The sequence below is a fragment of the Miscanthus floridulus genome, chromosome 19, assembly GCF_019320115.1.
Source record: "Miscanthus floridulus cultivar M001 chromosome 19, ASM1932011v1, whole genome shotgun sequence".
In the NCBI taxonomy this organism is placed as follows: Eukaryota; Viridiplantae; Streptophyta; class Magnoliopsida; order Poales; family Poaceae; genus Miscanthus; species Miscanthus floridulus.
The window spans coordinates 63,883,997-63,956,085 of record NC_089598.1 but is presented as its reverse complement, the minus strand read 5'-3'; the positions used below and the strand labels follow the sequence as shown (position 1 = coordinate 63,956,085).

The window sequence follows — 72,089 nt, the reverse complement described above, 5'->3', positions numbered from 1 at the left end:
AGTGGCACCCGTGCCCGCGGCCTCGCGCCAGTAGCAGGCGTCCCCCGCGCCAGCGGCCGCCCGCCACGGCCAGGCGGCTCCTCGCGACGGGGGCTGCACCTCGCTGCGGCCTCGTGCCGGGGCCAGCTCGGCAGCTGGTTCCCATGGAGGCGGTCGAGAGCAACGGAAACCGTCCATGGCTCCATACGCTTGGCTCAAAAAATAAATCAAAACACTGTTCTAGCTAATTTGTTGCGAGAGAAAAATACTTGTTCTGACTAAAAAAACAAGTTGAAAAAGGACGAATTATAAGATAAGCGAACAGGGCCCTTCATGGAAAGGATAAGATTCTGTATTTTGCACAAAAATCCCTTATGTTATGTGAAATACATGATAGTCCAAATGGATTATTCATATATTCTAGATTTATGTTTTAACCATCAGGTTTTAACATAGCGGCACCTGTACTACATTTACTTCATGTAAATGTTCATTTTAGACCACATGTTTAAAATGAATTATGATGCATAATATTTACCACATGTAAATAAATATTTTTTGAGGCCCATGTGTCATAAAAAATGCATCATGATATTTACGGTTGTAGATGAGTTTACCGACAGTAAATTTTTACACATTCCACTATGTTTTCTGGAAGTTTCTAGTAGTGTTCAAAGAGTTTGCTCTATGACATTCCCAATAACATATACTACCATAGTTACATTGTTCACAGTGTTTGCCCATGATAATTCCCAATAACATGTAACCGACTGGATATATTGTTCAAAGTATTGTCATATGACATTCCCAATAACAATATATTCCACTTTATTTTATATGCAATTTATTTTTGCATTTTTAATTAAGCCCATTATCTTATATCTAAGCTTCAAGTTGAATTCATTTTATGCAAATATTTTATATGATTACCTCATCATTTGTGTATAATGTTCTAGAACCTTGCATATTGGCCATACATAAGATAGTACCATAGTACGACTGTACGATCTACACTGTGTTATAATAGTGATTATCCTCAACGTGTGTACCCAATATCAAGTTTTAGAACAAATGATCTTCACCTTTACGGGATCTATACACCTATAGGTGATTGCCATAATTCATTTTTAGATTGGTGAACACAAGCTAGTATCATTAATACTACTACAGGATCTACACTATGTCCATCACGTGGTGACTATCCACATGTGCTTATCCAATCTCAATATGAATTGCATAAGGTTTACACCATTTGGGTGTTTACTTTCAAAGCAATGGTCTCACAATTTGAGGTCTACATCAGTGTTTCTATAAACATAGTGACTACCTCTGAGTTGAATCACCCAATAAGGTCCATGTCATTTTCCTTACACATGACAACCTTTAAAGTGTGATCAACCTAATTATTATTAGCATCGCACAGGTAGTGGGATGACATCTACTGCATATATTTGTAGATTATGCTCCCCTACTACAAGGTCATCAATTTGGTTTGCACCTTCAATGTGTCAATTTGATAATATATAATTATTGAGACTATATCTTTGTAATGATTCTCGTTCACAGCGATGTTAGCAGTGATTTTATATCACCTATCCAATATAAGGTAAACACTACATGTGATTCAAGATTCATCTTGATTTCACAATATTTTGTATATGCCAATTCAAGACTCATCTTGAAGTTGAAGATATTTAAGTAATCATTTGCTTTAATAAATAGCAATCTATAGTGCATAATTTGGGGACACCTTTCTATCATATATACAGAGCCTATGTTTTGGCAATGATTTCACATCATCTCATCTATTCCCAGAGGAATGGATTCCAAAACATTAGTAATGACTTTTGTCGCCTGTTCTTTGAAGAATGGTCAGTCTATAATCAAGTATTACCTTGAACCCAAAATTTTTGCCTTTCTTGCTATATAATTTACTATCCAAGTAAACTAATAAATGATCAACTCATGTAGGACATGTCTAATATTTTCAATTTTGACTTTTCCATACTCGCATTGAGTCGGTGTTTTGGTCCGGCGGGTCCTCAACCGACTAGTGAAAGTGTACTTGCATGCCCCTAATCCCGGATGGTGATGCAAAGAGACATAAGGTTTATACTGGTTCAAGCAATAGGTGCCTCTACATCCAGTCTGAGAGAGCGATCTTGTATTCCTTGCACCGAGGTGCTTGTAGTAGGGGCTTACAAGCTGAGCGAGAGAGGGAGCTAGTCCTAGGTCTCTGCGTAGAAGTGGCGTGGGTTGCTTCAGATGTTGATCTCTTGCAGTGAGGGAGTGTGTGTGTTACAAAGCATTGTGCGTTGTTTGCACGTGTGAGTCTGATCTCCTCTTAGAAGCGGCCCTGGTCACTCCCTTTTATAGTCGAAGGAAGGCACAGGGGCGGTACATGTATTTGCTATGTGGTGTTTTGTGAGCAGAGGCAGTATGTCCGAGCCCTGCAGCTCGTCACTATGGCGGCATGGTCGGTGGAGCGGTCTTGTCCTCGGTGCACTGGAGCGATGCGCCGGTCACGCCTGATCCTAGTGCGATGTGGGAGCTCCTGTGGTGGCATGCGCGCCTTTTTCTGTTGGAGGCATGCTAGTCACTGTATGTTTGACCGGCGTGGAGAGCCGAGGCTAGGTAGATGCGACGGCACTGGTGCGCTGATTCCGAGGCTACAGGAGCTTGGCCTTGTGCACGATGTGGGAGCTCCTGTAGCTTGACGCAGGGCATGGCGCGTACTGCGGACGACGTGCCAGTCCCCAAGTGCTGACAACGTAGAGAGCCAAGGCCTAGTCGGTGCAGAGGCTAAACCATTGTGGGGGGGGGCTCGGCGGGCGCGAGTCCCGAGGCTACAGGAGCCTAGAAGTGGATAGCTGAGGCTCGGAGGGTGCAATTGGTCTTGTACATCGATTTCGAGGCTACCGGGACCCAAACTTGACTTTCCACGCCATGCTGTCCTTGGAGCAGGGGTTAGGCAGCACGGGTGTCAGCCGTGGGCACAGTGCCGAGCATAGCGGCCTGTAACCCCTGCCCCGTCCTATCCCGGACTACATGGCATCGATGTGACTCCCATCTCGTTGGCCACTCCACTGTATCGTGCCGTCATTCTGCTGATGTCGCGGGAGTGGTTGGACGCGTTAGTTGGATGTGACGTCCCGTCAGAGTAGTCGGTCAAGGCGGCGGTGACGGGGTTGATGCCGAGCCGGCCTCGAGCAAGTCGGTAACAGGGTGCTCGTCCGAGGCCTCGTGGCGTGGGGCCTCGGGCGAGTCAGAGAATTGGTACCTCGTCCGAGGCCTTGTGGCGCGGGGCCTCGAGCGAGTCAGAAAACTGGTACCTCGTCCGAGGCCTCATGGTTTTGTTCTAGGCCGAGCCCGCTTCGGGTGAGCCCAGATATTGCTCGAGGTGGGCCGGGTGGTCCAGCCGGGCCTCGGAAAAGGTGGGGGTTTGCCGGTGGTTGTCTCTTGGCTTCGATATTTACAAGGTCTAAGCAATTTTTTCGGTTCTTGCTTAGGGGACCCCTTTTATGGTACCCGACAGTAGCCCCCGAGCCTCAGGAAGAGTGTGAGTGCTCTCCCTAAGGTTTTGATGAGACTTGGCTCATGGCAGGTCCTAGCGGGATGGTGTTTCGTACTCGAGGCTTTGGTGGGTGCGCGCGAGCGCACCCGTTGGGTGTAGCCTCCGAGGCCCTAGAGGAGTGGATTTATTCCTCTAGGGGCTTTTTTCATGTTGAGTGAGGGGTATTATCGCGTTTGCCGAGCCCCCGAGTGCGAGTTCGGGTCGCTGGGCCTCGGCTTGGTTATAGGAAGAGCCTCCGAGCCTCTGCTCGGAGCAAGAGGGCAATCAGGAGTTTCCCTATCTTTTTTGTGCGGCCCTCATGCATCCTTTTGTTCAGAAGGAGGGGTGGAGTATGCCAGGCTACCCTTTAGTGGGCGAGCAGTGACACCTCCGATGAGCTGTTATCGGGTAAGTTCGAGTGGAGGCCCATGCCCCTATTCGATAGGGGTCGGCTAGCAGTCCAGAGACGCACTCCAAAAGTACCAGAGGGCTTCTCTAGTGGGTCCCAGGGCCGTTCAATTGGCCCCGAGGGCTCGGTGCCTCCCTACGGTGGGATCCCATTCAGAGACCTCCCTGCCGGTCTCGGACATGACTTAGGGCATCCCAAGCAATTGCTTGCTTTGGCCTCGGCCATGTATGGGCTCGCCCATAGTCATCGCTGACTCTGTTTGTCCTGGGGCGGCTGTCGAGACCCTCAGGGGCCCTAGCCTTTTAACCCCTGGACTGTAACAGGGCTCGGTGCCCAGTTCCTTAGTCTGAAAGGAATCAGGGTGAGGGATATTCCTCTTCCCATCGGCTAACGACGGCGGGTGCGCCGTCGCTGTGGCTAGATGCGACGCGATGTCTGCAGATGGGACGTTACTATGTGCGCACGGTTAATAAGAAAAAGGTGGACGCGTGGGCAGTTTGGTCGGATCCGGATTAACTGCGCTAGATCTGAGGGAAACTTTCCCGGTTTCGTCGCCCGCCCAAGTTTGCCCTCTTTCCTCCCTCATAAATACGTGACGAGCCGCGCCCTGCCCCTCCTTACCTTTTCCACCTGGGTTCGCCCTTTCTGCCCTCGAAGCGGTTGCTAAGAACAGAGGAAGAGAGCACCGGGGAGAAGAAGGGAGAAGGGGGAGGAAAGGAGAGAGAGAGAGAGAGAGATAGCGAGAGCACGCCTTACCGCCGTAGCCACATTCTCCACCGCACCCATGGCCGGCGGCGCTATTGTCCTCCAGGTGGATCCTTGTGGTCCATGCAACGTGTCCGCAGTGACGCTACAGTCGCTCATCGACGACGGTCTCCTCCGCCCGGTCACCGACCCCAACAGACCAGAGTGGATTGCTCTGGGGGACAAGCCGGAGCTGAGGCCACGTGATGGCTACATCATGATCTTCGTGGCCTTCCACGAGCGCAGCCTCGGCTTGTCGGCGGACTGGTTCATGCGGGCGCTCCTGCATTACTACGGTGTGGAGCTCCACAACTTCAACCCCCACACTGGGAGCTGTGGCTCCACTTCTTTTTGACGGGGCTCACCACCAAGCCGGTGGCACGGCGGGCATGCGGAAGGCATTGAGGGCCAGCGACTGCACTCTCCAAGTGCGCCAAGACTGGTAGCCCTTTTACATCCTGGCCCAGCTCGCGTCGTCCAACCGCCGCTAGTACAACAGCTGGTTCTACCTCCGCAATGATGACGGTGGGCTTCCCCCTATACCGGGCGAGTCATGGAGAGCTAGCCAAAGAGGTGGAGGTACGGCATCCCGTTGGCTGATCAGTCCAAGCTGCAGCCGCTCCTGAGGGCGCTGGAGAGGCTGCGCAGCCGCGACCTTATGGCGGCGGTGGTCATGGTGGCCTTCCACCGCCGGAGGGTGCTGCCGCTGATGTCTCGACGGCAACGCCTGTTCGAGATGACACCGAGTGAGCCGATCGACGGCATCCGGTTGTTCGCCGTTGCCCTTTCTAATGAGGAGATTCTGTGTTGGGTGAGAGAGACAGTGGAGGGGTGGCAGAGGAGATGTGATCTGACCCCGTTCTCGATGCGCCCATCGCGTGGGTACATCTCTCTGGTGAGTCACGCATCGCTGCGGCCCCCGAGGCCTCCTTGCTCCTTACGTTTTCAATTTGTTCCCTTATTTGCGTTTGCCGTTCCTGTAGGGGATGAGGGATGTGCGAGCCTCCCTGCCGCCTGTTCCCGAGGACACAGAGCGGCGAGCGGAGAACAGGGCACACGCCGAGGCATACAAGAAGCAGAAGGATGCCGAGGAGGCAAGGCGCAAGAGGAAGAGCCTCGAGCGCGATGAGCTAGAGAAACATCACCGGCAATAGAGGCGCGACGGTCTCCCAGAGGAGCCATCTCCGTCATCGTCGTCGATGGATTTTTTGAGCGATGACGATGAGAGCGAGGCGGGGCAGGGTCCCCTAGACCACCTCCCTGACGTCAGGGAGACGGCGCCTGAGGCATCGGCGAGCGGCCTGGTGTCTCTAGGAGGAGGAGGAGAGGACGCCTCGGGGCTGGCGATCGCCCACCCCGGGGCCGAGGCCGACATGCCCGAGACACGGGCGTTGGGGAAGCATGCCATCAGCCCAATGGGCTCGATGGCGGTGGTGGAGCAAGCGACAGCGGGGGCGACTCAACCGCCTCCACAGAGGGCCGAGGGGGCATTAGAGTCTGGCGAGGGCTGGCCGATACCGGCGGACACGGGGGCTATGCCACTGCCGCCACCACCACCATTGCCGAGGACGAGGGACGCGGTGCGGAAGCTATTGCTTCCCCGTTCGAGGTAAGTGTTTTGTTAGTGGAGTTTGCAGCATCTCCCACTCGTTTTTTGGTCGTATGCTGACCTCATGAGGGTTTTGTCTTTAGCCAGAAGCATCAGGCAGAAGCACCCGCCCTGCGCCACTTAAGACGCTCAAGGTGAGCACCAGCTCCACCACCCGATGGGTGGTGGACGCGTAGGCCGCCATGTAGCGTGGCGCAGCGTCGACCAGGGCCGACCCGAAGGAGCCGGTCGTCCAAGGAGAGGCTACCGAGGTGGCCACAAAGCAGGTGGGGGAGGAGGCGCCTATGCCCTGTGAGGCCGGGGCCCTCAAGTCAGGTGAAGCCGAGTTGCCTTCAATCGCTGAGGCCACCGAGGGCGAGGCCGAGGCCCCTAGGACCTCTGACGCTGAGGTGGTAGAGGCTGGGGCTTCCAAAGCCGAGGTGGCGGACGCCGAGGATCCTAGGACCACCGAGACCGAGGTGGCGGAGGCTGGAGCTCCCGAGACCACCAAGGCTGAGGTGGCAGAGGCCGGCTTGGGCGCGGCAGAGCTGGTGGCCCAGGATGCGGAGATGGAGGCGGGGCAAGCTTCGGTACCGCCCCTGGTCCAAGGCCTGCCGCCATCACAGGAGAGCGCCCGAGAGGTGGAGGTTCATTCAATCTCCTCCGATGATACTTCCCGAGGGAAGGAGGTGGTGGACACCGAGGTGGCCTGCACCATGGAGCAGCCAGCTCTGACTTCTGGCGAGGGGAGCTCGGCCCTCGTTCGGGTACGACCCGAGCCCTATGGGTGGGATAGCCCGCATGTCTTGTGGCGGAGCCGGGACGACCCTGAGGGGGAGCCTCTATTTGCCCTCGAGGATGCAGACGAGGGGGTGCACTAGGGCTCCCTCGACCAATTCTGCCGGTTGGCAGAGCGGTCACTGTGGACAACGCTGTCCATCGTGGCTGACAACCTACCCGGCGTTGCCCAGGTACACGCTTTCTTTTCTTGTGTTGTGTCGTCTTTTTCCTGAGTTTTCTTGCAGTGCTTGACGTTTGTTCCTCCTATCTAGGAGCTCGAGGCTCGGTCCCTTGAGAAGTCGATGTTCCTCTGGCGGGAGGGGGACGTCTGGGACCAGCTCTGGCAGCAAAAGGACCTGCACGCCAATGCTAATGAGCTTTTATCGGCATGGAGCATGGAGGTGGGGGAGCTCCACCTTCGTTGTGCTGACATGAAGGCCGAGGCGTCCATGGCTCGGGAGCAGGCCACCCCTTTGGTGGCATGGATCTAGGAGCTGGAGGAGGAGCTGACTCGGGTGGCCGGCGAGCGGGACACCTTCAGGTCCCGGGCCGAACAAGAGGCGGCCTCTGCCAAGGCCATCGCCAAGCATATGGAGGCGGAGCAGGGCGCGCACCTGCTGACGAAAGGTGCCCTAGCGGAGGCTGTCAAGGTGGCCGAGGCCTCCTGGGTCGAGGCCTTAGCCTGGAAGGAAAAGGCCGAGGGTGAGTCCTATTGAGCCGCGCCCCTTGTTTTATTTGTTTTTCTTGCGTTTGACCCCTAACTCCTCGATGTGACATAGAGCTAGAAAGGGAGGCTTCTAGGGCGGCGGAGGCCTCTTGGGTCGAGGTCCAAAACTGGAGGGAGAAAGCCGAGGGTGAGTCTCATAGGCTTGCGCCCCTGTTCGGCTTGTTTTCTTTCATGCTTAACCCCATCCTGCTTGTCTTGGCACAGGGTTGAAGAAGGAGGCCTCCTAGGCAGCTGAGGCCTCTATCGCAGTGTAGGCGGTGCTCGAGGCCAAGATCTAGGAGCACAACGCGCTGTGGAGCGCCGCCCGTATCGCCTATGAGGCCCTGGAGGTAGGGGGGTCAAGTCGGGCAGCTCCCTCAGGAGCCGCTTGATCATGTTGAGCGGCCGAGTCCATGAGCGGCTCTAGGGGGCGCTGCATACGGGGGTCAAGTGTGCCCTAGCCATCGTCTCCTCACACTACGCCGACATCAACCTCAAGGCCGTCAGCGACGGTTACGTCATGGCTGAGGATGACGAGAAGGCCGAGGAGGGGGTCATGAAGCGGGTGGAGGCGGCTGAGGCCCCTGGCACGGCACTGGCCAGGTTGTTCGAAGAGGAGGTGGTTCCTCCTACGCCGACCGCCGATGCTGGCAACCCTGAGTTTTGACCTAGGCCAAAGGGGCCATGTAAATAGATTATGACTTACATCATTGTACCATGACGCTTGTGGCCGTCGAGGCCTTTTAAAGTACTTGTGTGTATATGCTTTTTAATCATTTTTATTGTATTTCCGAGCCTCTACCCTCTGTCTCGTCTTTGAACATATCTCTTGCAAAAAACTTCCTTGGAGCCTAAGCTGCCCTTCGGGCAAAAGGTGGTGAGGGAGTTGCCGTAGCCTAGAGGCGTAGGCCGTCTCGTGGCTCGGACGGCCTTTTGGCCCTGAGACAGACTTTCGGTCCTTAGGTTTTTTACATTTGATTTGTCAGAGTATGCGAGAGAGTTTGGCGTAGAAATTTTTTCAAAAAATGACTAAACAAAGGTGTCTGGGACTTAGGGGGGGTCCCCCCTTCTAGCCCCCGAGGGAGGCTTGGTTCTATGGAGGCAGAGCCGAATCTTGTTCGAGCCCCATGGTGGGCACCTCTACAGAGGTAGAGCCGAGTCTCCCTTATAGCGTTATCGTAACGCTGATCCCTCATCGATGGGCTCGGGGGGTTTCTTGAAAAATTAGAACAACTAAAGAACGCTTCTTTATTGTATTTTGAGAAACAATGTATACAATGCTTGGGAATTTAAGGGTAGAAGTGACGTAGCTATTCTATGTTCCAAGCGTTGGTGAGGATTTCTCCCTTCTCGTTGGCTAGCTTGTAGGTCCCGGGCTTTAGCACTTGGGCGACGATGTATGGCCCTTCCTATGGCGGGGTCAGCTTGTGGCGGCCCTTATTGCTCTACCTCAGTCTCAGCACCGGTCGCCCACTTTTAGGTGTTTGCTTTGAATGCGTCAGGCTTGATAGCATCGTAGGGCTTGCTGGTACTTGGCCGAGTGTAGCAGCGCAACGTCTCAGGCTTCCTCCAGTTGGTCGAGGGTGTCCTCATGGGCAGTGCGGTTGCTTTGCTCGTTGTAGGCCTATAGCCTTAGGGAACTGTACTCCAAGTCAGTGGGGAGGATGGCCTCGGCTCCATAGACCAGGAAGAACGATGTGAACCCTGTGGCTCGGCTCGGAGTGTTCCTCAGGCTCTAGATGACTGACGGGAGTTTGGCAAGCCATTTCTTGCCAAATTTCTTCAACTGGTTGTATATTATTGGCTTGAGACCCTGTAGGATCATGTCATTGGCACGTTGGTGGCATCCTAGGGGCTTTGCATGAGCAGAAGCGTTGGCGGCGGCGGCATTGTCCAACCCGAAGGTGTACGGGGATGGTGTCATCGTCGAGCTCCACTCCACCAGAGTTGACTCCTCAGGAGGTGGCGGGGTAGAGCTTGATGATGGGGCATTGCTACGTGCCACCGGCATCTTTCCCTTACCCAGGCTTAAGCTAGAAAGGTCCCCAGCCAGGGACTCTATACCAATAGCCGGGTATGGGATACTAGTGGAGCGTGGTGCGTCGCCTGAGCTCGCACGGTGTCAGGGTGGTCTCACCCATGTTGTGCCTAGCGAGCGCGATGAGAGCGGCGGCCCAGGCGCCGCCTGTGCCTAGGCTGCTGGTGCATGATGTCATCGTTGGTCGATGGGGCTCTGGGTGGTAGGAGTACCATATCGTACTCATATCCTAGAGACATGAACTCTAGGTTCTTGAACCAGATCACCGTGCCGAGGCACAGTGGTTGCATAGGGTCTGCCATCCGAAACTTGTTGGGATGACTAAGCTGACACGCAGTATGGCCCCTACTTGGCGCGCCAACTATCGGTGTTTTGGTCTGGCGGGTCCTCAACTGACTAGTGAAAGTGTACTGTGTGCCCCTAATCCGGGATGGTGATGCAAAGAGACACAAGGCTTATACTGGTTCAGGCAATAGGTGCCCTACGTCTAGTCTGAGAGAGTGATCTTGTATTTCTTGCACCGAGGTGCTTGTAGTAGGGGCTCACAAGCTGAGCGAGAGAGGGAGCTAGTCCCAGGTCTCTGCGTAGAGTGGCGTGGGTTGCTTGAGATGTTGATCTCTTGCAGTGAGGGAGCGTGTGTGTTACAGAGCGTTGTGCGTTGCATGCACGTGTGAGTCTAATCTCCTCTTAGAAGCGGCCCTGGTCACTCCCTTTTATAGTCGAAGGGAGGCACAGGGGCGATGCATGTATTTGCTATGTGGCGTTTTGTGAGCAGGGGCGGTATGTCTGAGCCCTGCAGCTCGTCACTGTGGTGGCATGGTCGGTGGAGCGGTCTTGTCCTCGGTGCACTGGAGCGACGTGCCGGTCATGCCTGATCCTGGGTGACGTGGGAGCTCCTGTGGTGGCATGCGTGCCTTCTTCTGTTGGAGGCGTGCTGGTCACTGTATGTTTGACCGGCGTGGAGAGCCGAGGCTAGGTAGATGCGACGGCGCGGGTGCGCTGATTTCGAGGCTATAGGAGCTTGGCCCTGTGCACGACATGGGAGCTCCTGTAGCTTGACGCAGGGCATGGCGCGTACTGCGGATGACGTGCCGGTCCCAGAGTGCTGACAACATAGAGAGCCGAGGCCTAGTCGGTGCAGAGGCTGAACCATTGTGGGGGGCTCGGCGGGCGCGAGTCCCGAGGCTACAGGAGCCTGGAAGCGGATAGCCGAGGCTCGGAGGGTGCAGTTGGTCTTGTACATCGATTCCGAGGCTACAGGGACCTAGACTTGACTTTCCATGCCATGCTGTCCTTGGATCAGGGGTTAGGCAGCACGGGTGTCAGCCATGGGCATAGTGCTGAGCATAGCGGCCTGTAACCCCTGCCCTGTCCTATCCCGGACAGCATGGCGTCGATGTGATTCCTGTCTCATCGGCCACTCTGCTGTATCGTGCCGTCGTTCAGCTGACGTTGCGGGAGTGGTTGGACGCATTAGTTGGATGTGACGTCCCATCAGAGAAGTTGGTCAAGGCGGCGATGACAGGGTTGATGCCAAGTCGGCCTTGAGCGAGTCGGTAACTAGGTGCTCGTCCGAGGCCTCGTGGCGCGGGGCCTCGGGCGAGTCGGAGAATTGGTACCTCGTCCGAGGCCTTGTGGCGTGGGGCCTCGTGTGAGTCAGAAAACCGGTACCTCATCTGAGGCCTCGTGGTTTCATTCTGGGTCGAGCTTGCTTTGGGTGAGCCCGGATATTGCTCGAGGTGGGCTGGGTGGTCCAGCCGGGCCTTGGATAAGGTGGGGGTTTACCGGTGGTTGTCTCTTGGCTTCGATATTTACAAGGTCTAAGTGATTTTTTCGGTTCTTGCTTAAGGGACCCCTTTTTATGGTACCCGACACATTGGATGAAATTTATTTTCCTATTATGAGTGTTAAGATATCAATAATATCATTGGGGGCACATGGCATCACTGCTATTGTTGCTCAACCCCAATAAAAAGCCCAGTCCATTTTGGCCCTATTCGCTTGGAGAAATTCTGGAGGAATCTGGATGAATCTGTGAGAGGAAAACACTGTTCCAGATGAAAAAAGAAGCAGATCAAGCCGGGTTTAAGGGCACACGAATGGGGCCTCTGGATATTGCCACACTTGTGTTTTTGCATTTTTTATGCAACTTCAACACTTGGATTTCTACAAATCCATGTATTCAAAGGAGTGAGATCCATCTACCTTTTGCAAGTCCCTCAATAGGATTTCAACAAAGGATGTAATATTGCCCAAAAATATAAATGATTGTTTACTCATTCATTTATCAAGGATGTTTGGTCCATGGCAATTATAACATAATAGATTGTCGTAAATGCAAATGTTATTTTCCTTGAGAAAAGCAATAAAGTGTGACAAATCTCACATTTTTAATGAAAATGTGATTGTACAGTCCATGTACACAGAAATGCCAAATCAAATATTTGGCTCAACTATACCTCCAACTCATTGGAGGCAAGCGAGTTTTTTGGAATAGTTTGAAGTTCACTTCAACAAGCAAACGCTTGCAAAAGTCTTCATATTTCCATTGGAAGTATTAATAGCCTAATGGCGTACTACCACTATAGTATGTCGTCCATTACTAAAAATAGCATGTACCTCATACATGGTATACATATTCTATATTAGTGCAAAGTCTTTTGAATTTTGACTCGCTCTATATAGAATGATTTGGGATTCTACCAGATGGAAAGGAATCTTGTATAGTAGACCACTGTACCGCTAACACAATTATGAGAGATTACACTCTCTTCATGGGTATTCAATTAATGGTGGATATGTCTATGTATCCTGATTCTACAAATACCCCATGATGTTTTCATGTATTCAGTTGCATGGTTTCCAAACGGGGACTCAATACTAAGGAGCGATGATGAAAATCTTCACTCAACTTAGTGCAACATATATGAAAACTATATAATTGTGCAAATTCCTTCCATATCATCTAGGGTGTATTATACATACATCAATCACATAATATATGTTGCGTACAAAATAATTCTCTCTTGATCCCATCAAGATTTGGCATATTTGCCTTGATCATTCTACCTTTAGAATGATGAGAAAATTATTGTCAATTCTATTGGTCACAACATCAATATGAACCACTAAATTTCTTGAAGAAATTCAAGAACATACATGTGACTCTATATGCCAATTTATAGACCATAAAGATATTATGTAATGCGCATTTATGCATCTATAATGTTGTCCTAAGTGAGTGCCTTACTCATAAGGTACCACAAATTTGCCAAACTCATTGCTCAAATTCTTCAATTTAGAGCAAATGATCCTGGACATGGGATCTAATCCATTTATATGGAAATGTTTGGTTTTAGGTACTACATCATTAAGTATCTTATGTTCATACACATAATGGCCAAACTAAATCTCTCATTGAGAGAATTAAGTTTATTGTTTGATGACCTAAAATAGAATTGCAATTTACTAACATCTAGTTGGTAGCATGCAGATCTACACTGTATCATAAAGCTAAATTTATCAACTGCAATCATATGGCTCTCTCCGTTGCAGTTAGTACGTGAAAATTTAGCCCTATAGCCAAAACATTTCCCATCTGTGAATCGATAACGTTATGCACGTACTGACATCACCACTGCAGCATACATCAATGGGCATTGGAGATCTACACAAGGTATCATTATCCATCATTCAATAATACCTCAGATATCTACTTGGGGATTCATTCATTGTTCGTATGCTGAATACACCTTTGAGGAAGATTCTAGGCATTAGGAGGAGATACTTACCACACATAGAATGCCAGGAATGAGAAAGGGAATGTCATTATTGATATTCGATCCTCATATCCACGTACCAAAGAATATGAACCAATAGTTCAGAATATCTTATATTTGCAACACATTGCAAATAGGCTGCCAAATGCATTTACTTGTCATAAAGTTGTCACCAAATCTAATTCCCTGTTGAATGTGCTAGAAAGAGTGGAGGTACCTAACAAAACTGCTCAACTCCTGAATCTAAATAAGAGGGGGAGAAGTATGGCCACAATGGGATATAGCTTCTTGCAAGCATTCTTGGATTAGGGAGAGAGAATTCTTCAAGACAGTACATGTATATCAACATCAAGTTGATAGACACTTTATGGATATTTACTATCCAAAGCTTATGGATGTTTAATATCCAAAATCCTAGCACAATTTGTGCACAAATTTAGTCGTTGGGTCATTGGAATGCCCTAACTATGTTATTATGGGAAATGACATGGAGTTCAAAGGGTAAACATTTCCACATGCTTAATTGGTTTCATTGAATCAATCATACAAAAGTCTACAAATTATCGACATATACTCCTAAAATTGTCATACACCTTATCTGGATCTAGACCACAAGGCCTAGGTAGAGTGTTCATACACTCATATTGGGTCAACCAAAGGTGGCAATTAAGGAGAATTGCTTTCACTCAATAGTGAGAAGTCATTACCTCTGAAATGACTTCTCCTCACAATGCGTTCCCTATGGAAGCATTATAGATTTTTCAAATCCATAAGGTGGTGAAATAGTGAGAGCTTGTACCACATGGTTTCACATAAAGACCTAGCATAACATACCCATTGGTATGTGTGAAAATTATGTTCCTATATCAATAATTGGCATATCAAAATTAGTTTGGATAGATTTGGATTTTAAGTCCCAAATGGACTTTGTATTCTGAATCAAAACACAAATCGCAACATACGTTTATGTATAAATTGAGTCACTCTATGGCTTGCAATAGTCTAGTTGATTGTGGTACAACTAACTAGGTGAGTTCCTTCCACAAAAGGATATCTCCCATCTTGATGATTTCACCTGTGTGATCATAATGAAATCCTAATTGAATTTTGTACATCTCATATGACACATATTGTCAAAGATATGGGCTCGGGGTACCCTCACCGACCATATATCTGACCCATCAATGAAGGATGACCAAGGAGGAAGCCTGTGAGCACTAGGTGCAACTACCAACTTGGAGATCATGACGTATCAAGGATATCTATCGCCATCGTATCTATGGTAGGATAGAAGTGATTTGTTGTAACAAACTCAGGAATCCAATCTGTAGCACCGATCGCCTTCGCTGTAACCCTACCCCTCTACCTATATAAGGAGGGGTAAGGACCCCACGATCATCATGTCCACCATGACACCATTGCCTCATTCCAATCTACCTCATAGCTAGGAGCAACAGTCCCTGTAACAGAGCAGACAAATACAAGAAGTAGCAACTGGACGTATAGCTTTTACTTGCTTTCTAGGGCCCGAACTAGTATAAATCTCTATGTCTCATATGCGACCATATGGATCAATCGACGTGATCATGTTGCTAGGCATTGCTAGGGCTAAACAATCCGACAGTTGACGTGCCAGGTAGGGGCCTTTCGTGTTCAGATTAATATCGTGTTTTAGATAGGAATCATCATCAACATTGATGACATCGTGGAGAGGATGCAGTCGAGCAAGAAGATCACCTTCAGCAGCTTCTACTTCATCGTCAACCGGTTTGGGGACTTGCATCTGTGAGAACCCGAACTACCCATGGAGGAGGAGGAGCAGCCTCCCCCGATCTGTGCATTCTTCGCCGGATTGGAGGAAGCTATGGATTTTGGGCCAGTGCGCTCTTGCCCAACATCTCAACCTCTATGGACACGACGTCTTCACCAAGCTTGGCTGAGAGAGCGATCTTGAGGCCACCCTCCGACTCTGGGTAGATCCAAACTAGACCCCCCGATCAGATCTACAAATGCCACCCGATCACTTCCTTCCTGGCTTTTTGGCTAGGTTAAGGAAAGCAGCGGCAACTTACTCTAACTGGCTTCAACAAGCCTTGGCGGAACCCGCCAAACCTTGCACCAAGGATCACCCCGTCTGTAGTTCTCATTCTCCCAAACATTTCAACAACCTAGTTACCAAGTTCGTAGGGATGGTCGCCAATGGCGATGAAGATATGGCTGACATACTAGAAGATTGGGAAGATGCTAGAGGATGACGAGCCTATCTTAGATCTCGATATCGATGAATATGATTAGTTCCTCCTTGATAACCTAGAGCCAGAGGAGGAACAACCCAAAGAGGAAGGCACCGAGTCCAAAGAGCAACCTGAGTGTTATATGAATCTATAAGACCCCAAGCCACCTTAGGAAGCACTCAAGACGCTCGTGCTCAAAAGCGCCACTCCACTGTTGGGAGACGTTACCGTCTCAAACACCCCATACGAGACTAGCGATGAAGCACGGCCTATGCCTCCTTCGTCAGAATGATGTTCTCAAAGAAGAGAACAATCATCTTTGCCAAAAGCTCAACTAGTCTCCTGACACTCAGCAGATTCGAGTCGAGCACACTCACGATGCGGGTGGCCAAAACTTGGCTAATCATCCCTATGGGAGTCATACTACTCAACCAGCTCCCGAGATCGAGCCAACGACGTACCCGATAACTCAGAAATCGTAGTTCATTTGGGATACTCCCAAAGCACATCACGGGCCTACTCCGCACGATCGTTGGCAACGCCTTCCAAGGACCAGGACCTAGAGCATATCGCCCTCCTAACCCGATCTATGGTCAACCAGGGGATGGGCAAGATGCTCACTTGTTGATCAACGCATGGAAGCAGGAACACGATACTCATGGCCCCACCAAGCATTCAATAGCTCCCGAGAAACAGGCTCAGTCGTCGATCAGACCTGAGTATGCCATCCCGAGAACATCCTCGATCCTTCATAAGAAACAAGCTTATCAAGATATGTTTGAAAGGATCATGAATAGCCCATGCCAGAATCATGGCTTCATTGTTACCCACCTTGCCAAAGATTGCCTCGCTTACCACAAGCATGTCGTTCTAGAGGCCAAAAGGCGAATAGATTAGGAAGGGTATTTGGGAGACCATGATGATGATAAAGGCCCTGATGTGACTACTAGAAGCACCATGCTCATCTTCGGTGGCCCTAAAGCCTACCAGGATCAAAGGTTGTAGAAGCTGACTCACAGATGGATCTATGCAACTGCACCGGCCGCCCTGCTATACCTACGCTAGTTAGAACGACCAATTACTTATGATCAAACTGATCATCCTAGACCGGGTGGTTGAGGCAGGCTGATTACCTCTAGGTGGTAACTACAAGTCATCGAGAACACAAGGGTGACGAAGATCCTCATGGACGGAGGTTGTGGCATCAACATCCTTTATAGGGATGCCTTTGACAAGCTCAAGTGGATATAAGGATGCTTGCAAGCATCGCAGTCTCCCTTCCACGGACATCGTCCTCGGGTGGCGTGTCATGCCCCTAGGTATGATAGATCTCTCTATGACATTCGGTGACATGGTACACTACCAAAAGGAGACACTCTCCTTCGAAGTTGTCGACTTTCTAGGACCCTACAGCACCATATTCGGGAGGCCATGTTATGCCAAGTTCATGGTAGTCCTGAACTAGGTCCTACCTCAAGCTAAAGATGCATGGGACCACTGCGGTGTAATCACAGTGTCGGGAAACTTCCAGAGCGCCTACCAATGTGAGAGGGACACCATCGAGTACGCGGAGGCCAACAACTTGGACTCAGGGGCTCCGAGCTTACCCTACTCGAGACCAAGGAAGAAGCTCTTGTCAACGACTCTGGGACAACAGCCCGCTGCCACCCTCGACCTATCATCATCGACTTCGCAGCTGGCTCTAGCCCCTATGGCCCTCATCGTCAGATCTTGAGAAGGCAGCCAATGACCCACTGGTTACATGTTTGCCCCTTTATGTTTCCTAAATTTCAGTTATCATTCACATCTTGCAAAGATCATTTATTTGATTACATCAATAAAGTGTGATCTCTCGAGTACCTTACGAAAAACCTCTTTGAGTTGCTCAGGGGCTAACTTTTGTAGCTGTTGTGTTCCTATCTAGCACTGTTCACATGTTACACTACCTTATCAACATGCTCAAGGGCTACAATGATAACTATACGTGTCGCCCACTCATACTTTTTCTCGATCGATCAATGTCTCATAGGCCTTGAAATGGTATAAGTGACTTAACAATACCTTGCGTGGACTCGATCAAAGTGTTTCATTTTGGCCAAATAATCCCTATGTAGTGGGTCCAAAGCTCAGACCAACATCAAGAACTAAAGACACTAAAAGATAGAGCATAAAAGTTGGGTATAGCACATTGCAAGACGACCTCAAGCGCCGCCCGAATCCTCTGATGAATTAGGCATACTTCCCTACACTATCACAGAGGGATCAACATCAGTGAATGAAGGCCTCAGAAGGTTCTATGGCCTATTATTGAATTTGTACTATACAGGAAGGGATCTGTGTCAACGGGTTTCCCTCTGATGGAGCTGATGTTTAGGTCAGTGTAGATTGTCCCTGATGGTCTCCAACGCCATGTGTGCTCCGGTGGACAAACCGTACTGGGCAATCTCCTCCAGGCACCTTGGGATCCCCCTTAGCTTGGAAGCCACCTCTGATGAAGAGGCGGGCCCTCTAGGCTGAGCATAGGCCGCCTAGGCAGGCAGCGTGACTAGCCATGACTACGCTCCTGAGCTTCGTCCTCAAGGGATGACACCCACGACATGTACTTTGACTCCATGGCCGAAAGGGTCCCTACGTGCAGCCGATTAGCCTTCAGCAGCCATGGCCTCTAGGTTCGTGTACTCAGACATACACTCAGCAAGTTCATCCTTAAGGCATCTCACCTTAGCCAACTCCGATGCGAACAAAGTGTATCACTCCAAAAATCCGCATACAATCGTAACATGATTCATTGTCAAAAACAAGATATGCTTTCAGAGCTTCCCTGTCTCTTCCTAATCAAGCGCCCGCTTCTACCTCTCCCTTTAGTACATGGAGCCCGAGGCATGGAAAGCGGCCTTCTCTTAGGGATAGCCCGACGGTAGCCTCGGTGGAAGCTAAAAAAGCAATAAAGCTTTTACAAGCGTCACCAAACATTAAGGAGAAAGGTCTTGGCAGAAACCCTACATTGGGTCTTGTCCTGATGGCGCTTTTGGGCCACCACCTCTCTCAAGCTCGGCTATCCATGCCTTCACTTCATCGCTCGGCTGAGAGAACCTCTCCCGGATGAACGCGGACTTGGCCAAAGAATTCTTCTGAAGATACTACAAGAACAAGATGACATAAATCTTAGGTTCATTCAGAATGAATCAACCAAAGACTCAGGGGCTAGACCCATCGGGTCCACTATGTGGCCCTGAGTATAAACCGAGGGTACCCTATGCTCGGGGGCTAGAGCACCCAACGTGAATCATACTTCCAAGGTAGCTCTAAGGGAATCCCCAGCCGAGATGCTCTTGGTCTTCACGGTGTCAGCCAGGGCTTGCAGCACAGTAGACAAACTATCCGTGTGTTTTGCCATCCCATCTAGCTCTCCAAAGTTGAAGATGAGGTGACGTCGCTCCTCAATGTCATCAAATAAGCTCTCGTCTCCAGCGTCAAAAGCTTGCAGCGATGGACCTCCCCCTGCTCGTTTGGTTTGAGACCCGACAGGGACCAAGCGGTCCACCTATGGAGGAGAGTCAACTTGTAGTAGCACCCTTTTGAGGCCATCCTTCAGAATAACTTCTAGGGACAACCCTGATAGGTTAAGCTCGTGAACTAGCTCAATGACAGGCTCTTTCCCTCGGGCACCCACACTAGGAACCCGAGCAGGTTCACCCTGCACAGGCCCCATCTGGATCAACAGAGAAGCATCTTCTCATGCATCCCTCGAAGGTGGCGCGCCTATGTCAAAACCAGTTGTGAAGTCATTAAGGGAATCAGCAACCCAAATCTTTTCTAAAATACTCAAATCCTCACTCTCGTTCAGGCGAACTCCTAGAGCTATGATCTCGCTAATACTGTCTAGCTTGAATGGAAAAAATTACCAATGAAGTATACAACAAACATACTTCTCTTTGAATGGAAAAAATTACCAATGAAAACTCACCCATATTACCTTAGTCCTTCATGGGGCGTATGGCTTTTTCCTTTGCCTTGGACGGTTGAGAGATAGTGTTGGCATTTCTTAGCAGCATTACTAGAATTAGTAATGTCACCATAAATGTCTTAATAATAGATCATAACAATTTTAGATATTTATTCACAAGCAAACGGATCTATCATTATAGCATTTCACCCGAAAGTATTCAGGGTATCGTTATTCATATTTTCCCAAAGGAAGACATAATTGATTAATATTCTAGTATGGACATGCACTCAATAACATACTTATAAAGCGTACCAATGTTCATAACAGGGGTAAGTATGAGATGATCAAGATAGTGGACACACACTTGGACATTCCTCAAAGATAGAATAGAAATAAAGAATAAAATAATAATCCTAAGTGGAGCGGGCATGTTCTAATATAGTCATTCAAAGAATAGTTGATGATCATACACGTTACATAATCAGAGTTAGATCTAAGTGCGAGGTATGTCAGGAGGCCATCGAGTACTGGTCTGCCAGGAACCTCATGTGACAATTTAGACTCTATACCCCAAATGAACGTGGGGAATTATAAGGGACGGATAGGGCTATCAACACCTGCCACCTACCCCTCAACCGTGGAGAAGGACAATGCATTCACCTATCTCTCCATACCTGAGCACCACACTCATGTACACAGAAACTACCCAAATCCCTCCGAGACTCTGACCCTACAGATCGACAAGCATAGGAAATAGGCACACCCAAAGGCACGATGAACTGCCACCTCAACTTAGCTCTAATTCTAATTATATGAGCTATATGAATAATTAAGCATAAAGTCATGTATGCTAATCTCATAACATAATAACTATATGCTAGTTCATAACTACTCTAGTTCATAAGTATGACTATAATTATAAGAAAGGAACAAGACTTTTGAAGAACTCATATTGCTATTCATACCAAGAATCTCTTCCAAGGAGTCAAGCCCTCCAATATAGTTTTGCCTTGCTCTAGATGACTACTAAAATGTTAAAGTACAAGGTAGAGATTGAGGAGTTGCTCCAAATGGTGTGTGTTGAGAGAGAGGGCTCTCCCTATCTATATATACTAGTGGAATAGTCGGCTGCGGAGCATATTCTATGGAGATCCTGCATGCAACCGACCCCAGAAGCATTGATTGAACCGCCATGCGAAGGTGGGCCCAAGAGGCAGGGATGGGGGTGCGGGCGCACCCAGGGTGCGGCCGCACCCTGGCTGGGCTAGCTGGCCACCGCCTTCGCGTGGTGGACCTCTGGCTTGGCATGGGCCACTCCTTGGGTGGTAATTCACCCAAATTATGTGGGTAGATGGGCATTTTTATTATTCCTTTGCGCATATCTGCATTATGCCTTGTTGGAATGTGCCTTTTGGTGTAGTTTCCATTGTATTCATGTGTTAAGTCTTGCAAAACAATATTCTCCAAATACATGTGGAACTTGATTAATAGTAAAGGTCACCTATCTCTCCATTAATTTTAACTCCCCATAAGTTTGCTAATTTCTCTTTTTTATGTCTTAATTGGCGGTTAAAATTAATAGTTAAGGACCGCCAACAGATAGAACAACTTTTGACTTGAGCACTATTTTTCTTATTCCGCACAAGTTTCTTATGAGAGGTTTTGCAACATTTTTTTCAAAAGAAAACTTAATGTTCCTCAAATGGTACTCTCATGTCGCTTAAATGGTGTGTGATTCCTCACCAAGGCACATTTTTGAAGTTGCCTTCTTTTTCATCCTATGTCCACAAGGCTTATATGGAGCTTGGGTGGGGATGAAAGATGCACCACACTTACCTTGCATATGTTGTAAAGCCAAATCTTGGGTCCAAGGAGAGAAGTGTTATACCCTGAGATCAAGATGTGCATGTGTGTGGAGCATGGTAGGTGGTAAATATAATGCTCCCCTATTTAATATGATCTCTCTCTAACTTATTATTTTGAGACATGACTATCATCACTTTTATTCATGAGCCTTCATGTGCTCACATTTTTTTCCTTTTCAATACTTTTGCATAGCCCATGTCTCTTCTACTAAGAATTCATAACTTAGAGAGAGAGAGAGAGAGATCACACTTTTAGAGCAAGGAGCATTTATTTTGATGGAAAATGGAAAGCATGTTTTTGCATAGTTCCAGTGTAGAAGCTGTTGTCGGTCCTTAGCTCATATTTTTAGCCACCAACTTTATATAAAAACTATTCAAATAAAACACCAAACCTAGTGATAGGGTTTATATCTCACATCATTCCATAGGTTTTGGTGAAATTGTTCAATTACAGGGGACAAATATGAAATACATAGAAAAAGAGTCAAAGTGTGCAACCACATAAGCGTAAACATAGACTCTACACAAAGAATCAAGAGAGTAGCCCACCTACTAGACAAATTTGGGCTCCAAACCGACAGTGAACATGCTCCAGGCCCATCCAGAGATTCACCACACGAAGGCGGTGGCGAAGCGGGCTAGGCAGGGTGCGCCAGTGGCGCCTCTCAAGCCCAAACTTTGCAGGCCACTTCGTACCATCCTCCCTTAGGGTTGGTTCAGGGGGTTTGGCAGGTATAATTAATGCTGGCCGGTGATGGAAAATCTAAAAAGAACGTGGCATGTTGCGTTGTCGAGACGTAGTATGCCGGCATGTGAGTTTTCCTTTCTAAAATTTCAGCTTCGCGAGAGCAGTCGGAGTGAAGTCGACTAAGCCATGGCGATGGCCGAGCCAGCACTAATAATTTTTTTGACCCTATCGCATCAGCTTCGCCCTGCATCAAACACAAATTTGATGCAATAGGTGGGTGCTATTGCATCAATTTAGTAAATCTGATGCAATAGGTGGTCTTTATTGCATCGAGAAGACATTCGATGCGATAGTAATTTATGTCGATGCCATAGTTATGATCTATCACATTGATTTTGAAGAAGAGATGCAATAGGTATAAATTATTGTATCGGATAAATTTGGTTGCGTTACTATTTATTTTTGATGCAATACGTAGATGGTATTGCACCGGTTTTCGAATATTGGTGCAATTAGGAAGTACTATTACAACGGATTGATATATAGTGCTAATGTCTGACGTAATATGTGATTTTTATTGTATCGATTTAGGATTGTTTAGATGCGGTATATTGTCACTGTTGGCCCACAAGTGTCAAGTATATTTTATAGTATTATTTAATCACATATTCACGTATATGTCGCTGAAGAGTACTAGTTAGATTGGCCTGGACGTGCTTTGTTTGGGTTAGAGTCAGACTTTGGGTTAGCCAAAGCCTGACGCGTCAGGTCAAACAAGTTGAGTCCGTCGTATCCAACCAGCTTAGTTGTAGGTTAAGGCCCATTCGCCATTGGTATCCAACGAGCTTAGTTGTCCGTAGAGCAAAGGAACACTACGTCCGCCGCCAGGGCTCTGTTCCTGCATCGCGCTCGCGCCGCCGCCCAGGATCCACTTCGACGATTTGGTGCGCTTTGGGACATGTCCACCGTGTTCCGGTAGGCTCGTTCCGGGGACGCGGAACGCCGCGGCGACCCTCGTTTCGTGTGACTCTGGTATGTGCGTGCATCTTCTTGTTCTGTTTAATTACTATTAGGTAATTGAATTTTGGTGATTGATTATACGTAACTCCTGTAGATATATTATTAGGTAAGAAATATTTGTCTAGCGCTTAGAAAAAAGAAAACTGAGAAAATTAGATCAATTTATCTAGTTATCCGCCACTGAATACCAGTATATTTTTTCTTTCTCAGTTTCTCTACTCAATTTATATTAAATATTGTATTTCAATTTGATTGAAAAATAAAAACTAAAATTAGAAATATGGATGCAAGATGCGAATACACTACTTCAATTTAGTTTTATGTGTACCGTAGCATGTTCTTAGCAATTTCAGTTCAATTACCAAATCAATTAGAAATTTTACGTTCGTCTTATTTGTTTTTGTGTGTGATTTTTATTTTCAGGCAGTTCGAAACAGTATGTCACATCAGGATAGTAGTTGGATGCGGTTGGATAAGGCAACTACGGAGTGGCAACAAAGATTAACTGATTAGTCTTGATAGCACCTTTGGAGGCAGCCGTAAAGGAGGAACGGCACCATGTCTATGTTCAGCATGTCGTGCCGTTTCATATAGAAAACGGTCGGAGGTTCTGAAGCATTTGCTTCGGAAAGGTTTTGATGAAAGCTTCATCCGAGAGCAAGAAAGTATATGTGAAGGTTCAGCTACTGATGTCGATGATGATGGTGATACAAGTGACAGGGCTGGTTCTGAACACTTGATAAAATCATTGATCAGAGGTGCTATACATGGAGAAATCAATGAGGAACAGCCAAATGAGAAGGCAAAGAATGAATAGACCAGTCCCTGCTGGTCGAGTAGCAAGTGTTTCTAAGAAGCTGCTTCTGCACAGATTTTTTTTTTTTTTGACGAAAACTGTGGAGCAAAGCTCCCCAGTGAAACTTTATTAAACCAACAAAAGAGTGGGAAACAGGGGACCAGTTAGCTGGAGGCTAACCAGAGCTTACCTAGGTACAAACTAGGGGGGCCTTGGGGCCAAAGAGAAAAATAAGCAAAATTACAAAGATGCAGTCCAATTCATGATTACAGGGTACCTTCAATGGAGGCACGCAGCCAAGTTATAGTCCTGTGCAGTAATGTCAGAGCCTCTCCGTATGCAATTTTTTCTAAACTTATCAATGGAGGCAATAACTGTTTTTGGTAGCTTCAGAGTACACATGAAGTAAGTAGGCAAACTGGAGATCGCTGAATTCATAAGTTGCAGCCGAGCAGAGTAGGACAATAAAACTGAACTAGCAGATAACTGTCATGCTGCTGCACAGAATTGCAAAGAGCACAGCCGAGCAGGCTTTTATGTATACCTGTTCGGCTGCAGTTGATGTATACCTGTTCGGCTGCCATTTTCAGCGGCTGCAGCTGGCTGCACCTAGTAGTATTATACAGTAACATGTGAAGGGAGTAACAGCCAGCACAACCACAGCAGCTAAGGCACTATGGAAGCAGCCTGCCGAACAGAGTGCACTCCCTGATCAAAGAAGAGCTTCTAGACAATAACTCACAGTAACTCGAAATTGACATTAATTCATAGTAACTAGCAGGCAATACCATATATACATAGTGCTTTCATTAGTTCTTACAAACCACCAGCATATAGAGTGCATCCATTAGTTTATACAACTAGCAGGTCTTCCAAACTACCAAACACTAGCACATAGAGTGCATCCATTAGTTCAAACAACCACAGCACATACATATATACATAGTGGTTTGTCAAGTGACAATCAGACACAACAAAAGATGACCACCAGGTCAGACTTGCATTTCAGACTTGCAATTCACTCGATGTGAGCAGCCCCCTTCTTGTTCTAACACTTCATCATGTTCCAGGTCTCCCATGATTTTGTTGTACGTCTGGTTGAACCTCTTGTGAACATATTTCTCGATCTTCTTCATAGTCATTGACGAAATCAAGCACATCATTTTTTGCAATGTCCAGGCTAAAGTGCACATTGTCCTCTTCATCAGAAAATGAGAAGTAACCATCAGAGGATGTGTCGTCTTCATCAGAGGATGTGTCATCTTCATCAGTGTACTCCTGAAAATTTATGTAACCGAAAAGTGCAATCATTCATCAAGTTATAATGTAAGCTAGTAGGGCACATGGATTGTTGTGGACTCCTTCATAGGATGCCAATATAGGCGCAGGATGAGGAGGGCCACGGCCAGCAGTGGCTAAGCCACCATATTTAGGAAATAAGGAGTATAGGGAATAATTAGGGAGGATTTTTAGGATCTCAACTAGAGTTTGTTAGACAATGCACCTGGACTATAAAGGTTGCACTTAGGAATGTAATCAAGGCATCGAAGAAGAATAGAACCTCCCAGGCGGGTGGGGTTCCTCTTCGACGGTGGCTGCACGCGGTTCTGCCGCTGCCGCCGGCGATACCTCCACCGCGCCATTGCCTCGCTACCCTCTCCGCTCCAATTCCCAGTCTCAGCTCCTTCTCCATTCTCCCCTGCGTACTCCACGGCGGCAACGCCGTATCAATTTGGTATCAGAGACCCTTACCGGTGCATTGACACCAATGTCCAGCACCGTGCCTGATCCTGCGGCCATGGACGCGAAGCTCGATCGGATTTTGGCTCAAATCACCACCATCAACAACCGCCTGAACTCCCACGCCTCCCGCCTCGCTCGTGTGGAGACTGGCAAACCCGACGCCGGAAAGGTCGCGGGCGGGGAAGACGACTACGGCGCTGACGACGCCACCTATCGCGACAACGCGGACGCCGACGCGCCCGACCCCGAGTGCGACCGCGCCTGGGCCGCCTTTCGTGAGCGCGCCCTTCGCGAGCGGGAGCGGATGGACCACGGCTTCGACTCGCGCGCCTCGCATCGGGACTTCTACGGCCACGGCTACGACGACCTACGGGCGCAGGCTATGACGACTACCGCGGCCGTGAATTCGATGAGCGCGGCTACGAAGACCGCACGGACCGCAGGGTTGACAGTGCTGTCCGCGAGTACGGGGGCAGCTTCCGCGATCACGGCCGCGACTTCGCCTACAGTGGTGGCCGGACCCTCAATCGCCCACGCGAGCCACACAGACCACCCAAGATTCCCTTCCCCAACTTCGACGGCGAGTCGGATCCATTAACTTGGCTCAACAAGTGCGACAATTTCTTCCGCGGCCATCGTGTCCTAGAAGATGAGAAGGTGTGGATGGCGTCCCTGTACCTCGACGGCACCGCGGCTGACTGGTACTACCAGATGCAACGTGACTTCGGTATGGTCTCATGGCCGCGCTTTGTCGACTTCGTCAACCTCCGCTTTGGGCCGCCAATCCGCACCAACTCCATTGCTGAGATCAAGGCCTTGGTCCGCACAAGCACCGTGGAGGACTACTCGTGGCGCTTCCTGTCCCTGCTCTCAGCGCTGTGACAACCTCGCCACGTGGACGGTGATCGACCTCTACACGGGCGGGTTGGGGCAGCCATTGGCCCACGACGTCGAGATGCAGTACCCGGCCAATCTTCAGAAGGCCATGAGCCTCGCGCAGGGCATTCGAGCAGTGCCAGGCGGAGACCTCTGTTGTCAACAGCTCTGCGGCGCTTAAAGGCTCGGGTCGCCACGCCATTGCATCGGCCACCCTGGCTACGTCTGGCGCCACAGTATCGGAAGGGCCGCGGCCGCGCTTTCGTCGGCTCACGCCGGCAGAGATGCAAGAAAAACGGCAGAATGGGCAATGCTATTTTTGCCCGGAACCATACAGCAAGAGCACAAGTGCGCCGCCAAGGGCGTCTTCCTCATGGACTTGGCGGACAGCGAGGACGACCCCCTCAGCGAGATCAATGACGTGGAGATCTCTCTCCATGCGCTCACCGGCCTCAACTCCGCTGACTCCATGTTGCTGCAGGTCACGGTCGGTGGTGTCCACCTACGAGCGCTGGTGGACACTGGTTCCACGCACACATTCATCCACTCTACGTTGGCACAACGCCTGGGGCTTACCGTCACCCCACACGCTGGCCTCAACGTCATGGTGGCCAATGGCGACCGGGTGCGCAGCCTAGGCGTCTGTCTCGCTACACCGGTTACCATTGGTGGCGAGGCCTTCTCCATCGACTGCTTCGCCTTCGACTTGGGCGGCTTCGACTTGGTCCTTGGCGTCCAATGGCTCCGAACGCTGAGGCCGATCGTCTGGGACTTCGGCGCCCTGGCGATGTCGTTCTGGTACAACGGCCGCTCTCACCACTGGACCGGTGTCAACAGCAGGGGATTGGCGGCTCGCACTATCACCGATTCCCGTGTTGTGTTGGAGGAGCTCCTACAGTCATACGGCGACATCTTTGAGGAGCCCCGGGGTTTACCACCACCACGCCGCCACGACCACAGGATCCACCTTGTGCCGAACTCTCCACCGGTGGCGGTGCGCCCGTATCGGTACCCACAGCTCCTCTAAGACGAGATCGAACGGCAGTGCGAGGACATGCTCGGCCAAGGGATCATCCGGGAGTCGACTTCACCATTTTCCTCCCCGGTGCTCCTGGTCCGCAAGCAGGACGACAGTTGGCGCTTTTGTGTCGACTACCGCGCTCTCAACGACGCCACCGTCAAGGACAAGTTTCCGATTCCAGTGGTGGACGAACTCCTGGACGAGCTGAGGGGTGCCCGCTTCTCACCAAGATTGATTTGCGCAGCGGTTACCATCAGGTGCACATGCACCCGGATGACGTCGCCAAGACCGCCTTCCGGACGCACCGGGGGCACTTCGAGTTCCTCGTCATGCCCTTCGGCCTCACCAACGCGCCGGCGACTTTTCAGGCGCTCATGAACGATGTGCTGAAGCCGTTCATCCGCTGCTTTGTTTTGGTCTTTTTTGATGATATCCTAGTCTACAGCCCCTCGTGGGCTGAACATTTACAGCATGTTAAAGCGGTGTTGCAGATCATGCGCGATCATCGTCTCTTCGCCAAACGCTCCAAGTGCTACTTCGGCGAACCGTTCGTGGCCTACCTCGGCCACATCATCTCCGCCGAGGGCGTCACCATGGACGCTGGGAAGGTCGCAGCAGTGGAAGCTTGGCCGTGCCCGCGGACCGCACGTGCCTTGCGAGGGTTTCTCGGCCTTACTGGGTATTACCGGAAATTCATCGTTCGGTACGGCGACGTGGCAGCACCTCTCACTGCCCTCCTCAAGCGGGAGGCCTTCACTTGGTCGGCCAACGCGGAAGCTGCCTTCGTCGCTCTCAAGGCGGCACTAGTCACCGCGTCGTTGCTTCAGCTGCTGGACTTCACCAAGCGTTTCGTCGTCGACTGCGATGCGTCCGGCGCTGGGTTTGGCGCAGTGCTGCACCAAGGCGGCGGCGCCATCGCCTTCTTCAGCCGACCGGTCGCTCCTCACCATGCCAAGCTCCCAGCATATGAACGTGAGCTGATTGGGCTGGTCAAGGCTGTCCGGCATTGGTGGCCTTACCTCTGGGGTCGTGCGTTCACCATTCGAACCGACCACTGGAGTCTCAAGTTCCTCCTCGACCAGCGCCTGACGACCATTCCGCAGCACACATGGGTCTCCAAGTTGTTCGGCTACGACCTCACAGTTGAGTACCGCGCCGGCAAGTTCAACACCGTCGCCGACGCGCTGTCTCGTCGTGATGCGGAGGCTGCAGTCTTGGCCCTGTCCGGGCCCCTCTTCACCGACTATGATACCCTGCGCGCTGAGCTACACGAGGATGCAACGGCTCAGGAGTTGTACAGTCAGCTTGCTGCGGGCACGGCTCCTCCAGGGTGGCAACTTGTTGACGACCTGCTGCTCTACAACAGCCGTGTCTTCGTCCCGGAGGGCTCCAGCTTGTGGCCACAGCTGCTCCGGGATGCTCATGAGGCCGGTCATGAGGGTGCCCAGAAGACTCTTCACCGGCTGCGAGCTTCGTTCTACAACAGCCACCTCCACCGCCTTGTCCGGGACATTGTACGTGGCTGCGCTGTCTGTCAGCGGAACAAGACGGAACATCTCCACCCGGCAGGCCTTCTTCAGCCCTTGCCTGTGCCGACCCATGTCTGGAGTGACATCGCCATGGATTTTGTGGAGGGATTTCCGCGAGTCGGCGGGAAGTCAGTCATCTTGACCGTCGTTGACCGCTTCTCCAAGATGGCTCATTTTGTGGCCTTGAGCCACCCCTACTCCGCACAGTCCATGGCCCGGGCATTCTTCGATAACATTGTCCGACTCCATGGCTTTCCGTGTTCGATTGTCAGTGATCGTGACACGGTCTTCACCAGCCACTTCTAGGAAGAATTGTTCAAGCTGGCTAGGGTGAAGCTTCTGCGCAGCTCGGCCTTCCATCCTCAGACGGACGGTCAATCTGAGGTGACTAACCGCATCATTGTCATGTATCTGCGGTGCCTCGCTGGTGATCGGCCCCATTCGTGGCTGCAGTGGCTTCCTTGGGCCGAATTTTGCTTCAACACTTCATACCAATCTGCCCTTCGGACTACACCGTTTGAGGTCGTCTATGGCAGACCGCCTCCGGCGCTGATGTCTTACACGCCAGGTGCGGTCCGTGTGGCCGCTGTTGATCGCCAGCTCCGCGACCGTGATATCTTCTTGGCTGAGATCCGCGAGCGTCTCATCTTGGCTCAGGACACCATGCGGGAGCACCAGAACCAGAAACGTCGCCATGTGGAGTTTGCTGTTGGTGACTGGGTGCTGCTACGCTTGCAGCAGCGCACAGCGGTGGGCATCACGGCTGCCTCCCCTTCCAAGCTTGGGCCACGCTACTTTGGCCCTTATCAAGTTATCGAGCGGCTTGGCACGGTCGCTTATCGTCTGCAGCTCCCTCCAAAGGCTCGCATACATGATGTCTTTCACGTTGCCTTGCTAAAGAAGTATGAAGGTGATCCGCCTGCTTCAATCATGCCGTTACCGGCCATTCTTCGTGGGCGTGTGGTGCCTACTCCTTCTCAGGTGGTTCGAGCTCATCTGAACCGAGGACATTGGGAGCTGTGGTGCAGTGGGCCGGTTGTTCCCCTGCTGATGCCACTTGGGAGCCGATTGCTGATTTCAAGGAGCGCTACCCGGCGTTTCAGCTCGCGGACGAGCTATTTGTTGGGGAGGAGGGAAATGTTGTGGACTCCTTCATAGGACGCCAATATAGGCGCAGGATGAGGAGGGCAATGGCCAGCAGTGGCTAAGCCACCATATTTAGGAAATAAGGAGTAATTAGGGAATAATTAGGGAGGATTTTTAGGATCTCAACTAGAATTTGTTAGACAATGCACCTGGACTATAAAGGTTGCACTTAGGAATGTAATCAAGGCATCGAAGAAGAATAGAACCTCCCAGGCGGGTGGGGTTCCTCTTCGACGGTGGCTGCGCGCGGTTCTGCCGCTGCCGCCGGCGATACCTCCACCGCGCCATTGCCTCGCTACCCTCTCCGCTCCAATTCCCAGTCTCAGCTCCTTCTCCATTCTCCCCTGCGTACTCCACGGCAGCAACGCCGTATCATGGATACACTAAAGACTAGTTACAATGGTCTAAATGTTTGCTTGTATACACAGAAATACACTGAATTGTACAGTCTCAGAAAAACATGCTAATTCAATCTATCATGCTACTCAGATCATTCAACAGTCTCAGAACAACACATTTATTTATTAGCCTGATCTTAAATCGCTACACCTTAGTTACTACCCAGATTTAAATCCAAAATCCCAAAAATGAAACTCTACATCACGAAATCTTAGCCATCTTCTTCGAGGTCGATGCCAGCCCTTTGGCACGCTTGACGTTGGTCACTGGGGCCTTCTTGTTGGCGGTGGAGGCTGCCCTTTTATCCCGCTTGGCCCCAGGCACCGGGACCTTCTTCTTGGCCGCCGCAGGCGCTGCTCCTGTGGCCACCTTCCCGCTGGTCTGGTCACCAGAATCAGTGTAGAAACAATAAAACAGAGCAGTGAAGTGACAGTTTAGAATTGTGTTGAAACCAGACAGTACTCCCTTTATTCTTTATGAGCAGAAACAGGCACTAATACATCAAGCACACTAATTGCTTAAAAAGGCTCAGATCGAATTATAACCCGGCCCTTAAGAAGGCTCACCTTAATTACTACCCAGCCCTTAAGAAGGTTCTAACATTTGATCTTCATCTTTTTCGAATTATAGTGCCCTTTTGTCAAATCTATGCTATAATGGCCCCGTTCGCTTGTCTTAAAAATGGCTTGTTTGGCTTCTTTTTTCAGCCGAAACAGTGTTTTTCTCTCACAACAATTCAGCCGGAACAGTGTTTTTCAGCCAAGTTTCAGGCCAGCGAACGGGGTCAATATCTTGACACCACATTTTTAATTTGAACAATGACATCTCATCCTTTATCATTTTTAATCATTTGCCTAAGTTACAAAAAATGTGTGCTAATATATGCACCATGAAAATTGTACAGTCATATATGTGCCATAAATACTGTGCAGTCATATATCTACAGCACAATAATCCAAAATATAGTCTGCTTTCCTGGAAAGTGAGCACTTCAAAAACCATGTTCTGAAAACTTTCTTGTAATAAGATAATAAAGTTGGTACCATAAACAGAGGCTATTACGCTTGTATAGCTGAGAAGCATTAAATCTAGTTTCCTGGAAATGTAATGCTCAGATCGTGATACTAATCCTACATCTTTCCAAATTGTTCCAGGAAGTGCTTGGCTTAAAGCATATGAAGCCATAAATAGAGGCCATTCGACCAAGCTGGTGCCTAAGATTAAAGACCGAACCTCCAATTCCATCCGCATTGCGGCCGGGTTGACGTCGTCGTCGGAGTCGGAGTCGACGAGGACCACCTCGCGCACGGGGCCAACTGGCCGCGCGAGTTGCGCCCTTGGGTCCGGGCGTTGTGGCCGCGCTTGCCGCTTCACAGGGTTGACGACTCAGATGGCGCCTCCGTCGCCGCCGTGAAGATTCAGTCCGCCCTCGCTGCCGTCGCTGTGGGAGTGAATGTGGGGAGAGTCGCACGGGTGGGAAATGGGAACGGTACGGCAGAAGGAAGCGACCGGTGCGGGCTTGTAGGGTTTTGAGAAAACGAAGTGGGTCGGCCCATTAACGGGTTTGTGTTGGCTGTTGCCCAACGCTTACACATAGTACCACCTTGCTAATTCATTGAAACAAAAGCACACATTTTAAAAGCTCAAGAGGGTGCACCTTGTCGAGCTCTTTGTTACGTATACATACTATGCTTTCTTTGGCCTACATGCGACCTGGGTTTTGTTAGGCTCCTATATGCGATTGAACATTGCCAACATTTTTAGTTCTATTTTTTTGGGAAATTATTTGTTTAACATTTTAGATTGAACATTCCAACTGCATTTTTTTAAAACCCATTTGTATCATGGTCATATGGATGAGGAATAATTGCCAACATTTTTAGTTCTATTTTTTTCAATTTTTTTTTATTTAACTTTTAGATATGTAGCTAGTCTGGTCCTATCGAATGTCATGTCATATAGCAGCGAGTGCCTCATCATATCCTAGAAGTACGAATTTGTTATATTTCATTGAGTGGCATGTCATTGCCTATGTCTGACTAGCTAATAGGTACATGTGGTGTCGTGTGGAGCGTGCCACATCTTGTCCAACAACTTGATATGTAGTCTCGTCCTATCGGGTGCCATGTCATATGCCACCAAGTGTCATGTCGTATGCCACCGAGGGCCTCGTGTCCAACTAGTAACTATTTGTCATATTCCATTGAGTGGCACGTTATTGCATATGTCTGACTAGCTAGTAGGTACATGTCGCGGCCTGGTGTCGTCTAAGCATGTCATGTCATGACCAACAACTTGATATGTAGTCTCACCCTATCAAGTGCCATGTCATGTGCCACCGAGTGCCTCATTGTGTCCAACTAGTAACTATTTGTCATATTCAAGTTGTTGGCGCCGATTGGAAGGCGGCATGCGATGCATAGAGCTGTGGCCATCGAGGAGCACGACGATCTGCCCCATAGACGGGTTGCAAAGGTAGTACATCCTCGCGGCCATCGCCCGCAGGAGGAGGAGGACGTGGCACATGTGGGTGACAGCGTGTAGTTTGTCGTTGCGATTGTTGTGCAGAGCCTAGGAACTTCGCGGTGGCGATTGTGGCAGGGTTGAAGTGTCTGTGAACGAAGGCGTCTGAAGACAGCGTGGTGGCCCAGGCACGGTAAAGTCAGCGGCACCGGAACACCAACTTGGCTGGCATGCACGCGAAGATGCCCTCAATGATCTCTTGGAGATGTTGGCGCGGTGCCGCCGCCTCCGTCTCCTCGATTGCTTCTAGTGTGCTGGCCATGTAAAGGTTGATGCGGGAAAAAATATTGATCGGTTACAATTGACACGTTAATGGTAATAATGAATAATCAATCAGATCCTGCCGTTCTATGGAAGAAGACATAATAAATTAAATAAAAGACAAAAAAGTCATGAAACTGAATGAGCGGAAAAGGCAAATGCTAAAAAAACAAAAAAAACCTGCAAAGGACATGGACGGAAAAGTTTTGCACAGAAAAATCAGGCGTTTCCAAACGGGAGAAAATCAACACGAGGGGAGAAAAACAACACGAGGGACTTTCCAAGCCGGTCGGTGTTTGGGCTAGCTGGGTATACACATAGATACATAGTATTTTCTTAATTTCTACTCGTACTCGGATTAAGATAAGTTGGACGAAAAATCTAAAGTGGTCAGAAATTTTACCTCTTTTGTATTAGGTTTATTTATTTAGGTATAGATGTGATTTATTATTATTTATTTTACAAGGTGAAGCTGTTTGATTATTTTAGAAATTATAATCCCGAGCTTCTGTTTTTCAATTTGTGACCCAGCCCGGACCAGGGACACCACTACTGTGCTCAAAATTTATTCCCCGGCCCCCACGCTCCCGCGTCCTCCCCCACCAAAACCCTCCACATTAAGTCAAAACGGGGAACAAAATTCGGTGCAGCCTGGATGCAAAGCGCATCCGGTGCCCACCCTTCCATCCCGTCGACACGTGGAGGCGCAGGGAAATCTGACGGTCGCGCATCTGGGAAGCTCCTCGCGGCTCGCTTGCCTCGCTCCTCGTGCATCTGCATGCATGGCTCAGCAGCGCGGCTACATGCATCGCGAGGCAGGGAATTGGAATAGGCCTCCACGGGCCGAGGACATGCATGCAGCATGCTGCCGTGCCTTGCCTACGTGGTGTGATTGGCCCAAGGATCACGTAGCGGGCAGTACAGTATGGTAGCTACAGTCAAGCGCGACCAATAATGGAGACCGAAATTTAAAAGATAAAAGAGGGTTCAACTGCAAACAAAAATCATATGACGCCCTCACAGTTAAAAGATTAAATTCATTATTACACCATAATAAAATCTAGGGCCAACAATAAAATCCCGCATGCAAAGTGTAAACTTTAACAGCTTAGCACAGTTACATGTTTTCATGATTGGATCCTTCAGCGAAATGTAATTTCCTAACTGCTGACTGCAAAGTGTAAACTTTCGGCGTGAATTAAAGTCTTCATCCAACTCGTTTTTACGAAGACTAAGTAAAACCTTCTCACATTCTACGAGGAGTTCCGAAAGACCGAGTTTCCTACGAAATCCTTTCTTAAAAACATTGTTCATGCCTTCACTCCTTTGAGTCAAGGTCATATCCGCTGTAAAAGCATCACGGTACAGAGCTGCCCACTTTGCCCTCAAATCATATAGGTTTCTCATCCAAGAGTTATCCTCTAGTTTATATTTAGATAACAACTCATTCTACTTCTCTATGAAGTAAGCCTCCGATCTATCTTCATACACACATATCTTAAAATCAGTAAGAAACTTGTTATCTGACTTGTGAATTACATGCCCGAGATGTTTAGCAGCATTTAAGTAAATGTGCCACAAACAAAGGCGATGGCTTGTATTTGGGAATACATAAGCAATTGCTCCAGCCATGGCCACGTCTTGATCAGTGAAAATTGTCCTTGGATGCTTGTCCTGACATTGCTGTTATGAATGTTTCAAAGAGCCAAACAAATGATTCAATAGTTTCATTAAATATCAATGCAGCCCCAAAGATTATCGTCTGCTTGTGATGGTTTGTTCCAAGGATTGGAGCAAAAGGCATCTCAAACTTATAAGTCTGAAACGTAGTGTCAAATGACACAGCATCACCAAAGCATTTGTAGTCCATAATAGATTGACCATCTGCCCAGAAAAAATTTGCTATCCGACCATCTGTCTTATCTACCTGAACGACATAAAAAAATGTAGGATCATGTAACTGCTTGTTTCTCAGGTATTCGGCCACTGTCTGTACATCATTGGCTTCTAAGTACTTTCTGCGCTCGCGTCCAATCTCGTTATTGCAATCCATTTTTGCGAATGACACTTTGTCGGCTCCTCCATAAAACTGCTTCATGAACTCATACACCTGGGCTGGCTTCATCCGGGCTTCTCGTATCTGGCCAATTAGCATCCTGTCTGCTTCTGTGACACACCATTGGGATCTCAGCTTGTGCAACTTATCTGAACTAGCAAAATAATGATTATGTTCGGTTACAATCTTTTGCACTGTCCAAATCCCCTCTCTGCTGACACTAAACTGAACACGAGCATCACAACCCGTCCTTGTAGTGTCTTTTGATGACTCGGTTTGCCGATGTCCTTGGCTACTGCAAACTGTATATTTCTGAGATATACTACCATCCACTTGACGCTTTGTATTGCTCTTTCTAACAATGAACCCAACTTTACCGGCATATGTGTTATACATCTCAAAGGCTTCTTCCTCTGATTCAAAATTCATTCCAACTTCAAGAGTGATCCCAACTTTATCTGCCACCTATTGTGTACCAAAATAGATGAGTAGCATGCGATGTTTCTGCATTATCATATAAATGAAGATGCGATGACCCTACCTATGATGGCTGCTCTCTGTCGACTCCATGTTGCATCATCCTCATGCGCATCTGAGGTTGCCTGCTGTGAGCCTGTATCATGAGCTTTGTTGATTTATTTCTTCTTTACATTGATAGTTTGGTAGGAGCTAGAGAAGGAGAACAGGGAGTTCTTCGAGACGTACAAGAAGGATCGACCGGGAGAAGAGTCGACGCAGAAGAATCCATCTGAGAAGAAGCCTTCCGCTCCCAAGAGCTCAGAGCCTCAGACGACGACGGGCAGATGGAGTTCCGCCGGTGGTGCTTCACGGAACTGTCTCCGGTGGTGCGATCAGTGCTTTAGGTACTCTGCAGGCGATTCAGTAGCTCGTGTAAAGATTGCAAAAGATGAATTGCACAACGCTGATGATTGCAAAGATGAATATTTTTTAACCGTAATGAGTCGGCGTGTTAAACCTCAACGGCGACGTCCGCCGGCCAGATGGAGGAGGTGGCGCGCCTGGCCAGATTGAGGAGGAGGCGGCGTGTTTGAGCCTCGACGGCGCTGGTCCGCCGGCCAGATGGAGGTGGTGGCGTGCCTGGCCAGATGGAGGAGGCGTCGATGGTGGCCCAGATTGGAATAGGCGGCGGCGGCGGCAGTGCGTTGCCAGAACCCAAACCCTCGGTCGTGCCTATTCCAATTCCCTGCCTCGCGATGCATGCAGCCGCTCTGCCGAGCCATGCATGCAGATGCACGAGGAGCCAGGCAAGCGGGCCGTTTGGAGCCGCTAGGAGCTTCCCAAACGCGCGACCATCAGATTTCCCTGCGCCTCCACACGTCAACCGGGCGGAAGGGTGGGCACCGGATGCGCTTTGCATCCGGGCTGCACCGAATTTTGTTCCCAAAACGGGCCGGCGCGCTAATTCCCTCCCTAAAACGTGGTTTATAGATTCTAAAATCACGGGCCTCTGGGAGAGACGAGCCGTCGCCCACGTTGTGGTTCGTCTCCTTCGGATCTACTCCACTCCAAGGCAATGAAGAAAACCGCACCACCGGCGTCCGTGTCGGCGTCGCCGTCTCCTACCTCTAGTAGGTCGCCGTCTCCTCCACTAATTATAAGGAGGTCGTCTACTAGGAGACTGGCGTCTCCTCCGTCCAGGAGGTCGCCCCATCCTCCGTCGTCCAGGAGGAGACTGTCCAGGCGGTCCCGTGCAGCCGACGTAGACGACGACCTAATGAAGGACACAGCTCCTCGTAGGCAAGATGAAAGCAAGAATGAAGACGATGACCAACCCAGGTACGCAGTCTATGGTCCTAGTTAATTGCTAACCCTGCCGAGTTTGCTAATAACCCTGCCAAGTTAGGGCATGCAGACGATGACCTACCATGCCGAGTTTGCTAGGTTTAGTAGCGCACTCTTCCAGCGCTAGGATTTAACTATACAAAAAAAATATGTATGTGTTTCCTGTGTTTTGTGATTTGTTCTTTTAATTGTCACTTCTCATAACCTGATTGTTTTGTGTTTTTCTTCGTGTCATTGCTGATACCTTTCCTGTTTATGTGAGACACCGACTGCGCTGTATATACTTATACTCGTTGTGTACATGTGTTCATTTTCTTATTTACTTCACAATTTTTTCTAGTGATCCATATGTTAGCTAAAAAGTATACGTAAATTACACAAAATACTATGTATCGTTACGAATATGTGATTGATCTTTTTGGTGGTGGTGGTGCTGCTGCGGCGGCGGCGGTTGGTGGTGCGTACCTTGCTGCTGGTGGACCTCTAGGTGATGGACGAACTGCTGCTGTTGTTACCGCCGCATCGTCGCCACCTCCATGGCGACCAGCAAGCGATACGTCTGGACCAGCTTATCCCCATCCGGTGATGCTGTCATGGCCAGCGATGGGGTGGTCATTGGATTTGGGCTGTACAGGCCGCTCGTGACGATGGCCGCGGCGGGGGATGAGCTGCCCGTGGAAGTTGCGGCGGCAGTGGCGGAGCGCAGCGATGGCCGTGGCAGGGGACGAGCCGCCCGTGGAGGTTGCTACGGTGGCGGCGACGGCGGCGCGGCGCCCTTTGCTGCATTGCCCTTGACGGAGCGGCACCGTTGGGCTTTGTGTGTCCGCCGTGTATACAAGCTTCGGATAGGTGTGCTCTCATGCGGGTTAGTGCGGGCTCACGGAGCGGTCTAGCCCGGTGGGCTAACGGCGTGACCCGCGCCGTTTGCAACTCTATATATACTTATTAATTTTAATTGAGCCTGAGATTTTTTTCCTGTTTACAGCATGTGTCAATTAATGAATTACTGTGTATCTACTGGTCCTTAATTACTGATTGTTTGGGCCTTGTATAAGTTGAGTCCTTCGCATGTATCAACTTTCAGAGCATCAAGCACTTGGTTAGGGCTTTAATCATCAATTAGATATATCAAAGTTCCTATAATAAATTTCCTTATGAGTCCTTTCTAAGATTCGGTACAGTCCTAAGTGTTGACAATTATGGAAGCTAATATATTTCAATTCACGTAACTTTGTAGGCCTACACAAAAGAAAACAGGAGAGCTGTGGACACTATTTTTTTATTTCATCGGGGGACCGAGGGACCAGGATCGTATCACATTCAATATTGAGAGGGAGAAAATTAAATTTGTCAACTTGTTATTTTTCAAAACAAAGATGGGTTATTCTTCGAGGGACTTCCACTGGTAGAGAACCGAGCTTTACTCCCGGTGGGGAACCCCCTCTAGTCCCGGTTCCCCACCCGGGAGCAAGCATCCGGGACTAAAGGGGGGTCCTTTAGTCCCGGGTCAGGAACCGGGACTAAAGGAGGACCTTTAGTCCCGGTGGGTAACACCAACCGGGACTAAAGGTGCCTCCTGACATGCCACGATGGCCGGCACCTTTAGTCCCGGTTGGTAATACGAACCGGGACTAAAGGTTTTTTTTCTTTTTTCTTTTCTTTTCATTTTTTTGTTTTCTTTTCAAAATAGGTTTTCGAAGTCGTATTGTACGCTGCTAATTATACATTTATATGCGCATATAGTATGTTTCGGTTCAAGCACAATGAACGTATTAAATCACACAATTCAAGCATAGAGAAATATATATATATATATATATATATATATATATATATATATATATATATATATATATATATATATATATATATATATATATTTACATGCATGCATGCATATGTGTATTTTACATTATATTATTTCATGTGCATATATTACAAAAGATTGCATTATAGTTGTTGTGACATAACAAGTTTCTTCTCATCCTCTAGCTTGGCTTCAATGGCAGTGTTGGGTCGAAGTAGAACTCGCCCTTGGAATCGATGACCTGCTCATTAAAAAATCCGGCTATAGACTCTTGAATTGCTTTGATTTGGTCTTGCCGTATGACCTTTTCCTCCAACCATCGAGTCTACAGGTTTGAATTAAAGGAAAATAAATTAATATATGTACATATATATATATATAAAGACATAGTAACACAATCAATAATAATAATTAAATGAATATATAGTGTATTTTTAACGTACTTTGAGTCTCTCTGTAGGAGTTCTTTGGGAGAGCACCTTGATAAACTTGCAAACATAGTAACCACAGTAGTTGTTCCCCTGTTCCTGCCTCAGACACCACTTTACGAGAAAAAGATTTGTCATCCAATCTGGTGATCCGGTGAAAGCTATATGTTTAATTAATAAAGATGATGCGATTCAGGGGACTTACTTTCAATGGGATTACATTCAGTGGCGCTTTGCATTTTTCCATGTGTTGCTTCTCAATAAAGGTTTTCCAAACACTGCCCAATAAAAAATTTGCCACGTCATCAGATATAGTTAATCATCATGTTTGTGTGTATATATAGTTGCTAGAGATCCCGAAATTACCTCTGGATAATATCTATCATATCTTGGTAGTCTTGTTGTGGTTTTCTCATCGAGTCATAGATTATCAAGTGACTTTTCACCAGATCGATGTCCATCAATATCCAGTGATTGCTGCATGTGTTTATAGGATATAACGCATAACACTCATTAATTAACTAGAATCAACATATGAGCCATTAAGGCTATGATCGACATGATTAACACTCACTTGAAGTTATAGGGAAAGAGTATATCCTTCTTGTGGCGTTGGTTCACTAAGAAGTTCATGATGTTACTCTCTGACTCAGACTTCCAATTAGTCATTGGAGTAATTGGGTCTTTGAATACTATATGGGGATCAACAAAACCAATTTCATTGCAGCCTTCCTTTCTGAGCTCTGTCATTGTAAATCTGCATATATATAGTACTTGTTAGGATAATTTATATGCATATGCACACATATGATGAGTTTAATAATAGATCGAAAGAATTATTACTTACAGGCAATAGCAGCTAATGATAACTTTGTCCAGAGAGGTAAGGTGGCATAGTTGATGAAATTCTGCAAAGTCAACATACATAACATCATCGCCACGGAACCAATGTTCGTCTCTAATTCTGACACCAACGCAGAAGTCTCCACTGGTAGACGCCTGCATGTACCACTTGTTTAGCAGGTACATTTGCGTCCCCAGATCAGATAAGGCTTGAGGGTTGTATAGACTCTGGCCTAGTACAAATTTTTTCTTCCAAATATCAACCTCCGCCGCACTCTCAATTTTTCCATCACCAAACATCTGGTAAAGGTCGAGACCAGTCTCATCAAGAAATTCACCAAGGTGATCCAAATCGACATCCGGAGGTATGTTTGCCTGATGCATTAATCCTAAATTCGAACCATATTCATTACCAACAACTAGCGGGGGGATTGATTGGTGCGCTTGTTGTCCGAGTTGGGCAACTCCTTTCCCTGCCCGCTTCTTTTTCTGTGCCGCCTCAATTGACTTGGTGAGAGTGCGGTCATAGTCTGATAACGTTGATTTGGACGGCTTACGAGATTCCCGCTGTTGATGCTGGTAAGAAGTCACCTTTTTTCTTAAAATATCCGGAGCTACGAAGAAGTACGGTTTCTCTGGGTTTCTCCTTGCTTCTTGATTCATTTTAAGTTTGTCATAGAATCTAGACATGTCTTTTTTATATGCATCAGTTCCTTCTTCCTTCTCTTCAGATATTATTTTGGGAATAGCCCTTGGTTTCACGGTGGCTTTCTTTGCAGGCGGGGACTGATTCTTCGTTTGAGGGGCTGGCCTCTTGCTAGGCTTCTTGGTAGGCGGGGGCGGGGGAGGTGTTGGAGACCTCCTTGGAGGTGTTGGCAGCGGCGTTGGAGACCTCCTTGGAGGTGTTGGCAGCGGCGTTGGAGACCTCCTTGGAGGTGGCGGCTGTGGCGTTGGAGACCTCCTTGGAGAGGGTGTGGATGCAGCCTCGTCTTCCAACACAATGTCATCGTACAGAGCACTATGATGATCTGGCGATTGAACAATTGGATTTAGGTTGGGGGAGGATCTGCTACAAAAAAAGGAATGACATATTATTATGAGCAGATTGTTAATTATTTAAGCCAATACAAATTAATGATGTAGTGTTTTCATCCGCACGTACCTATGGTGAGGTAGTTCAGAAGGAGGTGGAGCCGACATCCCTGGAATGATGATGTAGCGCTTGCGCCATAGAATGAATGTCTTCTCCGCTTCTCCTAGAGTCTTCTCGCCATCACCTCCAGGAATGTCAAGAGGCAAATCACTAAAACCTTTTTCAGCTTTATCTACCGAGATGGTGGCATATCCTTCTTGGATTATATTCCCATGAATCCTTGGTGTCTTGGTTCGGTCGATAGGATTAACAAGACCGATAGCCACCTTGATTGTGGAATTCTCCTTCGGAATGTGTAGCTCACACGTTGTACAAGGTTCAGTGACGTCATCCACAGGGAAGCACAGTCCTGTGTCCCCTTGATTTGGTATCTCCGTGGAAGCGCAGCTGCTTTTCAACTGAACAGATTGGCTAATGTTGATTCCTGGCTCTGATGCCTGCTTGCTTGCACTCACTGCTATTTGCACTTGCCTTTTGATTTCCTCCTGCATTCTCGCTTCAAGGTTTTTTTCCCGCTCCTGTGCTTCACGCACCGCTTCCTCCAACCTCTGGAGCCGGTGTGCCTCTTCTTCCTTCTTTCTCTGGCGACTTCTGTAGGAAGGTCTGTCCTGAGGGAATCCATGCTCCCACGAGACACTTCCTTTGCCTCTAGTTCGGCCACCATGTTCAATAGTCCCGATGGCGTATGTCAGCTCATCCTTCTCTCTGTTGGGCCTGAACTCACCACTAGCAGCAGCTCTCTGAGCATAAAACAATCTTTCTGCTGCTTCTTGCAGTCTTGCGCCATAAACGCACTTCCCTGTCTCCTGGTCTAGTGTTCCCCCATGAGCGAAAAACCAATTCTTTGCACGTTCTCCCCACTCGAGTGATTCTGGTCTGATACCCTTGGCAAGAAGGTCTGCTTCCATTTTGTTCCACTTCTTAATGGCAGTCGGGTAGCCACCTGATCCCAAGGTATGGTGGTATGTCTTCTGTTGGGCATTACGTTGGTTCTTTATCACCCGACTCACACCCTCTTCTGAAGTCTTGTACTGTACAAACTCATCCCAATAGGGCCTCTGCTTTGAGATCGGGCCTGGGACAGTAAAATCTGGTGCTATGTTCTTCTTGACATACGTCGTGTATAGGTGTTTCTTCCAAGTCTGAAACTGGGTGGCCATCTTCTTCATTGCCCAATCCCTAACTCGCTCCTTCAATTCATCACCATCTATTATATCATCATAATCATCTGTTTGGAGCGTGAAATGTACCAAGACATCATTCCAAATTAACGCCTTGTCACGATCGGAGACAAAACTGATATGAGGAGCATTGGTCTTCTTCTTCCATTCACGGGTACTAATCGGGAGCCGGTCCCGTACAAGGTAACCACAGTGGTGCACAAATTTCATTTTATTCGGCCCCCCCCGGTTCTCCTGTATCCACATTGAACTCCGAGATGATGAAGCGACCCTCCAATGGCTTTTTGGGACCTCGAACATTTTTACTCTTCGTTGTAGTTGTTGATGTCGATCCAGAGGGCTACAAAACATAAACATTATTTTTAATGTCATGAGCACACATAAGACATATGATAATATATATATATAGCTAATAATAAAAAATATATACTTGGCCAATATGTTGTTGCTCATTTTGTTCAAGAGCTAAGTACTGACTCCCGTCATCTACATCCTCTTGCACGTTATTTTTAGCACCATCATCGCCGGCAACTTGAGTGCCAGTGTTGATCAAATTCATCATCAACTCCTCCTCATCCATATTTCTCGGGTCGGCCATCTAGCTTCAAAAAACAAAACCAATATATAGTACGTCAAATCTTTGCTTATTACATGCGTAAAATCTACAAACAATATGCATTATTAAATCTTGCCCCTCGATCACGGACGCAATTCGCCACACTAGGACGAACTACGTCGGTACTAGGGCGAATTAGGGCACGAGAAAGGGCGGTGTGACAAGAGTGGCGGTGCTCCACTCCGCCGTATATATGTCTGTACACATGGGTGAACGAGGGCGGCGGTGCTCCGCCGTATACATAGAAACGCATGGACGAAATGCATATGAATACAAATGACGTATATATACGTGTCGGCACGGTGGCCGGTGTGCTGACGACGATGACGTGAGGCGGGCCGGCGTGCTGACGACGACGACGACGTGAGGCGGGCCGGGGCGGTGTCGGTGCGTGATGTTGTGATCCTATGTACCATGTGATCAACCATGTAGTCATTCATCATATGAGAAAATTCTATGTTAATAATATAAGTATAAGCCATTATGAAATGTAAGTATACGTGTCTTATTGCTCATATAACCATTACTATTTCCGAAATGATAAGAATTTATTTTCTTCTTCTACAGGCGATCTCTGATGCTATGATATAAAGTTTGAAGATAGTCTTCCCGGAAAAAAATATGTAATACTCATATTACTTTAGCAACATTAATATATTATATCTGTATATTCAAAGTTCACAAATGAAGAAACATGTGATATTTTTGATAAACTAAAAAACGCTTAGTTTATAAACTGGGTATCAAAATTGAGTTCCTATTTGACCATTATATATCCTACAACAAATCCTTCAAAAAAAAAGACCCTACATGAATATATTTGGATAAAATTTCGTTAACAAACATTGATCTATGAAGATAGAAAAAATTCTTCTATTGAAACTGCATCTTGAAATAATGGCATATCATATAGTGATGAATATATGGCGGTTGATGGGCTGGATCATTAGCGGATGGTTCGTAGCGTTGTTTCCAAATAATATATAGCGTGTTTATTATACAAGCCATGGATTTACATCGATCTAATTAATTTCTAAAGTAATTTCATTGGTGATCCTTAATTATACTTGTCATTTAGAGTTCCAAATATTCAAAACTTGCCTTAAGATATATTTTTATTTAAAATCATTTAGAGTTCCAAATATTCATTTTTAGTTTCTATAGATTTTGTGATTCAAAATTTGGAATTTTCAATCGACCTCGACCGTTGACATGGCTTACACCAAAGTTGTAGTTTTCGACGTGATCTATAACTCGGCAGTGGAGGGCTCGGACGAATGTACAAAGAGATCGACGAATATATCACCTCGAAGCTCGGCAGTGTACGTACTGGAGGGCCTCGGGCCGGCGCGGTGGGGCAACGCGCGGTGGAGGGCCTCGGGCGCGGAGGAGGGCGCGGTGGAGGGCCACGGGCAAGCGCGGAGGAGGGGCACGGGCGCGCGCGGTGGAGGCCGCACGAGGAAGAAGACGGCGGCGCCGGTGTCACGGAAGGCGAACGGACGCGGCGCGAGGTCGAAGAAGAGGCCGGGCGGCGGTGTTCGACGAGGAAGAAGACGAGCAGATCGATCTGCCAGGCGCTGGAGGTTATATAGCAGAGGAGAATTACTCCCGGTGCCAGCCACCAACCGGGAGTAAAAACCCTTTACTCCCGGTGCGTATTACCAACCGGGAGTAAAGGTTCCTTTACTCCCGGTGCGTGTTACCAACCGGGAGTAAAGGTATACCTTTACTCCCGGTTGGTAACACGCACCGGGAGTAAAGGCTTTTTTTGGCGGGCCACGAAACTGCAGCCCACCTTTACTCCCGGGTGGGCTTCCCACCCGGGAGTAAAGGTGGCCTGCAGTTTCGTTTCCCGCCTGTTTTAAGCAATAGTCTTGTTAAATACAATAGAAATGCAATAGTTTTTATTAAATACATAGTAAATTAAATAAAAGGCATAAAATTATTTTGTTAAAAATATGAATTTTATTTTTGTTTATTGCACATAGGAAAAATCGATAACCTAACTTTTTTATTTTTTGTTAGAATTATAAAACATAATGTAACTAATATTTATTATTTCGTTAATGCAAAAATGTAGTGTTTAATTAAAATTATTAAAATTATTGGTTTTGGACAGGAAATTTGTTTTCACATCATTTTAACGTTAATATTTTAATTTTTCATCACTCAGTATCCTAATTTACCTTTTTGAGAGAGAAATCCCACCAAATCAAACATTGATTTAATTTGAAATATGACATAATAAACATCTGAATTCACAATTATTACATAATATCTCAAACACACACTATATTAAATCACTATATCATCAAGTGGGCACAGCAGTGAACTTCTTCTTTACGTATGTCCCTTGGTTATGATCGCTTCGTAACCATGGAGTGTCCTCATCATTTACCAAGATGCTAGGGTCTTTGTTCACTTTGAAGGGCGGAATTCGGTCATCCTTTTCATATTCTTCTGACATGTCCGACTTGTCCTCAATTCCCACGATGACTCTTTTCCCTGAAAGAACTATGTGGCGCTTTGGCTCTTTGGTTGAGTCATTATCGTTTTTCCCTCTTTTTGGTTTGGTAGACATATCATTGACATAGAACACCTGATTCACATCCTTGGCAAGGACGAATGGTTCGTCTTTGTACCCAATATTACTAAGGTCTACTGTTGTCATTCCATACTCGTTGTCTACTGTTACTCCGCCTCCGGTCACCTTGACCCATTGGCACTTGAACAATGGGATCTTCAAAGTAGGTGCATATTCTAGTTCCCATATTTCATCTATGCGTCCATAATATGTCTGCTTATTCCCATTCGGGTCTGTGGCATCTATGCGGACACCACTGTTTTGGTTGGTACTCCTTTTATCTTGGGCTACTGTGTAGAATATGTTCCCATTTATCTCGTACCCTTTGTATGTGACGATATGCCATGATGGTTGCATAGCCAATAAATACAGTTGCTCATGGATGCTCTCATCACCTTGACATTTTTTTCGCAACCAACCGCCGAAAGTTTCCATGTGCTTATGCGTAATCCAAGCTTCAGTCTTGCCTGGAAACTCGGATCGTAAGAGATCCTTGTGTGTCTCAATATATGGATCTACCAAAGAGGAGTTCTGTAGAACTGTGTAGTGCGCTTTATTGAAATAATCATCATCCGTACCAATATATGTTTTCCTCCCTAGTGTCCCCTTTCCGCTTAGTCTCCCCTCATGTCTCGATTCAGGAACACCAATCGAGTCAAGGTCGGGAATAAAGTCAACACAGAACTCAATGACCTCTTCTGTTCCATAGCCCTTGGCGATGCTTCCTTCTGGGCGAGCACGGTTGTGAACATATTTCTTTAGGACTCCCATGAATCTCTCTAAGGGGAACATGTTGTGTAGGAACACAGGACCGAGAGTGAAAATCTCCTTGACTAGGTGAACTAGGAGGTGTGTCATAATATCAAAGAAGGAAGGAGGGAACACTAACTCAAAGCTGACGAGACATTGAACCACATCATTCTGTAGTTTAGCTAGATTAGTTGGATCAATTGCCTTCTGAGAAATTGCATTGAGGAATGCACATAGCTTTACGGTGGCTAGACGTACATTTGGAGGTAGAATTCCTCTTAATGCAACTGGAAGTAATTGCGTCATGAGAACGTGACAGTCATGGGACTTTAAGTTACAGAATTTCTTCTCTGTCACATTTATAATACCCTTTATATTCGAGGAGAATCCAGATGGTACCTTGATGTTGTTTAAGCATTCAAACATGATTTCCTTCTCCTCTTTGCTTAGAGTGTAGCTAGCAGGACGTAAGTAATGGCGTCCATCATCTGTCTTCTCTGGATGCAGGTTGTCTCTTTCTCTCAAACAACGCAGGTCCTATCGTGCTTCAAATGTGTCCTTAGGCTTTCCATACACACCCATAAAGCCTAGCAGGTTCACACAAAGATTCTTCGTCAGGTGCATCACGTCGATCGAGCTACGGACCTCCAGGACTTGCCAATAGGGTAGGTCCCAAAATATGGACTTTTTCTTCCACATGGGTGCGTGACCGTTAGCGTCTTTCGGAATAGGTTGGCTTCCATGTCCTTTTCCAAAGACGACTTTCACATCATTGACCATATCGAGTACATCCTCACCGGTTCGGTTGCGAGGCTTGGTCAGGTGGTCTGCTTTCCCTTTAAAATGCTTACCTTTCTTTCTTACGGGGTGATTTGCAGGAAGAAATCGACGATGGCCAAGGTACACGACCTTTCGACATTTTTTCAAGAATACACCTCTAATATCACCGAAGCAGTGTGTGCATGCATTATATCCCTTGTTTGACTGTCCTGAAAGATTACTTAGAGCAGGCCAATCATTGATTGTTACGAACAACAATGCTCGCAGATCAAAGTGTTCCTGTTTGTACTCATCCCACACACGTACACCTTCTTTATTCCACAAAATGAGAAGTTCATCAATAAGTGGTCTCAGGTACACATCGATGTCATTGCCAGGTTGCTTCGGGCCTTGGATGAGCACAGGCATCATAATGAACTTCCGCTTCATGCATAACCAAGGAGGAATGTTGTAGATACTTAGAGTAACAGGCCAAGTGCTATGACTACTGTTCTGCTCTCCAAAAGGATTGATACCATCTGTACTTAAAGCAAACCTTAAGTTTCTTGCGTCATTTGCAAACTCCGGGAATTCTCTATCGATTGCTCTCCACTGGGACCCATCAGCAGGGTGTCTCAACATATTGTCTACCTTACGGTCTTCTTTGTGCCATCGTAACAATTTTGCATGTTCTTTGTTTCTGAACAGACGTTTCAAGCGTGGTATTATAGGAGCATACCACATAACCTTGGCAGGGATTTTCTTACGTGGACGTTCGCCCTCAACATCACCAGGGTCATCTCGCCTGATCTTATACCGCGACGCATGGCATACCGGGCATGCATCCAATTTCTCGTACTCTTTGCCACGGTATAGGATGCAGTCATTAGGACATGCATGTATCTTCTCTATTTCTAGCCCCATAGGACAGACAACTTGTTTTGCTTCGTAGGTAGTGGCGGGCAATTCATTGTACTTCGGAAGCATCTTCTTTTGGATTTTTAGTAACTCTCCAAATCCCTTGTCAGATACACCATTCTTTGCCTTCCATTGCAGCAATTCTAGTGTGGTTCCCAACTTTTTCTGCCCTGCATCACAAGTTGGGTACAACAATTTCTTGTGATCTTCTAGCATCCGCTCGAACTTGATCTTCTCCTTTTCACTTTCACATTCTCTTTGTGCATCACGAATGACCTGACAAAGATCATCAGCCGGCTCATCTTCTGCGGCTACCTCTTCTTCAGCTTCTCCCATTGCAGTATCATTGAAGCACGCACCATCAGGAATAATATCATTGTCGTCCCATTGTTCTTCTTCATCTTCTTCCATTACAACACCGGTTTCTCCGTGCTTTGTCCAACAAATATAGTTTGGCATGAAACCCGACTTGAACAAGTGTGAATGAAGAGTCCTTGAGCAAGGATATTCCACCGTATTCTTACATATGGCACATGGGCAGCACATGAAACCATCGCGTTTGTTTGTCTCGGCCGCACGTAATAAAGAATGCACGCCGTCAATGAACTCTTGTGAGCGGCGATCAGCATTATACATCCAATGACGGCTCATCTGCATTACATGACATAAATATCATATTAAAACCTAGATCATAATTAATTATTTATACAACATGCGTGCCACCACAAAAGATACAAATTTATGAAAGCATCGCTACAATGTAGACAATCCCAACTACCACTAAAAGAACTAAAGCTAAAATACATTTCAGGAGCACAAGGATTTCGCGACCAATCTCAACTAAAACAGACAGATCCCCCGATTGTGCAACATCTTTGGGCTTCTTCGACTGGATCACTGCCTCATTAGCCGCCGTATCTGCCTGTTGTGCAAGATATTTTTGCACGAGTTCAACATACTCTTCCTCCCAGTAGAAGCCTGAACATCGTCCACTGCCATCCCACTGAAATTAAAACAAAAAACTAGAACTTTAATCACAACCATCATGAAAATAGGTATAAACTAACCATAATCATTAAATACGATAAAATAACTCACATTGCGATCCGGACACTTGTAGAAGATACGATCCTTGTTGGGACCCTCCTTCTTCACTCGGTACTCCATCACAATCTTCATCTCATCACGACACTTGCCGCATGGAATGAGAGGAAGGCCCGGCCTAAGTCGCTTTGGAAACCCATGAGAGGCCGAGGACCCGGAAGCAGTTGCCATCTACTCTCTATACTCATTTTTTAATACACTATAAATTTCTTCTTTTATAAACAAATAAAATTAACAAACTATAAAATTATCTAGATCTCTAAACAATGATATTTTTAATGGTCATTGTGTTCTCGTCTTTTACTGTGGCAGGTAAGTAATTCATATGATATTTCCGCAAATTAACAGAAGAATGGGAATGTACACACATAACAGACTACTACGACGATATCGGGACGTGTGAATAAATAACCATCCGTACTAGTTGACCTTGCTTACGTGATCATCTCGGCGAGCATTTCTCCACCGGACAGCACCGTACTTGGTCAAGGAAGAGCTCCGATTCTATGAGGAAGGGAACACGGTCTCCCACGACCGTTGTCGCTCTCCCTCGTAGAATCAAAGCTCCTCCTTGATGTCCGTTACCGCTCGACAGAGAACATGCTTGCCGAGCTGAACACGGTCCGCAAGTTCAACTAGTACGGATTTTCTATAATTTTCTAACTATTTTCTAAGTTTTTATTTATATATACTACGTTTAGGTACGGTGATTGACAGACTACTACGACGATATCGGGACATGTGAATAAATAACCATCCGTACTAGTTGACCTTGCTTACGTGATCAACTCGGCGAGGATTTCTCCACCGGACGGCACCGTACTTGGTCAAGGAAGAGCTCCGATTCTACGAGGAAGGGAACACGGTCTTCCACGACCGTTATCGCTCTCCCTCGTAGAATCAAAGCTCCTCCTTGACGTCCGTTACCGCTCGGCAGAGAACATCCTCGCCGACCTGAACACGGTCCGCAAGTTCAACTAGTAAGGATTTGCTATAATTTTCTAACTATTTTCTAACTTTATATTTATATATACTTTAACCTTCTTTCATGTAAATATGCAAGCTTAAAGTGATTTTGAGCTCAAATTGCTTACAAATGAAAAAAAACCACAATAAAGAACCATAAATATATATAGTGAATAAAATGGTATAAGAAAATGGTAAAAAATGAGAGTATGAGATTGGTAACCTTTACAACTGAAGAATCGACGGAGGAATCGAAGAATGGATGGAGGAACAATGGAGGGAGGGAGGAAGCAAGAACACTACTGCAGTGAGCTTCAAAATGTGCTGAGCTCGGGCTCGGGGAGGAAGGAGGAGACGGCCGATTTATAAAGGGAGAACATTTAGTCCCGGTTGATAGATCCAATCGGGACTAAAGGTAACTTTCCAACCCCGGGCGCAGCCACGGCCCGGGAGTAGACCTTTACTCCCGGTTGGAGCCACCAACCGGGAGTAAAAGTATACCTTTAGTCCCGGTTGGTGGCTCCAACCGGGACTAAAGGTCCCTGCCACCTCTGTCTGGCGCAGTAGCCGTTGGGCAGGAACCTTTAGTCCCGGTTGGAGCCACCAACCGGGACTAAAGGTATTTCTAGTCCCGGGGGCAAAAAATTCCGGGACTAGAGCCCATTTTGGCCGAGGATCAAAGGTCTGTTCTCTACTAGTGTTCTTATACTATAAGGAGCAATGTGGCACCAATGTAGCATCACTACAGCTTATAGATTATGAAGAGGATGCATTAAGAATGCTAGAAAACTCTCAGGAAGAGAGGGAAATCAGAATATTAGTTACAAAATCTCAAGAAGACCAAATGCAATGTGAAATAACACCCATTAAACGACGTAGACATGATAAGTTAGTGAAGAAGGAATTCAGGATGAAGATCATGATGCATACAAGGTGTGGCTTAAGAAGCTGCCGCAAGATGTAGACAATCCAGGTACTATGTACTAAAAAAATACATCTGAATATATTTAGGTACTGTTCTAAATACGTACAATATATATATATATATATATATATATATATATATATATATATATATATATATATATATATATATATATAATATCTGTGCATCTCGCAAAATTTAAGGATGACTATTAGGAAAATAAGATTGCAACATATAGCGAATGGTTGAGGTGGGAAGGGCTTCTTCAAGATATTCGTAATCTGATTTTCTTTCACGTTGGAAATAGTGAAGCATATATATCATCTGTTTTTTCCAACTCCATTGTAAGGCCAGTCTCAATGGGGTTTCATCAGAGTTTCATGGGCATTAAATAGGCTGATGTGGCACCGTATCGATGAAGAGAGAGATGATAAGAGTTTCATGGGAGTAGAGAGAGTTTCATGGGGATGAAACTCTTCTGCACTATTTCCAAAATATGGATGCATTGGTAATAGGGCCATGAAATCCCCACTGAGACTGGCCTAACTGTGTGCTTGCACTTATTTGTATGTGCAGATGCATATCTAGATGTTGAAACCGATGAACAAGATGAAAGCGGTGATAGCAGCGTAATACCAACGCATTTTCCATCTCATGCTAGGAGGCCAAAGGCCTCTCAGAAAGGTATGTGTAATGGTTTATAGTGTTCATACAATATTATCATATGAAAATGCTGATTTTTAATGTTTACATATGTTTAATTTTATAACATCAATTGTTTAGAAGGGGTTGTCGACAAGAGAAAGCTTGGACGTGGAACCATGAAAGGCTTTACAGCAACTGCTAAGACATTTAAACTTGGGACTGCCAAACTTAGTATAGATTTTTCATCCACGCGCGGAGGTCCTGTAGGAGTTAACCATCACATGTTTATTGATGAAATAGTTTTCTTTACAAGGAAAAGGACTCCACTAATTGGAGTTAAAAAGTGGGGAGATGTCAAGCAGAATGTTAAAGACAAAATAGCACGTGATATAATGGTATGTAGCAGTTTTGTTGCCTCATATGATAAAGTAATTTTATGTACCTTCAAAATTGTTCACAATTTCTTGGTCATCCCATTTGTACAGATTAGGTGGCATCTTGAGGACCATGATGATGAGAAGGCTAGGATATGGAAGATTGCAAAGGAGAGGTACAAAGGATGGTGAGCTCAGTTGAGTTCTACATACAAGGCATACAACAGTTATCATCAAAGAATGAGACATAAGCTAGAAGAATTGGAAATTGTTGAGTGGCACTACTTGGTATTGTATTTTGGAAGTGACAAATTCCAGGTTCCAAACCACTGACATATATGTGTTTATTGTTTGCATCTTTGTTTAGTGCAACTAGCAAATCTATGTTTGTATCAGCGAATTAGCACCAAAAACTCTGGCAATTCCTAGCATTGAAAGACACTACATCTTACGGGATCAAAACCATTTTCACAAGTTAGTTATGAGCAGGTAATGATAAAGAACTGTTGACATCGGAAGTGATCCGAATCAAATACCAACAGGGCCTTAGACGCCCGAGCCGCTACAGACCGAAGAATGCAGCAAGGATGTCACTCTTTCGTGGTGAAGAACGGAGATGTTTACAAGCAAACCACCAAAGGATAACCAATGTGCTTACGTGACGAAGAACCAGCTAGTTTTCAGGCAAACTAGCAAAGAAACTGTCGAATCTCTTGCCCGGGAGGGACCCCGTCAGGGCAAGGATGTCGTCGGGTTGCCCTAGGTCGGCCGGCAAGCCTAGGGCACCATCCTTGGTCATCGGATCAAGGGATGACCAGCATGGGGGTTGGAGAAGAGGGCAAAAGGGTTGGAGTAGAGGTAGTAGATTGATTTGTTTGTCGATTAGATAGATAGGAACTCAATCGGCCATGATCCTCTTATATATATAGAGGGGGTGGTCTTATCCCAGTAGGAAACCTCTCCAAGCCTTATTTTATAAGTTTCCCATGAGTTTGGAATAGTTCGGATAGGAATCCAAAAGGCTAGATCCGAATAGGATTTTCTGTTAGGTATGTCGGAAGTCCCGACTTGGGTCGGAACTCTCAACAGTTAGAACTTCTGACTTTTGTTGGAACTTACGACGTAGGGATAACCCAGACACCCGAGCAGATTTCTTCAGGCTTCCCAAAAGTCCCGACACCCGTCGGAACTTTCGACAGTCGAAAGTCCCGACTTGGGTCGGAACTCCCAACAACGAGGCATCTTTCCGAGGGCATAACTTCTTCATTTGGACTTTAAATTAGACGTTCCATATATGTTTTTTGACCGTCTCAACGAGAGGAACGCAATGGTGAAGTCCGTTTCATATTTTGACAACTTCACAAAATGGACATTTTTGGTTGTCAACATATGCCCCCCCTATTTTCAGGTGAATGATGCTCATACCTGAAAACACTTATTCAAAACCAAATAGCGACGATACCCATCTCATCGTTTGCTTAGTGACTAAGGGCGATGTATACATCGGCTATTTTTTCTAAGGGCGATACATATATCGGCCATTGTTTGGAGAGCACTTAGGCTTCTTGCCAAACACTTGGAAAGTACCCTTTCAAGTACCTCCCGTTGAATGCTCTCGTGAGACGTTCACCTTGCAATGTCTCTAGCACATATGAATTTTCAAATATAACTTTGACCACTTTGTAAGGACCTTTCCAATTCATTGATCACTTACCAAACTAATTGCTCTTCGATCCAATTGGTAGTATGGTTTTCCACACCAATTCTCCCACTTGGAAGGATTTGCTCCTGACCTTTTTTTGTATGCTTTGGCAACTCGAGCTTTATCTTTCTCTATTTCCTTGAGAGCCTTTAATCTCACATTAGTCACCTCATCGATATTATCTATCATCAAATCATGATACACAACAGCTGATAAATCATTTTGTTTAGCAAGCCTGTATGCATCCAAATTCACTTCAATAGGCAACACGGCCTCTTGGCCATATACTAACTCAAAAGGAGTAACCTTTGTAGCACCATGCCTTGAAATGCGATGTGCCCATAGAGCCTTAGACAAAACTTCATGCCATCTCCTTGGATTCTCCTTAATTTTCTTTTTGATGAGCTTGATCAAAGTCTTATTACTAGACTCATCTTGGCCATTGGCTTGAGCATAGTATGGAGATGAATTGAGCAACTTGATCTTATATAATTTGACAAATTCCCTCACCTCTTTTGGACACAAACGATGTCCCTTGATCTGTAGTTAACATTTGAGGGATACGGAATCTATGAATAATATGCTTAGTGATGAACTCAATTACTTCCTTGTGTGTCATATTCTTCAAAGAAACTCCCTCGGTCCACTTAGTAAAGTAATCCATAGCAACTAACACAAATCGGTGTCCCTTCGAAGATGGGGGATATATTTGGCCAATAAAGTCTAGCCGCCAACCATGAAAAGGCCATGGTTTGATGATAGGATGAAGCACAACAGCAGGCACAAGCTGAATATTTTCAAACTTCTGGCACTCTTCGCAACCTTTGTAGTAGCGAAAATAATCGGCCATCATAGTAGGCCAATAGAAACCGGCTCTATGCAATGACCACTTCATCTTCGAGGCCGATTGATGCATACCATAGATGCCTTCATGGACTTCTCTAATAGCCACTCTTGCCTGATCTGATCCCAAGCACTTAAGCAGCAAATCTTCGGTGGTTCTTTGATAGAGCTCATCATTATGCAATACATATTTGAAAACGCTCCGCCGAACACTTTTTATCGATTTTGGTACTTGGATCACGTAGATATCTCAACAATGGAGTCCTCTAATCTTCTAAATCAGCCCTAACATCACTAGAAGTTATATCGGGCCGATTTGATAGTTTCTCGGGCAAATTGATCGAGCTAGTCATAGGGGAGTTGGCTGAGCCAACAGGGCCGGTAGGCTTAGCCGATATAGAGGTGTCGGCTTGGCCGACTAGGGCAGTCGCCTTAGCTAACTTGGCCACAACAGAAGAGTAGTCAACTGAGCAGACTTGGTCAGTTGGCTTAGCCGACTGGTCTGTACCTACACAGGAAAAATTGAAATCTTCATGCATCGGTTGTTCTTGAATATGAAAATTATGTCCACTGACATCATAGCTAGATGCTTGTTGAGCTAACATGTTGGCCTTTTGATTTTCATGCCTCGTAATATGCCAAATTCGAAATTCAGCAAAATAATCAATAACATCAAGGCAAGCATCAAGACAAGCTCTTAGTGATCCTTCTAAACATTGAAATTGACTAGCAACTTGTTGTACCACGAGCAAGGAATCACTATAGGCTTCAACATGTTATACCCCATGTATTGCAATATGGCCAAGCCAAATAAGAAAACTTCACATTTGGCTCAAATGTTGGTGCAGATATAATTTTAATTGGCTTGATGTCTTCAATAGCACCATTGTGAGAAATAATGATTATGCCAATACCTTGGCCTTATTTGCAAGCTGACTAATCATATTGTCACATCCATGAAGTAAATCAAAATGCATATATCATGCCCCCCGGGCCTTAAGGCCATCGAAGTAAATTCCATGGGGGGCTTTCTAATAGCACGATGGTTGCAAGCATTTATCGACTATATTTTACACTAAGGGCGATATCAAAATATTGTCCATATGAATTCATCCACATAAATATGCATAGCCAAAACAAAATATTTTGGCTCTCGATCATTGGTAAGTAAAATAATTTGGCAACCCTCCATAACATAAAGATCCACACCAAGGATCAAAATAAGGAGCTGAGGGATAACCATGCATACTAGGGGATGAATTCCACATAGGCATAGGCAGAGAGTATGGATGATGCCATGATCAATGATTTTGATGATTTGGTGCAAACCTCCAACTTGGCAATTGTTTCTTGAATGCCCTCTCCTTTGTTTTTGTTGTACCACTTGCTTGAGCATTATTCTTTTGGGATTGAATTCTTCCTTTAAACACCCATGCCAAGCATTTTTCTTTCAGCTTCATTGCACTAACCTTTTGTAACTTATTTTCTTGCCACTTTGGTAAACTGATTGAGCATATCAGTTTTATTTCTGTTTTGGACAACAATAAATCTTTCTTGATTTTAGGCACTCTCACCTTCTTTTGTTCAGATTTGGCACCTAGAATATTAATAGATGATTTCCTCACTTCTTTGCCATCAATAGCTGGATTTTTCAACAATGTAATCGGCTTTTCGATTGTTAAATTCAGATATGAACTTTTCTTCTTTCGGCCATCATACTTCACGCGGTAAACTTTCTTTACCACTTTCTTCTTTGGTTGAGCTCTAGACCGGTTTTGATCAAAATAGTTTTTACAAGATGATGATCTCTCTGAATGTCTAGGAGCTGCATACTCTATATATTGTGGCCTAAAATATGGTAAAACATGTGCCTCTTGATCAAACCAGCCCCAAGATGAATAAGGATGAAAATATATGGGCTGTGGTCCATATGACATGGTAATTGGCTGCTCAAAAGGAGAATATGTTGCTGCTATGTGAGATCTATCTCCTTGCCAATTCCACTCTTGAGACTTGTGCTTTGGAGGCAATTTTGATAATTGGATTTTCTTTTGCCGATTGGTGACATTTGTTTTTGCTATCTTCTCATATTTAGCTAGAAGTTCCTTGAAACTAAACTTTGGCCTTCTACTTCTTTGTTTGTCATGACCTTTACCTCCATTAGCTTTACGAGCATCCTCCTTCTCCCCATCTTGACATACATGCTCCAAAGGAGGTTCCTTAGCCGATTCTCCTTGCTCAACAAGATCAATCGACTTTTGCTTTGGTTGGAGAGATTTCAACTGCTCCCTAGTGTCTTTTGGAACTATGATAACTTTGTTGTCCTCTGAAATATCTTCTATTTGCAATTCATCAACAACAACCTTGCCTTCACTTGAGGGCTCCACATCTCTCTCTTAGGCGTTCAAGCTTTGAGCTTTGAGTGAATCGGCTAATGCAAGTCGATTCGAAACCTTTTTGCCATCAAGACCAATTGAATCCAATTGGTCTATGTGTTGAGCTTCAGAAAATCTCAATCGTCCTTTATCAATGGCCGATTAGATGACTCAATGAAACACATTGCAATCAGAAGTATTATGATCAGATGAATTATGCCATTTGCAATATGTAAGCTCTTCTAAGTTTTGAATAGATGGCAAAGCATTGTGATCAATGATTCTAATAAAATTATTCTTAAGTATGATATCAAAGATATGATCACAAAAAGTAAAGTTAAAGGTGTACTTTGATTTCTTGAGCCAATTCTTTTGTGGAGTCGGCTTTAAAGCTAGGAAGACGAATGGATCGGATTTATTATCAATCCATTCGGCCACACCTTTGCAATTGCTTATAGGAAGCTCTAGCTTTGACAAACTACCACTATCGGCTTTGCCATATGGAACAATGTCTTGGCCGATAGAATCTAAATTTATTTTATCATCAACAAATAAATTGCTATTCTCAATCGGTCTATTATAATAATTAGCAAGGATATCTCTAATAGATGCAGAAATTGAAATAGTATGACCAGATTGGAATTTGAGCAAAATATTTATGTTTTCTACCTTGTTGATCATGTTGGAAAAGTGCACGTCCTTGATTTGCATGATGTTGCTCTTCATCTCCATAGAATGATCAACAATAGGAGCCGAATCATCCAAAGATGCATCGGTAGCTGCCGAGACCGAGAAAGTCAGCTTGGCCGACTAGAAAGTTAGCCTAGCTGACTCAGGGAAGGCGACAGAGGCAGTCGGCCTAGCTGATTCAGGGCAGGCAGCAATCGGCTCAGTTGGCTTTGAAGTTGGCTCAGTCGATTCGGAGCAGGCAGGCAACCCTCCTTTATTGCTTGTAGGGGCTTGATCTCCATCAATGATGCGGTAATTACTAGATAAGTGTACAACCCCTTTAGCTCCTAAAAAATCAAGTCTAGCTGGTTTCTGGCATTTTTCATGCTTTTCTATAGTAAGACTTTTTTTTGAGATGTGATTGATTCGGAAAGGATATTGTATTGTTCGGCTTTTGTAGCCGAACCTTTGCTTACATCCGAATCAATTATTTCTTTCATGCCCACTAGCAATCCTCTTTTAACCGATGACTCAACTATGATCGGCCTTTTCTCATTAGTCTTTCTAAAATATTCATAGAATTGCTCCTCTAATTGAGACCATGAACCAATAGTATATCACGGCAAAGATGTAAACCATGCAAAGGCAATACTGGTGAGAGATAAAGGAAAATTTTGCACTCTCATATAGTCTTCTTTACCGGCAAAATCCAGCTGTGAGAGATATATACTAATATGCTCTATAGTGGCTTTATCATCTTCACCACTAAATTCATAAAAATTAGGTATCCACCAACCATTAGGAGTTTTCAAGTAATCATAGCATAATGGGTACGGTCTATGATAAGTGGGCACCTTTCATTTAGAGGAACCATATGGATTCCTAGCATGGGCTAAATCTTCATCGATTCAGCTTGATTTGAGAGCAACAAATAAAGCCAAATCATGATTGTTTGCAAGTGCACACATTACTGAATTTTCATTGATTCGGCTACAATTATTAGCAATATGTGGAGCCAAATCACGAGTTTTAGCACTCGAATGCCTTGCTGAAATTTCACTAATTCGGCTATGGTCATGAGCAAAATACAAAGCCGAATTGTGAGCATTGATCTTTGCATAAGGTGCTGAATTTTCGTTGATTCGGTTATGGTTACTAGTAACACGTGAAGTCGAATCATAAGTATTAGCACTTAAACACCTTGCTGAATTTTCATTAATTCAGCTCGAGTTGGGAGTAACATATGGAGCCGAATTATGAATAGGTGCATTGGCATATGGTGCTGAATTTTCAGAGCAATTGGCTAAATAATTAACATTGTTATAGCCAATTCTCTCATTTATCGGCATGTCTTGTGGTGGAACCACATATTCTAAACTTACAGCCGATGAATAACAATTTATGTGTTGTATGTTGCATCTAAACTTAAAGAATTTACAACATGCATCGGCTCTTGACCATAATATTCATAATTATGATGTGTATGATGAGGAGCATTAACAAAAGTTTTAGCCGATGTAACATATCTAGTATCATTACAGCTAGCAACACCAACATGAGAGCTCATAGAACTTGCAAAATAACTATTAGGATCATAAGATGCATTTTTAAGTTGTACCTTAGGGTGATTGTAGTAATATTGTGATGCAACACCTTGGTACTTCATGATTTATAACTTGACCGCCTTGCTGAATTTTTCGGTAAGCAGCGCAGCTTGTTGCAAAATCGCAAACAAGATCACAAGAGGTCAAAACCAGATGCGATCGGCCTTTTGGGCCAGATGCAATGGTAATGGCGAGCTCAAGAAGATAGATCAATGAGGAGTAAGGCTAGGTTAGAGAGATCAGCTATAAGAGATAGCCGAACCAATCGTCCTCAGCGGAGTCGCCAAAAAATGTGTTGACATCGGAAGTGATCCGAATCAAACACCAACAGGGCCTTAGATGCCTAGGCCACTATAGACCGATGAATGCAGCGATGATGTCACTCTTTCATGGTGAAGAATGGAGAGGTTTACAAGCAAACCACCAAAGGATAACCAACATGCTTACATGACGAAGAATCGGCTAGTTTTCAGGCAAACTAGTAAAGAAACCATCGAAGCTCTCGCCCAGGAGGGACCTCGTCAGGGCAAGGACATCATCAGGTTGCCCTAGGTCAGCCGGCAAGCCTAGGGTACCATCCTTGGTCATCGGATCAAGGGATGAACATCATGGGGGTTGGAGAAGAGGACAAAAGGGTTGGAGTAGAGGTAGTAGATTGATTTGTTTGTCGATTGGATATATGGGAACCCAATCGGCCATGATCCTCTCATATATATAGAGGGGGTGGTCTTATCCCGGTAGGAAACCTCTCCAAGCCTTATTTTCTAAGTTTTCCATGAGTTTGGAACAGTTTGGATCGGAATCCAAAAGGCTAGATCCGAACAGGATTTTTTGTTAGGTATGTTGGAAGTCCCGACTTGAGTCGGAACTTCTGACTTTTGTCGGAACTTTCGACGTAGGGGTAACCCCAGAGACCCGAGCAGATTTTTTCAGGCTTTCTGGAAGTCCCGACACCCGTTGGAACTTCCGACAATCGAAAGTCCCGACTTGGGTGGGAACTCCCGATAATGAGGCATCTTTCTGAGGACATAACTTCTTCATCCGGACTTCGAATTAGACGTTCCATACATGTTTTTTGACTGTCTCGACGAGAGGAACGCAATGGTGAAGTTCGTTTCATATTTTGACAACTTCACAAAATGGAGATTTTTGGTTGTCAACAAGAACCTAATCTTGTTCTTTCATTATTTGCTGAAACAATCAGGTTGTTCAATTTTCTCAACTTAGAGGGACCTAGAGACCGGTGAAGAGACAGATGATTTGGCACTTTGGAGGAGTACACGCTCAAAGGAAGGCCAATGGTCTTCTGATGATGCTAAGGAAGTATATGCATGTAAGTACTACTTTGTTCGCTAATAATATATGTTCTTAAATTTATGAACAAATAAAGTTAAAAACACTATTTATGTTTTTATTAAATTTAGGAGAAAACCTGTGCTAAAATCTCTGAGAGAATTGAGGCAGAGGCTTCCGTGGTTTCAAAGAAAGAAGAAAGCCACATTCTTCGGGAAACCTACAAGGAAACCACTGGATGTAGGAGCAACAAAGGTCCTGGACATGGATACATGGCGAAGTATCCGACCCGAAGCCAACTGATGAATGAAAGAATTGAAGAGCAAGCTCGTGCAGCTGCATTAGCAGCAGCAGCCCAACAAAAAAATAATGAGACGCAAGCTGAGGTGGAGAAGTTAAAAGAACAGCTTACCATTCAAGCTGCTGAGAGGGAGAGCGACAAGGAAAAAATTCAGCACCTGGAACAACAACAGGAGAATACAAGTAACAAGATTAGAGAAGAATTAAGACAAGACTTTTTTTTACTATTGGCACAACACAAACAAGCGCTGACACAGGTAATACAACTTCTTAATTGTTAGCAACATCACAGATTTAAACAATGTTTGATCGCTAATGTTTTACCTTATAACTCCAATACAAAGACTGCCACACCAACCACAGCCACCCGTGAACTTGCACAATTCACTAATATTGCTGCTGCTACTGATAATCTGGTTAGTGAACATGAAGATGCACATTTAGCACAGGTAATATTTTTTTGACAAATGACAACTGCAATGTAATGGATACCTACATTTAATCTAGAGGTAATGTGTGCATCTTTTTTTAAATATGCAGACTAGGATGGAAACTGCAATGGCCACAAATAATAAAGCTTTTGATGAACCTACTGTTGTTCCCACTCCAAGCCAAGGAGGAGAACATGTGTAACAGGCAATATATTTGCAAAATATCACCTGCAGTTACATAGATTCTTATATATAATTGCTTAGAGGTGATTGTTCATTCATATCTCCTGGATTTTACAGACTCTTATAGAAAGTGTATTGAGCACACAAAACACAATTCAATCTGGTCGCTTCACTCGCGGCACTGCCAACAGATCTCTTTTCTCACATGACAAAGACAATAATGTGCAAGGGAAATTTATTTCATCACAGACATTGAGGAATAATGTAGCTAAAAAGCGAGATCTGAAAAAGAAAGGCAGAAAGGTATGAGCCGGAAATATAACACTTATCTCTTATATAAATATAATCAAGTAACCTGCAATGGAACACCTAAATCCTATTTTCATCGCTACCATGTATGAGCAGATTTTGAGTGAGCTGGTACATAATTAAAGTTGTAGGGGAAGTAGCTTGTTTAATAAGTAGTCATAGAATTCCTTGTTTAGATTAGTCTACCATTGGTGGTTTCTTGCTGTGTTATCTGGTTAAGAACTCATTTCAGTAGTAGTAGTTTGTCCTCAGTTCTAATGGCTGTTAGTCTTGGTCACTTTTGCTTGTGGTAACTAAAAATACTCACTGAATAAAGCAATGAATCCCACCACTGATTATTCTAGAAGATCAAAAAAGTTGCTATTTTTAAAAAAAAATGTTGCATAATGCAGACATCTCACATGGACAGGGACATAATACTGGAGAAAGTGCTTGTGAGTTGCTAGATTCTGATTTGTACTCTTAAATGAAATTATTTATGGTGAGACTATTATGCCTTTTGTGCTCACACATTGGTATTTTTGAGGTCACACTTTTGATCAGATAGCATATAGGTGCAGTTTTCAATCTAAAATGGGCCCTTTGAACACTTGTCTAAAATCAGCTTTGAGCTATCGAAGATGGCACAATTGTGCATAGCATATTATGTGTCTCTGCTTATCTCTGTTACCTAGGTTAATGTGAGTATTAGAGAGCACAGGTGCAATTTTCCATTAGTTAATTTCATCAGCTAGCAAGCTACAGTTCCAGCCTTCCCTACTTCTTGTATGTATGTGCATCACACGAATAAATAGTTCAGTCCAGATTTGGCTAGCCATGAATTAAATTGATGAGATTTAACCCATCACTAGTACATGGGTAGTGTGCTTGCAGTGGTAGCTCATCTAAGGCAAGTATGACAAAAACAGAGCTGACCCTCTGTAGCCTCTTGGTTGTGTGATGATGATATGATTCATTTGTTCGTCTAGCTACCTGTGAATTTGTTTTTTTTAATTCTCTTTTTTGTAAGATGGTTTTTGTAAGATGATACATCTGAGGAAGATGACAGCTGCACAAAAAAGGAATAGTTATAGAAACTTGCCTTGTTTTTGCTCATCATCATTCTATAGTTGTTTTCTTTCCACTAAGGAGACTACTGGAGATTAGATGCATGCTGGATTTATTAGAAATCTGAATGAACACTTACTTTTTTCCTTAGCACGCTCTTTACATCTTCCTAGTTTCGTTTTGTTTCAAAATTCTTGGTTCAGTTGCACAAGAAGTACTTATGCTTTAGTGATTTGTAGTTCTGTACTCTAAAGTGCTATACTACTTCTATGACTTTCTAAGTAATGGTTTAACTGATTCATACAACTGTGTTTTTGTGTGCAGTGTTGTTTCACTTTTATAGAGCTTCTATTGATCTACGTAAACTACATTTCTGCCATTAATATTTTTAATTACTAATGCATATGGCATTTGCACTCTTTGTATTGAGCAGGAAAACAAGCATTGAATTTTGAGAATATTGCTCAGAGTCTTTGGAAGGATGAACTTAATCAAGAAATCTGCAATGACAACGAACCTTTCATTATTTGTGTTAAGAGTCCTTAGTTTAATTATTTAGTACTTGAACTATCAAGCTTCTTTTAATTTTTTTATTGTAAATGTTACTGAATGTGGATGATCAAAGTTGTTAATATCATTGCCCTTTTGTGCCATTTGATTTTGTAATTTTATGAATTTATGTGCCGCAAATCTTCATTATTCAACACATAAAAATGGATGCGATATAAAATAGCAGCGAACCTAATGTCGATGCAATACTTAACCTAATGTCGATGCAATAGTTTGAATTGCACTGAACCTAATATTGATGCAATATGTTTTATTGCACCAAACCAAATATTGATGCAATAGGTTTTGTTGCACCGAACCAAATGTCGATGCAATATGGTCTATTGCACCGAACGTTAACCATTGCAATTGAAATTCTTATTGCATCAAATCAATTAGATGTATTGCATCTACATGATTTTGATGCAATAACCTTTTTTTATCTCTCTATCTTGATGCAAAAAACATCTATGGCCAATGCAATAGCGACCTTGCATCAAAACAATTTTGATGCAATAACCCTTTTGCATCTCTCTGTTTTGATGCAAGAGACAACGGATGGTCAATGCAATAGCCATCTCTCGCATCGGGCATATCAAACCGATGTGTCAAGGCTACTGCATCTAGAGCTATTGCATCGGCTCGCATCAAACGCGAAATTGATGCGATACCAAGCTATCGCATCAATTTTGGCCCTATTACATCAAAATTTTGCCGGTGCAACATTGTCAAAAATTAGTAGTGCCCCCAAGCCAAGTGGCGACTAAGCCGTGGAGGCGAGAAGAAGTCCGATCAAAGAGGCAGAAGTAGCCAGCGTGGGGACAAGGTTGTTCAGTGTTGCCATGAGTGACGTTCGAGTAGAGGTAACCCGGATAACGTGTCCCGTCCTTACCCAGCTGCGTGGTGTAGATCTGGTCCCTGCAAGGTAAATATACAAAATTTTGTAGTGATTGATATTCAGGATATCAAGTTGGGAGTAGGTCCCATGCATGTAAAATAATAGGTTGGGAGCGGATCGAAATGCATGTAAAATTTTTTCGCATCTTGCTCTTGCTAGGCTGTGTAAATTCTCTGAGTAGTTGACCCCATATTTGTAAGCACTTGTATCTCTGGCGTATGGTCGTGAGGTTCATAACCGTAACCATGTGAACCGTGCGACTAAATAGTGCATCACAAATATGAGTTCGTACTACTCAAGTATTTTTACAACCATAAAGAAAAGACTACAGCAGTTGACATTGCACGAAAAAAGAGAATACACGTGGAGCGCATGTTATATACTCGTTAGGTGACAACTCGATGGCCTGCTTGTGGCTTGATGCAGTCGGACAACTTGCTTACTTGGCTGCAGTCGGACAACTTGCTTACTTGGCTGTCTCATGTTGGAAACGTAGATGAGAACAGCAGCAGCAGCCATTGATGCAACTTGGCGAGTAGACGAGCCGCAGGAAAAATCATCTTGTAGGTGGCTTGTGTCTGGCGCGTGGATATGTTCCGCATGTATGATGTATACGTATATGCTAGTTCCATATGGTCTTGGTTGTCATATCCGAGTGGAGCTCCAGAACTCTTGGCATAGTTGACGCAAGCCGATCCTTTTTGGTTTGCATAGCCCAGAGACGGATTGTCACACGTTAGTCTATCTCTAACAACAACGCTCAAAATACAAGACTTTTTCGTTCTTTGGTAATGCTACAGGTAAAGGGTTCAATATCTATTCGACATCTTCTCCAACAACAAGACTCAAAAGAGAATCATTTCTATAAATAGGCTTCCAGGAGAGAGGATGCCTATATTTGGGTTGTGCCTCTTAGGCAACCTAAAATACGTCTCCCATATATGTACTCTGTTAGAGGCTAATTTTGAGTATCTTACTATTCATTTTAGGTTTAGGTGACCATATAGGTTTCTCGTTGGAGACCGTCATACGTGCCAAATTTGACGAGTATGTTGCTGATCGGACTCAGATGGATTGCGGCGAGTTGGTTGACTTGGTCTAGGGAAAACCTTGACTAGCACGTTGCTAGCTTGCTGCAATCTACAACTGTACCACTTGTTGCTAGGCTTGCTGGAGTCGGAATCCTGTACTGGTGCCGCGTTCAAGGCTGGGGACTCTGCATCCGGTGCCGAACAGAGTAGGACCGATCCAGATGAGGCATTGGCCAACTTCATGATGAAACGCATCTAGATCGATGTAATTGGCGAGTTGATGTCGACTTGATGTTGTTGACAAGTTGACCGTGTAGAACGACTGGGATCCGCATGCAGAAGCTGAGCTACCGTGGAAGGGCGATGAAGGTGCATGTTGATCCCACTGGGAATGCGGCGATGGTGAGGTCCGTCAAGCTCTCGATTGCGAAGTCATCGAAAGCCCCTACCTGTCACGCTAGCTGTCGGTGTTTGATGACCGACAACTCATTACGGGGTCACCCGGGACGATGTTCGAAGGGCTTCGACGTACGCAGAACTAAGCAGTAAACGCAAAGAGATGAACGATTTATACTGGTTCAGGCCCTCTTGTCGAGTAATAGCCTTTACGTCCAGTCGGCATATAGCCTTTTGCGTTGGATTGATTGGTATGATTGTTAGTCATGGCTTGACGATCTAGGAAGCCTTGTCCTCCTTTATATTTCCTAGGAGTCAAGTCTCCTAGTTGGTTACAATGTAAAAGTCCTAGTAGGATTACATGGTAGTAATGTTACTAAGATTACATGTGAGGAATTCCTAGTTGGACTTCTCCCTTTCTTGCAGGGTACCCGAGAACTATGTTCCACAACTCCTCCCTCACCATCAATAAAAGGAGGACCTCCCCCCTCTCATTGAACAACACCTTAAGGAGCAAGAGCAATACCAAGACCACCATTCCAATGCTTAGGCCATATCTTTCTAGAGTTGTATGGTAGGGAGAGATGTGAGGGAGAGTTCAGTGAAGTGCCAGACTTGTCGGTCTTCCTCCGCTTGTACCTCAATGAACACCTTTACCTCAACGGGTTCTTCTGCTAAGTGAGTGTTCGTGGTTCTTATGTTATTAAGTCTTTTGATTAGTTAAGCTTTACTCTTACTTGTTCGCGGGCTTGTCCTCCGTCCCCATGACGGATACTCTAGTAGAGGGTACCCGATAGAGACGGATCACCCTGTACGTCGCTAGAGTAGTAGTCGATAGTGTAGACATGGTATCTAGGCTAGAGGCTACCTTCGTTTACCTCATGCTCCATGGTTGAGGGGTAGGCGGTAGGTGATGACAGCCCTATCCGTCCCTTGTAATCCCCCATGTTCAGGAACGGCATAGAGCTATAGGCTAGCAATGCCTGGCAGACTAGGTGTAGGGTTGAGATGGCGGACTAGAGGGGGATGAATAGTTCTTTCTAAAAATTAATCGTGCCGGTTACGAGATAACTACGGAATTAAAACTATCGGTCTAGCCAAGACTACATCTCTTTATCTAAGTTCTCAAGCACCTTATAAAAGATCATAATTAAGCAACTAAGGCACCCAACTAGTTAGAGCTCACTTAAACAATTCTAAAAGCAAGGTCACACAACCTATGCAACTAGTACTTCAAGTAACGGGGGAGCTCCTACACAAACAAGTGTGCAAAAGCACAAAGCCTAAGCTCACTAGTAATGCTCAATAACAAGGCTACTCAAGCCAAATTAGAGAGCTCAAATTACTTAGCTACACAAACTAAGAAAGGCTACTCAAGCCAATTAGTCACTCAAGAGAGCAACTAATTTACTAGCAAAGTAAACTAGCTTCACAAGAGAGATACTTCTAAGCTACACAAGCAAGAAGATAACTAGTAAGCTACACAAGCTTACTAATTACAAGAGCAATTACCCAAGCAATATATATATGAAAGTAAATACAAGCTTGTGTATGGGGAATGCAAACTAATGGGAAGAATAATATTGACACGGTGATTTTTCTCTGGAGGTTCACGTGTTTGCCAACACACTAGTTCTTGTTGTGTCGACCGCTCACTTGGTGGTTCGATGGCTAATAGGTGTTTCACAAACCTAGCCCACACATTGGGCGCCGCAAGAACTTACCCCAAAAGTGAGGGTAGCTCAATGACACGCTTTACTAGACTTGCTCTTCGCGGCTTCCGCGGGGCGAGCACAATGCCCCTCACAAAATCTCTTCTCTAGAGCACCGCACAATCACCACGCAGGCTTCACAACAGAGACCTTAATCCACCAAGCCATCTAGATGATGGCAATCAACAAGAGTAACAAGAAATCCCCCAATCACAAAGATTTTCTAGTGCCACCAAATACAATCATCAAATGCACACACTAGGTCACTCAATCCCTCACTCAAATTAGCGCCAAGCTTGAGGGGGAAAGGAAGGGGAGAAGGTGGATCTTCAATCTCTCATCCACATCCACAAAGGGCTCTCAATCCTTCACTAGAAATTAGCACAAAGCATTGGGGGGAGAGAGAAGGGATGAACCCTACTTCTTGAGCTGTACAAGTAAGAATGGGAATGAGCTCAAGGGGGGTAAGAGGGAGAGGAGGGGAGGCTCTGCTTATCCTCCAGCTGGCCAGCTAGCCTCCCAGTGGCCTACCCCCTACGTACGCACCACGCCTAACGACTATAGGTCAGCGGGCCTCCAATGGCTCCTGTACAGCCCATGGCCATCTCCTCTTTATCCAATCCAACAGCGGTGTAGCAGCCAACACTTGTTCCCCACGCGCAATCATAGCAACAGTAGGAGTAGTTGGCACCCCCTCCTCCCTACGAAGTCAAACAAACGGAACATCGGCGACCCCACGCGGTAACTCCCACTCAATACCGGTCGACCGTAGAGGAGCCAATGCCTCCTATCAACGTGACCACACGTGCGCCCTGCCTCCTTCCGTGAAGGTTCCTGCAGATGGCAGGAATGGCCTCCCACTGGCGTGGGCCTAGGAGGCAGATGACACCTCCATGCATGGCTCTGAGCGCGCTCCCACACGCATACGAGCACTCCTGCTCGTTTCCCTAGCGAGCAGAGCAAGTCGACAGGCGGGAAGCCCAGCTGGCCACCCGCTCACAGGCACATGCTTCCTTCCTTGCTGGGCCAAATGGGCCGGCCCATGGCTAGCTCAGCTCAGTCGTTCTTCTTCTTCCTTAGAATTTTTAGCTCAGGCCAGATAAAATTCTGGTTAAATCTGCCCAACCAACAGAGAATCTCTTCCTAAAATAATAAGACTAGTCTCAAACTTCTCCTTTTTCACCCTTTCTCAAGGCACTAACTTCTCGTAGGTACTAAACCAAAATTATCACTTGAGTTAGCATTTTGATAAAGATTTTTCCCAGGCCTTCTCATGCATCTCACCACATCACTAAGCGTAATGCATATGTAAATGAAACTCACACTTAGTGGTACTAGATAACTGTTGCAACTAAAAGATTTTCCCACTTTATAGTATGGCTATCAATCCTAAATCCGCTCTATTTCTTCTCTACTCAACTTTAGACCGGTGAAATGCAATGCCCTACAAATATACCTTTGCCTTGCACATTCCATTTCATCTCCTTTGTCGGTGATGCCACACAAGCATCCAACCTCCATCAACAAATGATATGATCCACTTCATATCATCATGTGACCTTTGGTTCATCGATATCAACACCGCTTGCTCTTCATCGTTGCCCTTGTCCATTGGCGCCAAGTCTTTGCTCAAGCTTATCCATCACGAGCGGTGCATCGCTCCAAAGCCTCTGACTTACCCTTCACACTTGCAACTGGTCCATCAACGCCAAGCCTTGTCTTGATCTTCTCCATCTAGTCACATGACTCCATGTCATGTCACATATGAAATAAGCTCCTTCAACACATGTGTACATATGGACTAATTTTTTGTGTATCTCACGTACCACCTAGGTTATCACTCAATTACCAAAACCAAACAAGGACCTTTCACCAGGTGTTCACCGGTGCCTGAAGTAAGCAAATAGGAGTAGAGTTTATCTGTTCTTAGACCCAAATTTCATAGGAATCCTTCTCTACCCTTACCAACTCTACCCTCGTGTTGTCCTTGGATGAACTAGCTAGAAGAGTACCCCCCATTCCCTGTGAAAACTACGATACCCTGAATACTTCTAGGTGAAATACGACAACGATAATTCTGTGTGCTTGTAGATTATTTATGTTTGGTTAAGAAATACCAATAAGCATTTCTAGCGTTGTTGTCGAGTAACGTTTGCTATATTTTCTTCGGACCTAGTTTGTCCTCGTATCTTATATCTTTTATTTTATAAAAATAAAATAGATATTTCTTTTATCCTTTTCATCATGAAGCCAACTCCATTTCAAAATCCTTCTACTTCAAAGGATGAATTCTCGAAGCCACTTTCAAAACCAATTTCATCCAGTTATGAACTTCACCCAAGCTTAATAGCTGTGGTTTGGGCACAGCCTTTCTCTAGGCTAGAAAATAAAAACCCTTGCCATCACCTGCACAAGTTCGAGGAAATGTGTTCGTGCCTAAGCATCTCAGGCATGGCACAGGAAACTCTAAGGTGGACATTGTTTCCCTTTTCTCTCATGGAGAAGGCGAAGCAATGGTACACTCAAGCCGTAGAGAGCATGAATGGAGATTGAGATGAACTTAAGGATAAGTTCTGTCTTGCATTCTTTGCTATATCTCATATCGTGTCTCTACCAAGGGCAATCCTTGACTTCGAGCAATATGAGAAGGAGTCTATAGGTGCATCCTGGGTTAGGTTTTCAATGTTAATACATGCTGGCCCAGACCTGTCTTTACCCGATGGCATAGTGTTGCGTCTCTTTTGTTCAGGTATTGACATAGATGCTGACCTATGCCTAGACGTAACTGCCGAAGGCCGGTTTACACACAAACCCATGACGAAAACAAGTGAAATTCCTTGAAAAGTTCCTAGAAAGTCACACTTCCTTCATCATGAGAAATAGAACCCTCTAGGAGTAAGTCATGTCGAGCGTTGAGGAGTCCTCATCAGTCGAATCCGAACCCATAGCATCCTTAGATTCAACTCATGAGCCCTCACCTGAACCATGAACACCGAAGGAAGCATTAATCCATCCTTAGGAGTCCCCTATCAAAATTGAGGATTATGGCAATACCTCAAAACACTTTTGGCACAATCCTCATGAGGAAGCTTCCCCCAAGGTGGAACCATCGAAGGAAGGGCTAATGGAAGTAAAACGTTCTTCCGAAGCAATTCAGATTCTTTCACCTTCCATGACCATACCTTGTTCATTATGGGGGGCTATCATAGAAGCCCTACACAACCCCACGGTCGAGACTAATATCATATCAAAATTCCTTGTGGAAAATCTTTTGGGCAACATGCCACTAGTCCCGACAGTCCCTTAGGGCTCATCTTTGAATGTAGTGGGAGTGTCAGGGCCATGCCAATTGAAGTTGATGGAACTGAGGTTCATCTAGACTTCCTATCGGTGTTTTGAACAAACACTGGCTAGTAAATTTGTGATTATTGCGCGTTAGGCCCGGATGGTGCACTAAAGGACACAAGGATTATACTAGTTCAGGCAGAATGTTCCTATGTCCAGTTTGCTGCTGCTGCTCGTGTTATTAGTACCAAAAATGGTTCATAGTAGGGGGTACAAAATAGTCGAGAGAGGGACGAGTCCTAAGTCTCTGATGGAATGATCAAAAAGGCTGCCAAGAGCTTGGTCGCTGCTCAGCTGTGTCTGTCGTATCGTGTGTGTTCAACTTATCCGTCAAGAGTCAGTCCCCTTTGTTGGAGGAAGCACATCCCCTTTTATAGATGAAGGGGACCGCTTTACAAGTGAGAGGGAAAGAGTGCGTATGCTACCGAGCCTTGTTGTCCATGTCTACCAAGCCTTCTTGCCCATACCGGTGGATATTAGATAATGGTAGGCGCCTATAACACTGTTGATGCCACTGTAGGGTGTCAGGATGGCTGCAGATTACTGCTCCACGCAGGATATGGTCTCTGGTATAGTGATTTTGACTTATGAGCCTTGCCCTGCCTTTCTCCGCATGCCTTTTGGTTCCTACGAGCCCTGGTCGAAGGGACACGGGGTCAGAGTCAGAAGTAGCACTTTAGGTAAAGCCTTCCGATCGGAGAGGGCGTCCGGAGGCCGAAGCGAGTGCTTCGATCTGGTGGACCCAAGGGGTGGTGGAGCGGGCGCCACTCCTTTGGGACCATAGCATGGTGACAGTACATCCGTCATTGTAGAGGGCGCGAGTCTGTTCTTGGACCATAATGGTTGTCGTATGTCTATGTCGGG

The 72,089-nt window shown here is 45.9% G+C and overlaps 2 protein-coding genes and 1 pseudogene across 2 annotated transcripts; 2 read left to right on the top strand and 1 right to left on the bottom strand.

Annotated features, from left to right (window-relative positions):
• Window positions 1-6,578: 6,578 nt before the first annotated feature.
• On the top strand, window positions 6,579-8,426 carry LOC136526118 (uncharacterized). Its single transcript, XM_066518884.1, has 4 exons — window positions 6,579-7,040; window positions 7,326-7,454; window positions 7,545-7,721; window positions 8,187-8,426. Exons 1-4 carry the CDS (start codon window positions 6,579-6,581, stop codon window positions 8,424-8,426), a joined length of 1,008 nt encoding a protein of 335 aa, XP_066374981.1.
• A 16,296-nt stretch (window positions 8,427-24,722) lies between these two features.
• Window positions 24,723-32,324, bottom strand: LOC136529763 (uncharacterized). The gene is made up of 3 exons (XM_066522835.1): window positions 32,076-32,324; window positions 31,059-31,223; window positions 24,723-25,406 (listed from the first exon to the last, which is right to left on the bottom strand). Exons 1-3 carry the CDS (start codon window positions 32,091-32,093, stop codon window positions 25,188-25,190), a joined length of 402 nt encoding a protein of 133 aa, XP_066378932.1. The 5' UTR covers window positions 32,094-32,324; the 3' UTR covers window positions 24,723-25,187.
• A 5,697-nt stretch (window positions 32,325-38,021) lies between these two features.
• On the top strand, window positions 38,022-61,957 carry LOC136526117 (uncharacterized; annotated as a pseudogene).
• Window positions 61,958-72,089: the final 10,132 nt, after the last annotated feature.

Coding starts and splice junctions, on each gene's coding strand:
- LOC136526118 (XM_066518884.1), top strand. CDS start 6,579: ATGCCCTGTGAGGCCGGGGCCCTCAAGTCAGGTGAAGCCGAGTTGCCT. Junction 7,041..7,325: donor GGAGCTCGGCCCTCGTTCGG/GTACGACCCGAG, acceptor CCTCCTATCTAG/GAGCTCGAGGCTCGGTCCCT. Junction 7,722..8,186: donor AGGTGGCCGAGGCCTCCTGG/GTCGAGGCCTTA, acceptor GAGCGGCTCTAG/GGGGCGCTGCATACGGGGGT.
- LOC136529763 (XM_066522835.1), bottom strand. Junction 25,407..31,058: donor CATCGACCTCGAAGAAGATG/GCTAAGATTTCG, acceptor ATAAATTTTCAG/GAGTACACTGATGAAGATGA.